General features: G+C 40.6%; 1 pseudogene; it reads right to left on the bottom strand.

Moving 5' to 3' along the window:
* Positions 1 to 33,374: 33,374 nt before the first annotated feature.
* On the bottom strand, positions 33,375 to 33,527 carry LOC119927766 (annotated as a pseudogene).
* Between the last annotated feature and the right edge of the window lie 38,562 nt (positions 33,528 to 72,089).

The following is a 72,089-nucleotide window of genomic DNA, read 5'->3' as shown; positions in this document are numbered from 1 at the left end:
TACCACCCTATGGAGATACCACAAAATGTTTCAAGTCTTAAATATCTACATTTGTCTTCCTTTTGAACACTCCTTGTGGAAGGGAACTTGTCCCTTAGTTACTGTCCACTCTCCAAGTCCCTACTACAGTGTACGGCATCAAAGGGATTTGGGGAAAATAAGAATTTATTTTCGACATACTTAGTCTGGGGAAAACATATATAAGGAAGTAGGGGAGTCTGAGGTAACTCGAGCAAAACTCCAACCATACGAGGATGGTTTCAGGCCTTTTATTCAGATTCTGCAATGTTGTTCTGGGGAAAAAGAAGACCATCAATAAAACCCCCGTCAACTATTTGGGCAGGGCTGGCGGCGGAGGGGGACCTGAGTACCAATCAATCAATCAGTCGTATTTATTGAGCGCTTACTGTGTGCAGAGCACTGTACTAAGTGCTTGGGAAGTACAAGTTGGCAACATATATAGAGACAGTCCCTACCCAACAGTGGGCTCACAGTCTAAAAGGGGGAGAGCCAGGCACTCAATAAATGGTAACTCAATAAATGCTACTGCTACCACTACTAATCAATTAATCACTGATATTTATTGAGCTCTTACTGTGTGCAGAGCACTGTGTTAGGAACTTGTACTACTACTGCTACTACAACTACTATTATTCAAGGATTGATACCAGGTTGCCTTAGCTTCTACAATCACCAGGTACCTAATACAACACTGGATTGAGATGGCCTCAATAAATATACTGTTCACAATGATGATGTCATCTTCCGCATCTTCATTTCCAGACTAAGTTTAAATTTGCTCTACAACGTCATATTTCTTTATGCCTTTGAGACATGCCCATCTGGATGATTCACTAGCACTTTAAATTACAATGTCAAAATCTTTACTCCTCATCTTTCACCTTAAACCCTTCCCTCTTCTGAACTTCCCCAACATTGTTGATCCATCCTTATTCTCCTTAGCCCACAGGCTTCTAACTTTGATGTCTTCCTTTAACTTCTCAATCAACCAATGGCTCTTTTCCAGCATTTGCAGTATATTCGGTACTGTAATATGTGCTTGGAATATTCATTAATTGACTCAATTGCATTTTTTGAGCACTTACTGTGTGCAGAGCACTGTACTGAGTGATTGGGAAGTACAAGTCCGCAACATATAGAGACGGTCCCTACCCTGTTACGGGCTCACAGTCTAGAAGGGGGAGACAGTAATAATAAGAATAATAATAATGGCATTTATTAAGTGCTTACTATGTGCAATGCACTGTTCTAAGTGCTGGGGAAGTTACAAGGTGATCAGGTTGTCCCACGGGGGTCTCACAGTCTTAATCCCCATTTTACAGATGAGGTAACTGAGACCCAGAGAAGTTGAGTGACTTGCCCAAAGTCACACAGCTGACAAGTGGCAGAGCCAGAATTTGAACCCATGACCTCTGACTCCAAAGTACATGCTCTTTCCACCTCCTCACCCTCGGCTTCAAGGCTGTCCATCACCTCGCCCCCTCCTACCTCACCTCCCTTCTCTCCTTCTACAGCCCAGCCCGCACCCTCCGCTCCTCTGCCGCTGTGTATATATATATATATATATATATATATATATATATATATATATATATACACACACACACATATATACCTGTATATATGCATATATGTTTGTACATATATATATATATTACTCTATTTATTTATTTATTTATTTATTTATCTTGTACATATCTATTTATTTTATTTTGTTAATATGTTTGGTTTTGTTCTCTGTATCCCCCTTCTAGACTGTGAGCCCACCATTGGGTAGGGACTGCCTCTATATGTTGCCAACTTGTACTTCCCCAGCGCTTAGTACAGTGCTCTGCACACAATAAGCGCTCAATAAATGCGATTGTTTGATTGATTGATTGCTGCTAACTGTGCCTCGTTCTCATCTGTTCCGCCGTCGACCCCCGGCCCACGTCATCCCCCGGGCCTGGAATGCCCTCCCTCTGCCCATCCGCCAAGCTAGCTCTCTTCCTCCCTTCAGGGCCCTAGTGAGAGCTCACCTCCTCCAGGAGGCCTTCCCAGACTGAGCCCCCTCCTTCCTGTCCCCTTCTTCCCCCTCCCCATCCCCCCCACCGTACCTCCTTCCCACAGCACCCGTATATATGTATATATGTTTGTACGTATTTATTACTCTATTTATTTTACTAGTACATATTTATTCTATTTATTTTATTTGTTAATATGTTTTGTTGTCTGTCCCCCCCTTCTAGACTGTGAGCCCGCTGTCTCTATATGTTGCCAACTTGTACTTCCCAAGCACTTAGTACAGTGCTCTGCACACAGTAAGCGCTCAATAAATACGACTGAATGAATGAATGAATGAATGAATGAATGGAGCAAATTGTGAGGGCTTTTTTCAATGGTATTTGTTAAGCAGTTACTACGTGCCAGGCACTCTACTAAGCATTAGTGTTAGCTACAAGCAAATCAGGATGGACAAAGTTCCTGTCCCACATGGGCTCACAGTCTTAATCCTCATTTTACAGATGGGGTAACTGAGGTACTGAGAAGTTAATCACTTGCCCAAGGTCACACAGCAGATAGGTGACAGAGCTGGGATTAGAACCCTGGTCCTTTTGATTCCCAGGCCCATGCTCTATCCACTAGGCTTTGTTGCTTCTTGTTAACTATGCTGCTTCCAGTAGGAGATCAGTAAGGTAAGGTAGAGGGGGAGAGTTGATTAAGTGCATCAGAGTCAATGTATGGAGTTTCTGTTTTATACCGTACACACAGGGAAAAAAGAACATCACAGTTTCTTTGATCACTTTTGTAGTTCTACCTGAATATATTGTATTCTCCCAAATGCTTAGCACTGTGTGCTCTGCACACAGTAAGCACTCAGTAAATGAAGAATTGAAAGAATATAACTTTTAGATGACATTGTTAAATCCAATACAGCTCACTTAATCACTCCCACTGTAGGGTACATACTTTAATTAGATTATTGAAACCCAGTTAACAACCCAAAGCTTTAGCAATCCATTTCCTACATACCTCAGAGACTACCTCAACCCAGTGTATCCACTCCAGTGCTTAGTTTATTGCTTGGCACACGGTATTCACTTAAATACCATAATCATTAATAAGTTGACATTTGATAAATTAAAGCTGAAATAGCAAAGCTTAAGAACTTTACAAACTTCTACCCTGCTGGATTGTCAGGTGCAACCCATTCTAAAGCAAAGTGCAGCTTCCTTTAAAAGATAACCACTACTGTGAAACATACTAAGAATTTCTGCCATCATAACACATAGTGACTTTTCAGCACTTCAAGACTCACAGAAATTCACTCGTCTCCATTCTCTCAGAGGCTAGTTCTCTTTCTCATAAATGCTGTATGCTTAGGGAGACCCATTAAATAGTAGAAACGACCAGGGCCCCAATTAATGTAGGAAGAGAATTGGGTTAGAAATTTTCCCAAGGCATTCAGGGTAGAATCTACAGATTTCTAAACAAATGCCAGAAAGAATCTGTATTTTCATTTGAACTCTTCTTCATCAGCATCCTCAAAGTGATCAAACCCAAACACTATTTTTTTTGCTTAGTGAGAAGAGCCCCAGTTGATTGTCAGGGGATCCAGGTATGAGTTCCAGCGTTGCCATTTGCCTGTTGTAAATTTGGACAAGTCATTTAACTTTTCTATTCCTCAGTTTCCTTATCTAGAAAATGGTCAGAAGATCATGGGTTCTAATCCCAGTTCTCCCATTTGTTTGCTGTGTGACCTTGGGCAAGTTGCTTAACTTCTCTGTGCCTCAGTTACCTCATATTTAAAATGGGGATTGTGTGCCTCTCATGGGACAGGGATTGTGTCTAACCCCATTTGCTTTTATTCTCCCCAGCTCTTAGTACAGTGTCTGGAACATAGGAAGTGCATAACAAATACCATAATTATTATTATTATAGCTGCTCCCCCTCTCTCTCAGATCATGAGCCCTCTGTAGGACAGGAACTGTGTCTATCCAATTATCCCAAATCTACCCAAGCAATTGGCACAGTGCTTAATGAATGTTGTTATTAGCAGCAGTGATTTCATTATTATTATTGTTACTACTACTTCTACTACTAATTTGTGTTTAGTTTGGAGCTAGGTTCTAGGAAAATGCAATGAATAAACAAATCAACAATATTTTTTGAGGACTTAGTGAAAAGACTTGTCCTAGTCCCTGGGAAGAGGAAATCAGAAGTGAGACTCACCTACCATAACCTCACATAATTTACAGTCTAATAGAATATAGAGACAGAGAAAAATTATTTGCAAATAACAGAATCTGGGGGAAGTTCAAGGCTACAACAGGAAGTAATACAAACATCGTGGGATGAAATAGCTGAATAAATAATCGAATATATATTTTATATATATGAATATACCTAATATCATATATACTATGTACATGTACCATTGGAACATAACTGGACACAAGAATAAAATAACATATTAGTAAAAATAAAGATCATCCATGCTGGTGGGCATACTTGGCACTTCCTGGGGAGGTAAGGAGCTTCTTCCCCCACTTCTCCTAGAAAAGGGGGGTGGTCCTGGACACACCAGAGGCGGTCAAGTATTCCGAGACCTCCAAGGCCACATTGCCCCCATCTAACGCCTCTCAGTAACACCGTGCAGAACCTGGGTATTTTATGTTATGAAACTCAGCTATCTAAAACCACCTTATGGTAACATATTTACAGTAAAATGTTTTATGGTATGATGATATTTCCTCATTTCTCCTCCCTCCATAATACCTTCAACTTTTCCACAGTCTTACGGCCACCATTGTGGTTTACTTGGAAAAACCTCTTTTCTAGTCTCCCATAAAAAATGAATTCCCATTGCAATCCTCAGCTGAGAGTTTGGTCTTCTGCTCCCACAGTGTCATACAGCCTAATAATAATAATAAAAATTAGGGTATTTTTATAGCACTTATTAAGTGCCAGTCACTGTTCTAAGCGTTGGGGTAGACACAAGATAATGGAGCTGAGCTCAGTCCCTGTCCCTTTATTTATTAATTTATTTTACTTGTACATATCTATTCTATTTATTTTGTTAGTATGTTTGGTTTTGTTCTCTGTCTCCCCCTTTTAGACTGTGAGCCCACTGTTGGGTAGGGACTGTCTCTATATGTACTTCCCAACTTATACTTCCCAAGTGCTTAATACAGTGCTCTGCACACAGTAAGCACTCAATAAATACGATTGATTGATACATTCATCCTCATTTTTTAGATGAGGTAACAGACACAGAGAAGTGAAATGATTTGCCCCAGGTCCCACGGCAGACAAGTGGCGGAACTGGGATTAGAACCCAGGTCCCTCTATCCACTAAGTCATGGTGCTTCTCAGATTGTGTGTTGACAACCCCCCACCCCCTGCAGTTTGGGAGCATTTAGCTCCTACACTCAGGCTCAGTCTCCTCAAATATCCTTGGGAAGAAGGGGACCTTACTATGGAGGGAGGGTCGAGGATGGGAGAGTCAGAGTCTCGTGGGCCTGCCCAACCTCAGTGCAGCCCTGCAGTCAGTCAGGGATTTAACTTCTCTTTTTGGTCTCTCTCAAAGAGCCCGTTTGCATCGCTCTGCTCTGAGACTTCAGCTGCTTGTGGCTGCTAACTTGTTTCTAGGAAGAGTTTGTTGTGGACAGGAATGTGTCTGTTATTATATCGTACTCTCCCAAGAGCTTTGTACAGTGCTTTCCACACAGTAAGCACTCAATGAGTTGAACTGAAAACAGTTTGGCACCTGCTTTGAAAAGGTTTCTTTTTTTACCTACAGAAAAGCAGGGTGGCTTAGTGACAAGAGTATGGGCTTGGGAGTCAGGGGTCATGGGTTCTAATCCTGCCTCTGCCAGTTGTCTGCTGTGTGACCCTGGGCAAGTCACAACTTCTCAGTGCCTCACTTACCTTGTCTGGAAAATAAGTGTAAAAGTGAGCCCCACGTGGGATAACCTGATTACCCTGTATCTACCCCAATGCTTAGAACAGTGCTTGGTACATAATAAGCACTTAACAAATACCATAATAATAATTATTGCTATTGTTACTAGGCCACACCCACTTTTCCAAACCTATAAACTTGAATATACGAATCTTGATGATAGGGAAGAGAGAAAAGAGGAGGAAGTAAAAAAAAAATAGCTGGAGACTGTGATTTCCCCCAAATATAATTTTCTTACTCATGCTAGAGTCAGTTCTGTGGTGGGAGTACATGATCACTAAAAGATAGCCAAATGGCTTGCCTACAAGGGGCAATTCACTTCAAATAAGTGAGCATTTTTCTCAAGGATAGCACGCTTTGATCATTTTACACAAACATAGGATTCGGCTCCACCGTTTCTACATTTTCCTGGAGGTTTTTTTGTAACTTTAGGAAAGGGTGTGTACTGAATGTTTACTTAAAATGACTTTGATTTAATCTCTGAAATGGGGACTGATAGGCCGATAGAAAAAAAAATGTCGAACCAGAGTAACATCGTGATGACCTTTTACAGAGTCTGTGTGAATTGATCTAGCTCTACATTTCCCTAATTTACCCTTTCCTCTAGAAATGTTCAGTTACTAAAATAGAATCCCCAAAGCCTTTTTAACTGGGGAGGGTAGCCATAGGTGGTCCAAAAGTTCGATTTCACAAAAATAGCAAGTCCCTCAGCAGCAGACTGATTGGACTCCTATCAGGAACAGCAGACAAATCTTTATCTTCTTGCTTGGCCTCTCTCTTCTATCTGGGTTAGTCTGACTCTCTGCTCTTTCTCTTTAAAAGGGATATATCACTTTTCCTTTTTTCTATCTCTCCTTGCCTCTCATCCTTACCTGCCACTCTACTGTTGAGTGCATACTTCTGTTGCCTTCCCTGCACCAGTCTCAGGGTGTGATCTCTATAGCTCTGAGTGGTCCTAGGACTCTATGCCTATACATTTATCGCTGTTTTTGTCCCACTCCAAGAAAACCTGCCCCTATTTACTGCTAATCTCAAAACAAAATGGTAACACCGAAGCCCTTTAATTTTTGTGAATAAGGAATAAGGCATTGTAGCAATATTTTCTGTACATGGAAAAAATATGAATTAAAATGCTAGGTCAGTAATTGGCCTGTTTGAGTATGGACTGAAATTTAACTTAACACAAACACCAAATTCAAATTCTAGAGAAGCTCCAACCCAACTCCTGCTCGTCACACAACATCACCCGGCATGATGAGATCGCCAAGACTGAGCTCCAGGATCACATTCAGTTTACCAGCACCACATCTCTGCTGCAGAAGACACATAGGGTTAGAAAAGTTAACAGATGATCCAAGCACCTGCTCTAAGTTCAACCAAAATGAGGAAACAGTCATTGGTGAGAAGGGCAAGAAGCCTTCCCTGGCTAAGTTCTCCTCTCCTCTTCTCCCACTCCCTTCTGTGTTGCCCTGATTTGCTCCCTTCATTCATCTTCTCTCCCATCCCAACAGCACATACGCATTTATCTGTATTTTATTTATTTATTTTTGTACATTAATGTCTGTCTCCTCCTCTAGACTGTGAGCTCGTGTGGGCAGGGAATCAATCAATCATTCAATCAATTGTATTTATTGAGTGCTTACTGTGTGCAGAGCACTGTACTAAGTGCTTGGGAAGTACAAGTTGGCAACACATACAGACAGTCCCTACCCAACAGTGGGCTCACAGTCTAGAAGGGGGAGACAGAGAACAAAACCAAACATATTAACAAAATAAAATAAATAGAATAGATATGTACAAGTAAAATAAATAAATAAATAAATAAATAGAGTAATAAATACGTACAAACATATATACATATATACAGGTGCTGTGGGGAAGGGAAGGAGGTATGGCAGGGGGATGGAGAGGGAGAGGAGGGGGAGAGGAAGGAGGGGGCTCAGTCTGGGAAGGCCTCCTGGAGGAGGTGAGCTCTCAGTAGGACCTTGAAGGGAGGAAGGGAGCTAGCTTGGCGGATGTGGGGAGGGAGGGCATTTCAGACCCGGGGGATGACATGGGCCGGGGGTCGACAGCGGGACAGGTGAGAACGAGGCACAGTGAGGAGATTAGCAGCAGAGGAGCAGAGGGTGTGGGTTGGGCTGTAGAAGGAAAGAAGGGAGGTGAGGTAGGAGGGGGTGAGGTGATGGAGAGCCTTGAAGCCGAGGGTGAGGAGCTTTTGCCTGATGCGCAGATTGATTGGTAGCCACTGGAGATTTTTGAGGAGGGGAGTAACATGCCCAGAGTGTTTCTGGACAAAGACAATCTGGGCAGTGGCATGAAGTATGGATTGAAGTGGGGAGAAACAAGAGGATGGGAGATCGGAGAGGAGGCTGATACAGTAGTCCAGACGGGATAGGATGAGAGCTTGAACGAGCAGGGTAGCGGTTTAGATGGAGAGGAAAGGGAGGATCTTGGCAATGTTGTGGAGCTGCGATCGGCAGGTTTTGGTGACAGCTTGGATGTGAGGGGTGAACGAGAGAGCGGAGTCGAGGAAGACACCAAGGTTGTGGGCTTGTGAGACGGGAAGGATGGTAATGCCGTCAACAGTGATGGGAAAGTCAAGGAGAGGGCAGGGTTTGGGAGAGAAGACAAGGAGTTCAGTCTTGGACATGTTGCATTTTAGGTGGCGGGCAAACATCCAGATGGAGATGTCCTGAAGGCAGGAGGAGATGCGAGCCTGGAGGGAGGGGGAGAGAGCAGAGGCAGAGATGTAGATTTGGGTGTCATCAGTGTAGAGATTATGACAATAATTGTTGTTATATTGTACTCTCCCAAGTGCTTAGTACAGTGCTGTACACACAGTAAACACTCAGTAAATACGATTGGATGAATGACTGGACAAATACTTTTTTGAAATAGAAGCAAAATCTCAAATACTGTGGTATAAACTAGAAAAGAGTAATTAGAAATTAGATTATTTTGTAGGAGAGGTTCCAAGAAGATGCCGAAACCAAGAAGGAGACTTGAAAAGGTATTCCAATGACATGATCAGAGACAATCTTTGCAGGCACACACAGTAGAGAAGTGGCATGGCCTAGTGACCTGGGAATCAGAAAGTCATGGGTTCTCATCCTGGCTCTGTCACTTGTCTGCTGTGTGACCTTGGGTGAGTCACTTAACTTCTCTGGGCCTCAGTTACCTCATCTGTAAAATGTAGGACAGGAACTACGTCTAACCTGATTTGCTTGTATCTACCCCAGCACTTAGTATGGTGCCTGGAACATAAAAGTTCTTAACAATACCACAATTATTATTATTATTATTTGCTTTTCACATATTCACTTGATTTAGTCTACTCCCACTCACCTAACATCACACTGTCAATGCCTTTTAAATATGAAAATTCACCTGCCCTCACACCCCTTCCCCACATACTGTTTGAGGAGCAACTCAGGCTGATTTGGGGAGGGATGATGATTATTCATTCATTCATTCACTTGTATTTATTGAGCGCTTACTGTTTGCAGAGCACTGTAATAAGCACTTGGGAGAGTGCAATGCAGCAATAAACAGACACATTTCCTGCCCACAACAAGCTTGCAGACAGACATTAATATAAATAAATTACAGATATATGTGGTTTGAGAATAATAATGATGGCATTTATTAAGTGCTTACTATGTGCAAAGCACTGGTCTAAGGGCTGGGGAGGTTACAAGGTGATCAGGTTGCCCCATAGGAGGCTCACAGTCTTAATCCCCGTTTTACAGATGAGGTAACAGAGGCATAGAGAAGTTAAGTGACTTTCCCAAAGTCACACAGCTGACAAGTTGCGGAGCTGGGATTTGAACCCATGACCTCTGACTCCAAAGCCCGAACTCTTTCCACTGAGCCATGCTGCTTCTCTAATAATAATAATGACGGCTTTTGTTAAGTGCTTACTATGTGCAAAGCACTGTTCTAACTGCTGGGGAGGTTACAAGGTGATCAGGTTGTCCCAGGGGGGCTCACAGTTTGGGGAGGGATGATGATTATATCCGGGCTTATTAACAGTTGGCAACTAGCAGTCAAAAGTCATTGGAACTATTCACCAATCCCTCCAAAATGATTTCATATCTCTTCTAATAGAATTAATGAGAAACTGGAAACCTCAATTGCCACAAAGTGTATTGAAAGGAGAATATACAGACTATAACAACTGCCACCTATGGTTTCCATTGGATATTAGTCCCAAATAGATTTTTTTCTGCCAAATATGTACTGATTCAGGTTTGGCCAATAACCTACCCACAAGCTCTCCTTGCTTTATTGCTTAAGTGTTTGCAATAATTCGCAGTTCACTGATTATTTTGCAAATAGGTAAAAGAAGAAGAACTATTATATTACTAAACAAAATTAAAATCTGTACTTATCAAAATGTGATTACCTTAGTAAATATTTACATATAAATAATTACTATCAAGAATTCTGAGAATCATTGTGGCATGATAAATTATAGAAGGTAATCTTGGAATTTTGTTTATTCATTGGTTAATTAAATGCTCAATAAGTGTTTCCATCACAGCTGTCTCTGGGGCACAAGGCAGGAAGTATGTGTTGGAGAGCCACTCTGCAGTAGGGACCACAGTTATAATCAGCATAACCTAGAGGAAAGAGCAGGGATTCTGATTCTGGCTCTGCCATTTCCTTGCTGAGTGACCTTGGGCAAGTCACTTACCTTCTATGTGCCTCAGTTTCCTCACCTATAATTTGGAATTAAGTCCCTGTTGTCCAGCCACCTTAGACTGAAAAATCCCATCTGGGACAGGGACTGTGACCTACCTGATTATCTTGGAATCCACCCCAGTGCTGAATACACTATTTTCATTCATTCAATTGTATTTATTGTGCACTTACTGTGTGCAAAGCACTGTACTAAGTGGTTGGGAGAGTACAGCTTAACCATAGACACATTCACTGCCCACAATAAACTCAGAGTCCAGAGTTGTAGATAGACATTAATAGAAATAAATCACACACACACACACACACACATATATATATATATATATATATATATATATATATATGAATCAGGCATAAGTACTTAAATACTATTATTATATGCATTATTATGATGATTCTTCTTATATTGAAAAAAATGAATATACTTGTTACACCTCACCATTGGCTTTAAAGCACTCAATCACCTTGCCCCCTCCTAGAAGCAGCATGGCTCAGTGGAAAGAGCATGGGCTTGAGAGTCAGAGGTCATGGGTTCTAATCCCAGCTCCATCACTTGGCTGCATGACTTTGGGCAAGTCACTTAACTTCTCTGTGCTTCAGTTACCTCATCTGTAAAATGAGCGTGTAACAAATAATAATAATGATGGCATTTGTTAACCGCTTACTATGTGCCAAGCACTGTTCTAAGCGCTAGGAGGGGGGAATACAAGGTAATCGGGTTGTCCCACATGGGGCTCACAGTCTTAATCCCCCTTTTACAAAGTCACACAGGTGACAAGTGGCAGAGGTGGGATTAGAACCCACGACCTCTGACTTCCAAGCCCGTGCCCAATCATTATTATTATTACCTCACCTCACTACTCTCCTAGTACAACTTAGTTCACACACTTTGATCCCCAAATACTAACCTTCTCACTGTGGCTCAATCTCATCTATCTTGCCACCGTCCCTTCGCCCACATCCTGCCTCTGGCCTGGAATGCCCTCCCTCCTCAAATTCTACAGACAATTACTTTCCCCCACTTCAAAACCTTAAGGATGGCACATCTCCAAGAAGCCTTCCCTGACTAAGCCACACTTTCCTCTTCTCCCACTCTTTTCTTCATCGTCCTGACTTGCTCCATGTATTCATCCTCCCTCCCAGCCCCACAGCACTTATGTACATATCTATAATTTATTTATATTAATGTCTGCCTCCCCTCTAGACTGGACAGGGAATGTGTCTGTTTATTGTTATATTGTACTCTCCCATGTACTTAGTACGGTGCTCTGCACACAATGCATACTCGATAAATACATTTGAATGAATGAATGAATGAATAAAAGGGAGAAGTTGCTGGGACCAACTCAGGGATCTTTAATTTCAGAAAATGGGAAAAAAATAAACTAATAGAAGTCCAGGAGTTGTTTTGAAAATACCATATTTGAGATTAAGGGTAAAATATGTGTCTCCATGTGTAAAATCATGTTAGAGGTTATAATACGTTACAGGAGAAGAAGGGTGGCAAAACTGAAATGTTTTATGACTAAATGCAGGGTATATGAAATGAGGAAAGATGCCATCCATGAAAATATGGAAAGCTCACCTGAGTGAGGATATCAGAAATGCCCGAAGGATAAGTGGGTTAAACCCACACTTGAAATTTGGTAGCTCAACAGAAAGTTTTCTGAGTATCATGCAAGGATTCCAAAAGGGAAAAAAAATGTTTCAAATGTATCAAAAAAAGGAAGTCAACAAGGAAATCCACTGGTCCCTCACGGATGAAGAAAAGATAATTACATGGCTCAGTGAATTATTTAGTCAATACTTACTGAGGAAGACAGCAGAAAGATTCTGTAAGCTCGCTGTAATCAGGGAATGTGTCTGTTTATTGTTATATTGTACTCTCCCAAGTGCTTCTTACAGTATTTTGCACACAGAAAGCACTCAATATGATTGAATGAATGAAAGAATCCCCACACAGCTCACAGACACTATTTTTTGTAGCAGACACATCAGAGAAACTGATTCAAACTTTGGTGGCATTGCTGGATATTTTCCATTTGTTTTAAATGCAAAGAAATCACTGGAACGCAGTGAGATTTACCTGGGAGTCTGAAAGAATTCTGAAAGGAAGTTATATAACTAGCAAACGTATGTAACTATTTTTTACAAATAACCACTGTACTGCAGAACTGGCAGATTGCCAATATAACAGCTATCTATCGGAAGTATTCCGGAGGTGATCCTGAGAACTAGAGATCTGTGAATCTCACTTCCACATCTGACAAATTGAGAAAGACTATAATTATGTTTAGGATCAATGAACCTGGAAGATGGCACTGCTGATGGTGAGATTTTTCTTTTTTTCAGTATGCATAGGGATAGTGATAAGACTAGCCCTTAATGGACAATCTCTTGCACATTGTATACGCATAAATATTGCCACACTTTGTCAGTCTCCCCAGGACCATAATGGTCTTTTTCATCTCATTTTTTTCTTCCTGGTTCATCCTTGTTTCATTGGACAATCTGCTGGCTATCCAACATAATTTGGGGGCACTTTCTGATCTGAGTTGCCTTAGTTGTATAATGGGATTTCTCAGGGCAGAATGATACATAACCTGAGTCTAAATCTCAGTGCCGAGTGCTTTTTCTGCTTCTTATAAGTTTTTCATAATAATCTGGATATCTTCTTGGGTATGTGCTTTCGGACATAGTCATCAGCCTATTGGAGTTCCTACATGAATAATTCAATAATTTTCAAAGCGGATCTCTGCCTGTTGAATTGCAACAATTTCCCAAAGTATTGGAATTGTATTCTTATTCCATTTTACAGATTCCTAATTGCATCCTTGAGGATGACCTCATCAACTAGGTTGAACAAGACTGGAAATAATTCATCACTAGTTTATTATTTCACTGGTGATCAGGAAAAGATCTTACAATGTCAGAAGGTTAGGGATTCTAATCCTGGCTTTGCCATATGTCTGTTGTGTGACCTTGCACAAGTCACTTCTCTGTGCCTCAGTTATCTCATCTGTACAATGGGGATGGAGACTGGGAGCTCCTCGTGGGACAGGGACTGTGTCCAACTCAATTTGCTTGTATCCACCTCAGTGCCTAGTTTGGGGCCTGGCACATAGTAAGTGCTTGAAAAATACCACAGTTATTATTATTATTACAACCTTCTTCAATTCTGACATGAGCAGCCACATAGCCATTGCATGATCTTTGGAGCTTGATAAATATCTCAGGGCAGCCAAACATGTCTACCAACTTTACCATATTGTACTCTCCCAAGTGCTTAGTGCGGTGCTGTGATCACGGTAAGCACTCAACAAATGTCAGTGTTTGACTTCAGTAATTGTCAAAAATCAATCTGTTTATCTTTTGAAGCAACTGCATAAGATTTAGATCCCTTATTTCCCCAACAAAAAGGGCCTAGACTATAGGCACAAAGAAGAGGTTATTTATTAAGATTTATTCCAGGAGAGAATAATTCCAAGTTTTGAAAGAATGTGTAAAATAAATGTTATTTGACCAAGACACTAAACAAAGAAAGAATTTGCCCAAGAGCCTACTGACTTAGAAGAGAGTATGGTCTGTACTATCAGTCAATCAATAGCATCAGTGAAGGAACAGTCCTTGGGAAGGACTTAGAAGCAGCCTAGTGGAAAAAGCATGCACCTAGGAGTCAAAGGACCTGGGTTCTATGTGTCTACAGTGTGACTTTGGGCCATTCTCTTAATTTCTCTGTGCCTCAGTTACCTGACCTGTAAAATAAAATGGCGACTAAATCCTACTCCCTCCTATTTAGACTGTGAGCCCCATGTGGGACAGAGACTATGTCGGACGTGATTCACCTGTATCTACCCCCAGCACTTAGAACAGTACTTGGCATATAGTAAGCACTTAATGAGTACAATAATAATAATAATAATAACAGTTATTATTATTAATTAAAATGCACTAAGAACTCAATGAATATCATTGATCAAGTGGTTAGAGATTTGCCAGTAAAATTTGTGGAGGAAGCTTGCAATGTAGCTGTTTTTGGCAAATTACCAAATTAGGCTTTTAAATTCCTTCTATTCAAAAGTCAGTCAAAACCTGTAAACTAATCCAGCATTAATGTTTCTTTCAGCACTTTCAAAGCTAATTACAGTTTGCCTTTGTGACAATGTCATATCCTGCCTCCCTATCTCTTCCCAAAGGTTCCATTTCCAGGCATTGCACTCCTTCGACAATGACTGTGTGCCAGGCCTGGAGCAAGAAACCTAGTGTGATGGTTAATGACTTCATAATTCAACCATAGTGTCATAAAGAAAAAAATGCTTTATATTTGACCAAAATAACTGGGAAGCTAATTATGTGATAATTAGGACAAAAGTGAATAGTGGAATTAGTGATTTCCTAAAGTGAGGTTGTGGAGCTGGGTGATGAGGGGGAAGAATCAGTCACCAGTTATATATTTCCACATAATGGTTCAGTCCTGTTGCATGAATCGGCTGAACCTGCTTGTGTCCTAGACTCCTTAACCTAGACAGCATTATGCCACAGAACAAGCAGCATGGACTAGTGGAAACAGCATGGGTTTGGAAGTCAGAGGAACTGAGTTCTAATCCATTCTGTCAATCACTTGCCGTGTGACCTTGGACAATTGACTGAACCTCAAACTCTAAATTGTAGGGCATAGGTATGCTGTGTCTCTGTCCATCAGGGGACTTGGCATTGGCAGTTGAAACTAAAAACCAAAAGGAGTGCAGCTTTCTATTGGGTCCAAGACCTTGAAATTCACTGTTATCTGCCTGCCGTGTTTGAATAAGGGATACAGGTGATTCCAATTTCCATCCCTACCAAACATTTCTTCAAGCAGAAAGGAAAGAATCTCGAAGAGTAGAATAAAATGTTGTTTTGCTCCTTTCTCTCCACCACTCCTCAAACTCGTTGCCATTTCTCTACTGACTGTTGGCTTTAAGGCAGCCAATCAGTTCTCCTCTTCTTAATTACAACTCAGTTCGCGTGCCTCACTCTCTCATACTAACTTACTCTGTGTCTCATTCATATCCCTCTCGCCATCAACCTCTTGTTAATGCCCACTGTCCTGCAAGAAACTCCTTCTCCCTTCACAAATAGCAAATCATTGCTCGCCCCATCATCAAAGCTTTTCTGAAATCAATCTCCTTCAAGAGGCCTTCCCTGATTCATTCAATTGTATTTATTGAGCACTTACTGTGAGCAGAGTACTAAGCCCCACCCTATTTAATAATAATAATAATGATGGCATTTATTAAGCACTTACTATGTGCAAAGCACTGTTCTAAGCGCTGGGGAGGTTACAAGGTGATGAGGTTGTCCCACGAGGGGCTCACAGTCTTAATCCCCATTTTACAGATGAGGGCACTGAGGCCCAGAGAAGTTAAGTGACTTGCCCAAAGTCACACAGCTGACAATTGGCGGAGCCGGGATTTGAACCCTTGACCTCTGACTCCCAAGCCCGCGCTCTTTCCAGTGAGCCACGCTGCTTCTCTATTTCTTCCCCTATTATCACTCCAGCATTTCCTTATCAACTAAGCATTTTAATAATTACCTTCCACTCCCACCAAAGCACTTACGTGCATGTGATTAAACTCTCTTGCTTCTCCCTACCTGAAATTTATATTGCTATCATATCCCTCCACTAGATCATAAGTTCCTAGATGACAGGGATCTTGTCTTTTAATTTTATTGTACACTGAAGATGGAATATTAAAAAAAAAGAAACCTCACTTTGTATGTACATTTAACTGGTCGCCATAGGAAGTTGTGAAAATCAAAAATATCAGGTTCAAGCAAGGACAGGGTATGAATAGTTACTAATGGGAAAGTTTGGAATATTATGTGGCAGATCCCTAATCATTAGGATGGTTGTGATGGACAGCAATCAACACACTCTTCCTCCAAGCATCATATGTTTTGTCAGGAGGCAAAATACCGGGCTGGACAAGACATTGTTAGGATTTGGGGATCCTTCCAATTCAACCAAGAGTGTCATTGGAAGTCCTTGCAGCATGTGCATGCAATTTTGAAATATCTTGCATTTCCCATATATATTTAACCCAAATTCACGAGAAAAGTACGGTGGAAAGCTGAACAATTCTTTAGTCAATTAGACATTCATGGTATTTATTAAGCACTTCCTATGTGCCAAGCACTACACTAAACAGTGGAAGGTATACAAGATAATCAGCTTAGTAAATATTAAAATTTGATGTTTCAGATTACAAAAAATTGTAATTTTCATCATTATCATCAATGACATTTATTGAGTGCTTACTGTTTACAGAGCTCTTTACTACATGTTTGGGAGAGTCCAGTACACAGAGTTGGAAGATAAGTTCCCTGACCACAGCAAGCTTATCTTTCCACATGAGAAAGAGAAAATAAAGTAGATAGGGAGTTATATGACCTGATAGTAGTAACAGCATTTATTCAATGCCCACTTGGTGTGGTGCACTGGACCAGGTGCTTGGGAAGAACAGAATAAAAAAGTGACTTTATCTGATTGGAAGGAGCTTATACTTTCCAGGATACTAGGGAGCTAAGAAGTGAATGAAAGAACAAGTACAAAGAAAGAGGTGATTCTAGGGCCAAATCACTTTCTTAATATCCTTTCCAAATCCTTTACCGATCCTCCATAACTGATTCTCTTTTTCACTGAAAGATTGCTAACAATGAAACAATTAAAATGATTGGCCTTTTTGAGACATTCACAATCTGGGATATGAAGTACAGTCACGATGTCCAGTAAACCCATCACATAAAATTAATTTAATTACAAAAAGATGTCATTTACTAAGAAAGTGCTGTATACTCTACAAAACATAATTGCATATTCTAGCAACATTAACATTAAATGCACTGGTAAATCAGCTATGTTTCTTTAACAAGAAAGATAATGTACTTCTACTTTAATCCTTTTTTATATGCGGCTGTGGAATTGTTGACATTGCAGAAACCTTGCTTACCTTTTGCAACATTTAATGAAGTTTTCATTTGGGTAATGGCTCAGTCTTGCCATCTGCATAATTATATGAAATTTACTCTGAGCATGACCCAGTTTTTAGATCTTTTTTTAAAAAGAAAATATTTGAAATTGATCTGTATTAGATTAGAGTAACAAGGAGGAAAGTGCTTATAGCATCCTCTTAACTGGCAGCAATTATGCAGTTGCCATAGAGACAAAGGTAAAAAAAGAAAGAAATATAGCTGTAGATTTACATTTTCTAAAATGGAAGTCAGGAGTGTTAAATGCAGGACACCAACCAAGGAATCTTTTTCCATTCAATACAATAGAATCATTCCCCCCACCATTTCCATATCATACATGACCAAGAAGGTGGTGGGTTTTTTAAAAAATGGACCCCCAAATTTCAGTTTTGTCTTTCCTACTTTCTTTTCTTTCAGAAAAAATCAGTTTCCAATTCAAATATTTCCATATCCCTATGCATGCAAAATATTTAACAACAAGGGGAGATGACAGAATCAGAAATGCAACCTGTATCATTCTACTTAATGATAAACTGGAAAATTCTGGGGCTCAGTGGAATAGTGATGGCATTTATTTAGGGCTTACTATGTGTCCTATTTGCAAAGCACTGTTCTAAGCACTGGGGGGATACAACGTGATCAGGTTCTCCCATGTGGGGCTCACAGTCTTAATCCCCATTTTACAGATGAGGTAACTGAGGCATAGAGAAGTGACTTCCCCAAAGTCACACAGCTGACAAGTGGTGGCTCTGACCTCTGGCTCCCAAGCTCATGCTCTTATCCATGAGAAATAAAAAGATGGAAAGCTTTAGACTTGAGAGCGATCAAAACCAATGATAATTGTTAGGATTATTTTCTTCCACTCTTTCAAATTAGCTGACATGAATGAACTCTGTATATCATTATAATACCAGAAGGTCCTTTTCAGTTCATTAAGCAATTTCATGCATTTCTGCATGTGCCATTAGGTGTATCACCCAACCTAAGAACAAAAGAATATCTAAAAAGAATGACCATTTCAGTGAAATGAATCAAAATGGGTTTTCTTGGTACTATGAAAAGTAGTGATAATTGTATTAGCTGTATTAAGTACCTATTGAATGTGATGTACCAAAGTCAGTGCTTAGATAAGTTCAACAGTAACCTGGGTTCTGTTCCCTGCCCACAGTTAGCTTCCTCTCTATGGTAATAACAATAATGGTATTTTTTAAGTGCTTACTATGTGCCAAGCACTATATTATGTGCTGGGGTGGATACAAGCAAATTGAGTTGGACACAGTCCCTGTCCCATGTGGGGCTCACAGTCTCAACCCCCATTTTACAGATGAAATAACTGAGGCACAGAGAAGTGGAGTTGGCCAAGGTCACATAGCAGACAAGCAGCAGAGTCAGGATTAGAACCCATGACCTTCTGATTCCCAGGCCCATGCTCTATCCACTACACCATGCAGCTTCTATGTAAATCACTTGAATGTAGAAAAGAATGCAACCAATATTGAGAATTACAGATTACATACAGCCAATCAAAATATTCCTGAGTTCTGAAAGTGCTTATTTCACCTTTAATAGTATGGGACCTAATAGTAAGCCTTGTAGGACCCGCAAAGTTAGGGGGTCAGAAGCAGAGAAGGCACCAGAAAAGGAGACTCAGGGGAACTAGGAGAATATACTGTTACTGAAGCCAAAATTAGATGATGTTTCCAGTAGAAGGGTTGGCCCACAGTGTCGAAGGCAGCAAAGAGGACAAGGAGAATTAGGGTGGAGAAGAATTTGAGAGCAGGGACTGTGTACAGACAAGGGGAGCCTCAGGGCACCTGGTTCAGGGATCCGCTGGGTAACTCCTCCTCCCTCCCCTGCCTTCCCCACTGGGAAGAAGAGTCTGTCATCCACCAAGGTAAGGAACTTCCCAGTCAACAAGCCGCCAAGGTAAGGGACAACCTGGAAAAGACCGAAGTAGAAGCACTTCCCTTGGTACTTGTGTATGGGTCGGGGTAGCTGTTTTGTACCTGTTGGCACTGGCAAATGCACACTGATTTTTATTTTATATTGGTGCTATTGATACCTGCTTACTTGTTTTAATGTCTGTCTCCCCTCTTCTAGACTATGAGCCCACTGTTGGGTAGGAATTGTCTCTATTTGTTGCTGAATTGTACTTTCCAAGTGCTTAGTACAGGGCTCTGCACACAGTAAGTGCTCAATAAATACAAATGAATGAACTTAGTAAACAGGAGGTCACTAGTGATTTTAGAGAGAACAGCTTCAGCAGAGAGGATGGGGTGAAAGCCAGATTGCATGGGTGGAGGAGAAAATTGAAGGAGAGGAAGAGGAGGCATGGGATGTAAACAACTCTCTCAAGAGGCTTGGGATAGAAGGAAAGCCGGGAGATGGAATGATTACTGGAGGGTATTGTAGGGTCAAAGAAGGATATTTTAGGAAAGGGGCTGTGCGGGCATGTTTGAAGGCAATGGAGAAGAAGCCAGTGGAGAATGAGTGGTTGAACAAGGTGGTCAGGGAGGGAAGAAGTAAGGGGCAAGTGGTTTAATAAGATGTAAAGTGATGTTTGGAGGTGCAGTTGGAGGGGTAGATTTTGAGAGATGGTGGGAGATCTCATCCTGAGATGCTGCTGGGAAGGATTGCTAGAGTTGAAGAGAGGGAAGGAGGAAGGCAGTACTGGAGAGGTGCAGGAGAAATTTTAGGGAGATCACACCTGATGATTTCAATTTCATTAATGAAGTGACCAAATCAGAGGCAAGAGATGGGAGTGGCAGCTGATGGGGGTTTATGGAAGGAGTTTCAAGATAGAAACAGCTGGCATGGGAGTCAATAAGGAAGAAGTGATATTGTGTGGAAGAGAGGGCAGAGTTACAGCAGGTGAGAGGGACAAAGTCTGTTTGAGGTCTGGCTTTCTGCCAACGTAATTGTGCAGCTCAAGCACACAAATGAAGGAAGCATATTGTGGAGGTGATCCAAGGCTGCTGTTTGATGTATGAGATTGAAGGAGGGTCAGGAGTTTAAAGGAGTTGAGTTCAGTGGAGAAGGTGGAATTAAGGCTGTAGATAAATTATAAGTGTAGCACTGACCAAGAAAGAATCAAACAGAGCTCCCCTAACTTTGACTCATCCAATCTTATCATGAAGTATTTTTAGGATCTTGATTAACATCTTTGGATAGGAAGATTGGTTTAGCAGTTTCCCAAACTTTGCTATAGACTACTATCAGATGCTTCTGTAATACTCCACCACGCAGGGCCCTGAGCATGCTGGGCAAGGGGATTTAAGACAGACCCTCAGCATACTCCCAACCCACCCAATGAACAGCTACATTGCCTCTCTGGGAATCAACACTGGGTCTTTTCTGGACTATGGAGGAGTCTACACCCCACCTTTTACACCCTGCAGGAAAGAAAAAATGATTCATAATAATGACAATAATGGCATTTGTTAAGTGCTGGGAGGATACAAGGTAATCAGGTTGTCCCACATGGGGCTCACAGTCTTATTCCCCATTTTACAGATGAGGTAACTGAGGCTCACTGAGGCTGTGTGACTTGCCCAAGGTCACATAGCAGACATGTGGTGGAGCTGGGATTAGAACCCATGACCTCTGACTCCCAAGCCCATGCTCTTGCCTCTGAGCCACACTGCTTCTCAACATGAGACCTCCTCAAATCCTCCAGAAGGCAGGCAACTGCTGTAGGTAGTCACTGTGGCTATTGATGTGTTGTGAAATCTGAGCCAAGGGTAGCCTACAATTCTTCTCCTCTAGCCATAGCACCCTACTGACCAGCCACTCTGACCTCCCTAAATCCCCTCCCTTTAATCACTACATAATGGCCTTCTTTCACAGAGCTACCCTAAATCAACCCCCATTATCTCACTTACAACCAACCTCTACCACACCCTACGCTTTTTCCTCCTTCCCCCAACTCCCTCCCTAAAACCTCAGCCTAGTGCAGCCTGTGGAACTCCCCCTCCATCATAGGAAAGCTTCCCTTCATCCTTGATCTGTTTCAGATCCAATCACTGCTCATCTGCACCATCCTTGAAACCTGGCTCTCCCCAGATGATGTGTTCTCCCCTGCCTCTCTTTCCAGAGGGGCTTCATCTTCTCCCACTCCTCAAGATTTACTAGGAAAGGGGAAGGAATTGGATTCCTATTAGTCCCCTAAAACCATTTTCACACACACCCATACCTCCCATCTCACTCTTTCCATTCCTTTGAAGCTCACACCATGCACTTCTACCACACCCTGCAGTTATTAGTTATGGTCATCCACCTTTCATAGCCATTTTGACCCCTTTCTCACATTCCTTATTTCTTTCTGCATTTCCACACTGATCCATGAGAAGCAGCTTGGCTTAGAGAAGTAATGTGGCTGAGTGGAAAGAGCATGAGCTTAGGAGTCAGAGGTCGTGGGTCCTAATCCCGGCTCCGCCACTTGTCAACTGTGTGGCTTTGGGCAAGTCAATTAACTTCTCTGTGCCTCAGTTACCTCATCTGTAAAATGGGGATTAAGACTGTAAACCCCACGTGGTACAATCTGATTATCTTGTACCTACCCCAGCGCTTAGAACAGTGCTTGGCACATAATAAGTGCTTAACAAAAAACATCATTATTATCCTTGGGGATGTTCTCAATGGCCCTATGGTGTCCCACCTCCTCTTATTCCTCAAATCCACCAGCCTTCTGTTCCATGTCATCTTGACCACCCACCATCTTGGGCATATGCTCAAATTCATCAGTTCTGAAATTCCACTCTCCATCCAAAACCTCCTAGCCTGTTTCTTTCAAATAATCTCTTTCCTGCTCCCGTTCTCCCCTTGTGCTAATCTGTCTTGTCTTCCATAGATGTATTCAATCTCTCCATCCCCTTTAATTTTCTGAAGTCATCACTTAGCCTCCATACCAACTCTTCTTTCTCTTGATGCACAAATCATATCCTCAGCATTAACTTATATACTGAATTCAATTCCCTTTCTCCCCTGTCCCTCTCGATCTCTGACCTCCAACCTGCAGTACTGGATCACCTCCGCAGTACCCTTCCTCTGCTCTTGTGCATAAGATGTGGAGTGCTGCTGGCAGAAATCCCAACATCAAGGCAATCTCATCCATTTCAAATTCTTCCTCACCAGTCCTCTCTTCTGCATAAGAACATTACTTCTCTCTTATTGACTTCCATGTCCACAGACCACACAAGCTGCTTCAGACTTTAACGCCCCCCTACCTTAAAACTCCTGTCCTCTGCATCCCCAACTCTTGCCCCTAACGGTCTTACCACCTACTTCATTGATAAAATTGCAACCATCATGCGTGATCTCCCTAAAATCTACCATGCATTTCTCCAGTTCACTCTCCTCTTGCCCCCTCCTCAACTTTTCCAGCCTTCCCAGTCGTAGCTCAAGAAGAGATCCACAGCCACCTCTCAAAATCTAAATTTTCCACTTATGTTTCTGACCCCATCCCCTCACATCTTATTAAAACACTTTCTCCCTCCCTTCTTCAATCAGTCAACCAGTGGTATTTACTGAGAACTGTGTGCAGAGCACTGTACTAAGCACTTGGGAGAGTACAATATAACAGAGTTGGTAAACATGTTCCCTGGCACAACGAGTTTACAATCTAGAGAGGCTTTCTAATGATTCCTTCCCCATTGCTTTCACTACTTTTCCCCTACTTTAAAATACAAAAAAACCCCTCCCTTGACTCATGGATCTCTCCTGTTACCACCTTATCTTCTTCCTACCATTCTTTTTCTAAACTAGTCAAGCAAATTGTTTATGCACATTACCGCTGCTTGCTTTTTTTTCTTTTTTTAAAACAATATTTGTGAAATATTTACAATGTTCCAGGCACTGTACTGTTTGGGTAGATACAAGTTAATAAATTTGGACACAGTCCATGTCCCACATTAGGCTCACAATCTTAATCTCCACTTTATGGAAGAGGTAACAGGCACAGAGAAGTTATGTGACTTGCCCAAGGTCACACAGCAGACAGGTGGCAGAGCCCAGATTAGAACAGAGGTCCTTCTGACTACAAGATCCATGCTCTAATCACTAGGCAGCACTGCTTCTCCAGCTTCTCTCCTCTAATTTTCTCCCTGATCCCCTGCAATCTGCTCCTTCTGCTCCTTTCAATCCATGGAAATTGCCCTCTCTAAGGTCACCAATAACCTCCTTCTTGCCAAATCCAATGGCCTCTACTCTAATTCTCCTCAACCTCTCAGCTGACTTCAACACCATGGACCACCCTCTTCTTCTGGAAATAATGTTTAATCTTGTTGTCACTGACACTGTCCCCTTCTGATTCTCCTCAGTCTGGCTCCTCTTCTGCCTCCCACCCCCTAACTGTGGGAGTCCCTCAGTTTTCAGTTCTATGTCCCCTTCTATTCTCTGTCTACACCCACTCCCCTGAAGAACTCATTTACTTCCATGGCTTCTATAAAGGTCATTCCCAAATCTACCTCTCCAACCTCAGACCTCTCTCCACAGCTACAGTCTCAGATTTCCTTTTGTATTCAGAACATCTCTACTTGGATGTCCCACTGACCCCCTCACATTTAACATGTCTGTAACAGAACTCTTCATCTTCCCACCCAAATCTTGTCCTCCCACGAACTATCCCAACATAGGAAACACTTGATCAATAAATACAATGACTACTTCTAAATCTACAAACACCATGAAGAGATACTGATGGCAGTAAAAGGGAGTTTGCTGATGGAGAGCTTTCAATTCAATGGCTAGGAGTCATCCTAGGAACTTTCTGAAAATGGGAAGTATCTAGATCATTATTATGAATAAGATTTTCTTTGGCTCTTCTCAGGTGCCTGGATCGTTTTCCAGACATTTTACCTTGGAGAAGCAGCATGGCTTAGTTGAAAGAGCCTGGGCTTGGGAGTCAGAGGTCATGGGTTCTAATGCCACTTCTTCCACTTCTCAGATGTGTGACTTTGGGCAAGTCACAACTTCTCTGTGTCTCAGTTCCCTCATTTGTAAAATGGGGTTGAAGTCTGTGTGCCCTACCTGGGATACACTGATTACCTTGTAACTCCCCCAGTGCTTAGAACAGTGCTTTGCCCAAAGTAAGCAATTAACAAATGCCATAATCATTATTATTATTATTAGTGTTATTATTATTATTAACCTCCTGAGAAATGAGGAAACCCAAGTTTTTTGGCACAGCCTACAGCTTCGTCCATGAAAACAATGTATTTTCTATTTCAGATTCCAATCATGATTCTCAAAATGCACAAGCTGCATTCCTGTTCAGGTTGAGAATCCTCCAAAGCTACATTAACTCTTTCAGCTCATTAAGGCAATATAGAGAAGCAGCATGGCCTAGTGGATAGAGTACAGGCTTGGGAGTCAGAAGGACTTGGATTCTAACCCCAGCTCTGTCACTTATCTGCTGTGTGACATTGGGCAAGTTACTTCACTTCTCTGGGCTTCAGTTACCTCATCTGCAAAATGTGTCCAACCTGATTATCATGTATCTGCCTCAGTGCTTACTACAGTGTCTGTCTAGCACAAAGAAAGCTCTTGACAAATACCATAAAAAAACTGAAGCAATAATATCCACAATGGATCACAAATGGCTTGATACAATTAATGCAGCTTTCATTAGCTTCTGATTTCCAATCAATCAATCAATCAATTTTATTTATTGAGCACTTACTGTGTGCAGATCACTGTACTAAGCACTTGGGAAGTACAAGTTGGCAACATATAGAGACAGTCCCTACCCAACAGTGGGCTCACAGTCTAAACTGGTTTCCAACCAGGGAACCATGTAAGTAATGTGAAATTCCAGCTTCTTATCTATAAAACAACTTTTTTTTCATAATTGTCATTTTAAGGGGGAAAAATGCAAGTCCATTGTGTAAATGGGTATAGGCAGTGGTGTTTTAAGGGGTAAGAGTACAGATTACCAACGTTCTATAAATCATAATTGTAACATACCTTCAACATAATTTCATGCTGACCATAAAACTGACATTTGGCTTCGACAAATATATTTTGTGTATTTTTTTAACAGGACAGAGGAAGGAAAATGAAGAACATAAGTGTATATAGAGCAACTTCTTGTTTTTAAAGAAAACACACTTTATTAGTAAAATGCCAGGGTGTTGTACTTCTATAATATGTTAGTATTTGTTCAGCATTTACTATGTGCCAAGCACTGTTCTAAGTGCTGGAGAGGTTACAAGGTAATCAGGTTGTCCCACGTGGGGCTCATAGTCTTCATCCCCATTTTACAGATGAGGTAACTGAAGCACAGAGAAGTTAAGTGACTTGCCCAAGGTCACATTGCTGACAAGTGGCAGAGCCGGGATTAGAACCCATGGTCTCAGACTCCCAAGCCCGTGCTCTTTCCAATAAACCATGCTGCTTCTACCCAATAATCTATCATAAATATAGTCAGCTGGCTCAGCAATACAGCAATTTTAACTTTTTTATTTAATTTTAATGGACTCAGCTATTAGAGGTGCAACATAATCATTTTAGGGCAAACTCCTATATCCCTTATGTAGGCAAAGCACCCATTAAAATCTCCAAAAGTAATTTTTTAAACTTACTAAATGAATTTTAAAACATATTCTATCTATCTTGCTCAGTAATGTAGACAACATATTTTCCAGTTAATAGAATTTCATGATAAGAGAAAACCACTAGAAATTTAATCAGGTGAAATATTAAGTGATTTCTCATCATTTAATCAATTCCCTTCCAGTTCTCTGACTATTTCTCTCAAAATTTTTAGCATGTGATGTTATCTTGGTGAATAAGAGCACAAATTCTCTTTTGTGTTCACTTTAATGTGGTGATCAATTTCTTTAACTCCAACATAACAAGAATACAAGCATTTCCCAGGTTACTTTAAGCATATTCTGTTTATATGGTCCAAGTGAGAGTGCTTTTCAGCAAAGAATTGTGGGGTTTGAGGCCCACTTCAGCATGGGTGGAGGGAAAAAGGGTTGATGGCTTTCGATTCTTCTTTGCTGGCCATTACAAATTTTTCAAATATCCCCTTCCCTAGCCACCTGTAACCCAGCTTCCTTCTGGGAAAGGAGATAACCACATAATTATCTTGGATAATTAATTCCACCTTGACAAGTGGGAATGACCCCAGTAGTTACTGTCAGAAACCAGGGCCACACCCAACAGTGTATGGAGCTCTAGGCTGAGTGATAACAATGCCTAGTGGATAGAGCACAAGCCTGGGAGTCAGAAGGAACTGGGTTCTAATCCCAGTTCTGTCACTGCTGTGTGACCTTGGGAAAGCCACTTCACTTCTCTGGGCCTCAGTTACCTCAACTGTCAAATGGGGATTGAGACTGTGAGCCCCTCGCGGGACAGGGACAGTGTTCAAACCTGTTAGTTTGCATCCACCCCAGTGCCAGGTACAGTTCTTGTTACATAGTAAGCACTTAAATACCAAAATTGTTATTACTAGCTTGCCATCTCATTAGACTTTATTTTAGGAGCTGGGAGGATCAGGGGAGTAGGAATAATTCTCAGCACTTAAAAGAGTTCTTGACACATAGTAAGTGCTTAACGAATACCATAAAAAACTCATCACAACACATCATCACTATTGGAGAACCATCAATATTACCTTGTATCTCCCTTCAGTGCTTAGAACAGTGCTTAGCACATAGTAAGCACTTAACAAATACCATTATTATTATTATTATTATTAGCATAGTAAGTGCTCAATAAATGATTGATTGACTGATTAGAAAATGCATGCCACACAGACTAAGTGGACCTTTCTCATTCTTCAAAGAAATTAGTCCTTTACCAGTTTCTCATTCTTCACCTTGCAATATAAATTATTTATTTATATTAATGTCTATCTCCCACTCTAGATTGTAAGCTCAATGTGGACAGGGAATGTATCTAGCAACTCTGTTTTGTTATAGGCTCCCAAGTGATTAGTACAGTGCTCTGCACACAGTAAACAATCAATATTATTGATGATGATGATGTGACTGTATATGTTGCCAAACTGAACTTTCCAAGCACTTAGTACAGTGCTCTGCACAGTAAGTGCTCAGTAAATTGATTGAGTGAATGATGGCGATGACATTGATGATAACGTGAGGTCAATCACATTGTCCCCTCCTACCTCACCTCACTAGTCTTATACTACAACCCAGTCCCCACACACTTTGCTCCTCTAATGCCAACCTACTAACTGTACCTCAGTCTAATCTGTCTCATAGACAAATGCTTGCCCACATCCCGCCTCTGGCCTGGAAGATCCTCCCTCCTCATATAAGACAGACAATCACTCTCCCTACCTTCAAAGCCTTACTGAAGGTTGAAGGTGTATCTCCTTCATAAGGCCTTCCATGACTAAGCCCTCATTTCCTTTTCTCCCACTCCCTTCTGCATTTCCCTGATTCAATCCCTTTCTTCACCCCCCAACCTGCCCTCAGCCCCACAGCATTTATGTACATATATGTAATTTATTTATATGAATATCTCTCTTCTACTCTAGGCTGTAAGCTTGTTGTGGGAAGGGAATGTGTCTACCAGCTCTATCATCATCATCAATCGTATTTATTGAGCACTTACTGTGTGCAGAGCACTGTACTAAGCGCTTGGGAAATACAAATTGGCAACATATAGAGACAGTCCCTACCCAACAGTGGGCTCACAGTTTGTCCTCTCCCAAGCACTTAGTACAGTGCTTTTCACACAGTCAGCATTCAATAAACACGATTGATTGATCTTCTAATGCAGCTGCTTTGTCTGGTTAAAAGAATGCAGTAAACTCTTTCCCTCCTACTTATCCATTCCTTTCCCCCCACTAAACTGCAATTTACAGGCTTTATTCCCCTTAAGTAAACCTACCCTTGTTCTGGTCTCTCCCATTGCTGAAGTCTTGCTCGCACCTTTCCTTATGTCTGGAACTCCTGTGCTCTTGACATTCAGCAGGCCATCTTTCTCCCATCTTCAATGTCCTTTTGAAATCACACTTCCTCCAGGAGGTCTAATTTCTAATCTTCCCGGTTTATAGTCCCCACATCTTCCACTTCAGTATTTCTGCACCACCTAAACACATAGGTACTGACCCAACCCATCTGGAGATCTTTTGTACCTATATTTATACTCCATTACTTCCTCTTATCTGTACTTATTTTAGCATGTCTTCCCTGTTAAGCGGTAAACTCAGTGACTGCAGGAACAATAACAACAACAATTATAATAATAATACTATTTGCTAATTGTTTCCTATGTGCCAAGCACTGTACTGAATACTGGTGTAAAAACAAGCTAATGAGGTTGAACTCAGTCCCTGTCCCACATAAGACTTACAATCTAAGGAGAAGGAGAACAGGTATTAAATCCCCATTTTTCAGGTGAGGAAACTGAGGCACACATTTTCTATTCATCTCTTTGACCTCTATTGTACTCCTCCAAGTGCTTGTCATGGTGCTTGGCACACCATAGAACCTCAATACATACTATTGATTGGGTTTTGCAAGGCTTATGGAAACCTTGCTCAGGAAATATTTATTATCTGGCTGAGGTTCATGTAAATGTGGATGGTTTGACATATTGTCACCTGTAGATGAATACGTGACTGCATTAAGTCTGCATGCCTAGTGAACAGGCTCAGCTTCCACTGTGGTTCACTCAGCAGGAAGAGGTTAGCAGACACCTGGAATGAAAGGTGTGCATGGGTTGAATGGCCACATTGATAGCAATGTGCTTGGAGAATGATATCATGTCTATTAAACTCAATCAGCCCACCAGGCGTTCTTTGTGATATGTAAAATTAACTACTGCCATTGTTACATTTTCTTTTACAACATTCTGAGATATTGATCGTCTAGCTTATCATGGAACATGTAACTCCAGAAAATTGCCCAAACCAAATAGCTAAAAATCTGTCCCTAAACAACAGGAAAAGAAGAGACTCTTTCCTTTCATTTTCATGGCCTGAAGAGCAACATGGACTAAGGGAAAGAGTGCAAGGCTGGGAGTCAGAGGACCTGGGTTCTAATTTTGACTCTGCCCCTACACTAACATGCTGTGAGACATTGGGTGAATCATTTTACTTCTCTGGCCCTCAGTTTCCTAATTTGTAAAATGGGGATTCAATACCTGTTCCTTCCTAAGTAGACTATGAAACTCAAGTGCAGCATGAAGCAGCGTGGCTCAGTGGACAGAGCATGGGATTGGGAGTCAGAGGTCATGGGTTCTAATCCCAGCTCTGCCAATTGTCAGCTGTATGACTTTGGGAAGGTCACTTAACTTCTCTGTGCCTCAGTTACGTCATCTGTAAAATGGGGATTAAGTGTGAGCCCCACGTGGGACAACCTGATCACCTTGTATCCTCCGTAGCACTTAGAACAGTGCTTTGCACATAGTAAGCACTTTACAAATGCCATTATTATTATTATTATTATTATTATTATTATTATTAAGTGGGACAGGGACTGGGTCCAGTCTGATTAACTTGGATCTGCCCTATTGCTTAGAGAAGTGCTTGTCACATAGAAAACAGGTAACAAATATAAAAAAAATAGTAATAATAATTATGGTATTTTTTAAGCCCTTACTAAGTGCCAGGCATTACACTAAATGCTGAAGTGGACACAAGTAAATCGGGTTGGACACAGTCCCTCTCCCACATGGGGCTCACAATTACCATTTTACAGATGAGGTAACTGAGGCCCAGAGAAATGAAGTAACTCATCCAAGGTCACAAGGTTACTTAATGGAACAGGGCTTACATATTTGTTTAAGTACTACTCCTCGAATAGTAATACTCAACAGCAATAAGATAAGGAAAACATTTTAAATCTAATATTTATGGCCTTATTATACTTTCCCAAATACTTTGAAATGTGCAAGGATTCTAATTAGTAAAATTACAAATTCTTCACCAAGGATAATTAGCTATATCCAGCATGTCCTCTTGCCTCTGGCCCTGTGTTTTCACCTTTTCTCCATCTTTCTCACAATATTCTCATCTGTTTCTCTTCATTCTGCACTGTACTCTTCTCTTTCTGACACTTTCCACCATTCCTCTACTCCTGTGACTCCTTCTGCTCCCATCTTGTCTGTCTGTCTCACTCTTCATTTTCATTTGCCTATGACAGAAAAATCCTCAACACAAAACTGGTCAAGGAAAATTGTCAAAATTCAGGCTAAAAAGTTAAAGGCCTGATAAATGAGATAAGCCAGGCAATTCATGGACCTAAGAATACAGTAGCACCTTGACTGAGACTGAGGAAGAAAATAAAAACCACTTTTGGGTTGGGGGTGGGGGGAATATGACCAGCTCCCATCTCTGAGAATGGAAAAGAAGCTGCAATTATCTTCCAGGCAGTACCCAAAATAATAAGAAATAATCGCCTAAATTTCAAAGCATAAAATTAAGGACATAGATGTCTTACTGTTGGACTAAATTCCCAACAGAGGGAGATTAAGAGAGAAGTAGGGTGGGGAGAGGAATGGAAAGGAGACCAAAATGTTTAGGGAGAAAATAGTCTTATTCCTTTCACTTGAATTAGACCTAGGAGGTGTAGCCAGTCTTCCACCATTTTCCTTTTGAACTGATATCTTAACTCAGTCAATCAATAGTATTTAATGAGTACTTACTGTGTGTAGAGAACACTACTCAGTGCTTGGACAAGGACAATAGAAGAAGAAGAAGAAGGCAACAACACAATCTCTGCTCACAAGAAGCCAATGTGGAATGGGTAGTGTGTCCTAACCAGATTATGTTGTATCTGCCTGGCACTTAGCACAGTACTTGTCAGATAGTAAGATCTTAATTCTACAACGTTATTACTATTAAGAAGCATAAAATCTAGAGTTCTAGAGAAGTAGTGTGGCTCAGTGGAAAGAGCACGGGCTTGGGAGTCAGAGGTCATGGTTCTAATCCCGCCTCCACCACTTGTCAGCTGTGTGACCTTGGGCAAGTCACTTAACTTCTCTGTGCCTCAGTTCCCTCATCTGAAAAATGGGGATTAAGACTGTAAGCCCCACATGGGACAACCTGATCACCTTGTATCCCTCCAGTGCTTAGAACAGTGTTTCGCACATAGTAAGAGCTTAACAAATACCATCAAAAAAAAATCTAGAAGGAGAGACAGACATACAATTACAATAGAAGGAAGAGTAGATCAAATAATAGAGCATGTAAAAATGATACATATGCTCCATATGGGCAGGGATCATATCAATGAACTCCGTTATATTGCACTCTCCTAAGCACTTAGAACAGTGCTTGCATGCAGAAAGCACTCAATAATGCTTTGCACATAGTATGCGCCTAACAAATACCATCATCATCATCACTGATAGATTTTGTTTCTTGGTGGTATTCGTTTAGCACTTACTATTTGCCAGACACTGTAATAAGCCCTGGGATAGATACAAGCCAATCAGGTTGGACACAGTTCATGTCCCGCATGGGGCTCACAATCTAAATCCTCATTTTACACATGAGGTAACTGAGAAACAGAAATTATGCGATTTGTCCAAGGTCACATAGCAGACTAGTGCCTGAGTGCGAATTAGAACACAGGTAGTTCGGACTTCCAGGCTCATGCTCTATCCACTAGGCCATGCTGCTTCCCTTTCCTGCTCTGAGATCTTGGGCAACTAATTTAACTTATTTGGGCCTCCATCTCCTTATTCATGAAATAGGGATTAAATATCTGTTCTCCCTCTGAACTGTAGGATAGGGGCTGTATCTGATCTGATGATCAATCAATCACTTAATTATTAGTATTTATTGAAAGCTTTCTGCATAGAGAGCACTCTACTAAGCCCTTGGGAGAGTCCAACAGACTTTTTTTTGTTTTTTATTAGTATTTGTTAAGTGCTTACTTGCTAGGTACTGTACTAAGTGCTGATAATACCACCTGTGTGTCTACATGGTACTTTTATTACCAAAGCACCTTATACTCGCTAGTTATTTACTCCTCACAACACCCCTGCGAGGTAGGGTTCATTCATTCATTCAATCACATTTATTGAGTGCTTACTGTGTGCAGAGCACTGTACTAAGCACTTGAGAAGTACAAGTTGGTTCAGGTATTATTATCCCCAATTTATAGCTGGGGAAACTGAGGCATGGGGTGGTTAATTGACTTGCCCAAGGCCACACAGGGAATGGGTGTCAGAGGCAGGACTTGAACCCAGGACCTCCGGCTTTCAGGCTCTTCCATCGCACCATGCTGACTCCCTACATGCCCTGCCCACAAGGAGCTTACAGTCTGATGAACTTGTATTTGTTCCAGTGCTTAGTATAGTAGTTGGCACAGAATATAACAACACAATTATCATTACTATTATTTATTTATTTATTATCATTATTTGGTATACATGTATAAAGCATGAAGTTAAACAGATATGGCTCTTACTCTATGGCTTTGTGCTTATTAATGAAGGAAGAGTTTAGATCAATTTCCATCTTTATTCCACAGACATTTGAGTCATTTAATAATAAAAATAATAAATATAATTATTGTGGTATTTGTTAAGTGCTTCCTATGTGCCAAGCACTGTAGTGTTATCCACTAGAGTAGATGCAAGGTAATTTGGTCCCACATGGGGTCTCAATCAAAGTAGGAGGTTGAACAGGTATTAAATCTCCATTTTGCAGATGAGGGAACTCAAGCTTAGAGAAGTGAAGTGAATTGCCCAAGGTTACATAGCAGACAAGTGGTAGAGCTGGGATTAGAACCCAGGTCCTCTGGTTTCCAGGGCCATGCTCTTTCCACTAAGCCACATGCTTCTCAAGAGGATGTATCAGCTATTAAACTGATAGGAGCAGATACTACACAGGATCTTAGCCAGGAGGCCAAGAAGCAATTTAATTTAAAACAATTTTAAGGAGAGAGAGGGTTAGCCTGGGTGGAAGTGGCCCCAGGAGAAGTACTAAATTGACATGTCTGAAAGAGATCATTGGCTACAGCCAAAAGTATCAAGAACTATTCTCTGTGACTCAGCACTCAGGTCTGTACACATCCTGGCTGCTCTGACACATCTCTCTTGCCATTTGAGTTCTTGCAGAATCCATGTTACTGAAGAACTGCCTGGAGTCTTATCTTTCAGACTCTGCAAAAACTCTCTGTTAGGTTGATGACATGGACCATTGTTACTGTCAGGTTTGCATTATTAACAAGAAATACACAATTAAGGGTGTCTGAAATTCTGAAAATGACAGCAAAGGACCAGATGCTTCAGCTTCAGCTTTCTCCTTTTCAAAGACATTATATTTAGCCAGCTGTGCCAAATAAATGCAAGGCTTTTTTTATATCATTGCCTTTCATCTGATTAGCACTCTGTCTTAAAATCTGATATTGCATGAATACCTCTTACTGTGTGAGATATTGTATATGGATTTAAATTATGTTTAAAAATCTATCATCATTTCCTTCTGCCCTCCAGTGTTTCTTCTCTTTTCAGATGAAGTCTTCACTGCCTGCTATTTTGATCATGCTAGCAACTTCCTTAGAATCCAAGAGTAAAATTCTTACCCTGAAATACCAAAGTTCAGCTCTTCACCCTCTCTTCAAAACCTGTATTTATTGGTCTTTCTGACCTTCATCATTCCTCCTCATCCCTGGCCAGCCCTCATGAAAGTTGCTCACCTTCCCTTTATACAAATTGTCCCACTCTCTTTCTCCTGTATAACTTTCACTCCCTCTGCCTGGAATACATTTTCTTCCCATCTCATTTCCTGCAATGATCAGGGCCACATTAAGGGAAGTGAGGCCCCTGGACAGGAACATCCAGTGGGAGTGCTCTCTTGTGACCCTCAACGATGTCATTACAGCACCATCAGCCAGAAAATGTGTCTGTTTATTACATTGTACTCTCCCAAGCACTTAGTACAGTGCTCTGCACACATTAAGTACTTAATACAGATTGACTGACTGGCAGCAGAGATGTAGGGGAGCTGTGAGTGGCCTCGGAAACTGGGTCCATGAAGTCTTTTGTCTTCGCAGGGAAGGGGATGAAGAGAAGAAGGAAAGGACTGAGAAGGAGTCAGTACGACCCCCTGCTATGACCAAGAGGAGTTTCCTAGCTAGACTCTCTACTCCCCTTTCTCCCCATGCTTAGCTCTGTGCATTGTTATTCCTAAAGTGGAAGTGGGGGTTTGGAGAGGAAAAGTAGTGGTCAGGAGTCCCCCTTCTTCACCCAAGTCATAATGACACCCTGCCACAGAGCCATTTGGAAGGGAGAGAGGGAGAAAGGGAAAAAAGGAGAGAAGGAGGGAGGGAATGAAGGAGGGAGAAAGGGAATGGAGGGGAAGCATATAAGGGAGGGGAGGAAGGAAAAGGGAGGGAAGGGAGAGACAATCAGCTCTATAGCCCTCCAATATCAAACATACTTTTCCCCTTTCTATTCACTGTCACCTGTGTTGCACAGCAGCAGTATGGGAAGGAGTCAAAGGCAGATGATCAAGTGATCAAAACACTGGGCAGAGACTCAAGTTCTACTGTGTGGAAGAAGGCAATGGTAAACCACTTCTGTATTTATACCAAGAAAACTCTATGGATACACATACCAGAACGACCTTATGGCAGAAGATGGGGTTATGGGTGGAAGATGTCTGCACACAGTAAGCACTCAGCAAATACAATTGAATGAATGAATGAATATGCTGTATGACAGCTTCACTGTCCCACTGAGAACCAGTACCAGATCTCCTTTGTGCCATTAAGGATACTCCATCCTGTCCTACATCCTACCAACCCTGTGTTAAAGAAAAAAGCACCTGTAGCATGAGGCCTCCACAAAATCTTGGGAAGCCTGGTGGCTCTGTAAAGCTTACTGTATCTTGGACTTTGTACCACAAGAAGCCTGAAGTTCTTCTGCTGGAGCCATAGTAGGCTACTGACTTTTTTTAAAGGGTGGGGGGGGGGGGGTGGCTGTATATTTTTAGTTTTATTGTTTCATCAATCCTAATGTTCTTATCTCCAGCCCCCTCTCCCCAACCCATATTCTTAGATTGTGAGCCCCTAAGGGATAAGGAGAGTGCCTAAACTCTTACATGGGAATACTTTCCCAGCATTTGGTCCAGTGCTCTGCAGGCAGAGTAAATTCTATTTCCACTACTACTGCTAACCATGCCTTCCCCAAATCTCCATGTGATTTCAGACCACAGCAGTAATTAGCAGAGTACAGAAGGAAAAAGGCAGAGGATTTCAAGACTTCTCCATGGTCTCAGTGAATTTTAAAAGCATTTGACACTATCAGGAGGCCTGGGTCCTAGCAAGAAATGAAACAGTATGGTTCCCTCAAAAGCTTACTCAGATCCTAAGATTGCTTCATGATGGAATGATAGAGCAAGATCTGGAGAATTCTTGACAGATCCTCTTCCTATGCCAGGAAAGGAAAGTAGGGTAGTGTTCTCGGTTCTCTGTACTGCATTCATCCAAGCTCTTACAGTTGCCATGGTGCCGGGACATGGGGATTTAAACTGCTGTAGTGACTTCACCCCAAGCCTCCCCATCCAGTGGATGGATGAGTGAAACCTCTTAGAAGACAGTCTTTGAGAAATCCACAAAGATGGAGACATGGAAATGATGCCAGATACTGTCCGTAACAAATGCAAAGGGAACAATCTTTACATGCACAGAAATGGGCCAGAAAATGTAGGTCTTTTCAGCCACACTCAGCACACAGATAGAATCTTGCTGTCGCTTGTATTATCTTTGAACTTAGAAGTCACTTTTCTCTTCCTTCTATCCTCTCTATTTTTTGAAAAACTAATAGCATATTCCTTTGACTCACCCCAGTGAGTCATCTTTTTACTGGTGTAAATCTAATTTTCAAATTCTCTCTGCAAGAATGTGCAAATAAGGTCAACTATAAAAAGTGCTATTGCATTCTTACTGGGAATCATAAAATTATAGAATCATAGAACTGAAGGGGACCTATATAGCCTCCTTCCTTCAGGCAGATAGATAATAAACTACTTAGGATGGATGGGTGCCTTTTTTTTCTTTAAAAAGCCTGTTGGTAGCCATCTCAGTGTTTTACACCCCTGGTAGACAAGTCCTTGTTTCTTATGTCCAGCTAGAATCTCTGCTGCTTTAATTAAATCAACTTCACCTGTTCTCTCCTCATAGGATCAAACAATAAGTAGTTTTTTCTAAACTATGCAATTGGGAGAGTATAATAGAAGAGGACATAGCAACACCCTTGAGGAGCTTACAAAATAATCAGAGAGAGAAGCAGACAAATTGTTTTTAACTAGAGAGGGCAAGAGGAAAAGCATAGTTATGACTGGACAATGCTATCGGTAATTAATATCGGTACATTAATAAAGGAGTTATGAGAAGCAACATGTCCTAGTAGAAACAACCTGGGCCTGGGAATAAGAGGCCCTGGGTACTAATCCCATCTCTGCCATGTAGCTGCTATGTGACCTTAAGCAAGTCACTGAACTTCTCTGTGTCTCAGTTACCTCATCTTCAAAATGAAAATTGAATGGTTGTTCTCCCTCCTACTTAGGCTGTGACTTCCATGTGGGACAATATTATCTTGCATCTACCTCAGTGATAAGTATAGTGCTTGGCATATAGTAAACACAATACCATAGTGATTACACAAATCAATAGATACATAAATGCTAAGGATACCTGTTGAAATAACACAACTGGAGCACATGGGTTTTGGGAGGGTTTTGAAGATGGTGAACTCTGTGAACTGGAGGATTTGAAGAGAAAGTCCAGGAAGGAGAAAGCATCTGAGTAAAGAGTTTGGACTCGGAAAATTTGAGAACGAAGGGACATTTGGAATTCTGGGTTAGGAGGAGTGAAAAGCTTTTTCTCAGAGAACCTATTTTCCAACACATGTAAAATTTGCCAATTAATTAATAGAACTTATTGAGCACCTACTGAATGCCAAGTACTGCACTAAGAGCTAGGAAAAGTATAGGAGAAGCAGTGTGGCTCAGTGGAAAGAGCCCGGGCTTGGGAGTCAGAGGTCATGGGTTCTAATACCGGCTCCGGCAACTGTCAGCTGTGTGACTTTGGGCAAGTCACTTCACTTCTCTGGGCCTCAGTTACCTCATCTGTAAAATGGGAATTAAGACTGTGAGCCCCATGTGGGACAACCTGATCACCTTATACCCCCGAACACTTAGAACAGTGATTGCCACATAGTAAGTGCTTAACAAATGCCATTATTATTATTATTATATAAAGTAAGGCTTATCACTACAAAGACCTGGTTCCCTCAGTCTGTGGAAAGCACATGAAAATGAAAACGCTTTTCAGAACACTTAGGAGGTAATGTTCTGAACAGACACGTCAGTCAGGCAGGGGAGATGGAAACACTATTCATTACCCAATCTAAATCTGACTTGCATGCTAATTGCATTTTAATTGGATTCCATTCTAATTGAATTGTTAATGCAAATCAAAAATGTCTACTTAAATGGGCATATTTCAGAGATCAGCTGGTCAAGTAATGCTTACTACTTATGAGTATTAATTAGTGACACACTGCCCCAATTCTCCATTGACTAAAATTGCATTCAGAGCTGTCTGTAACTAAGTAAAATGTAGAAGTCCTGTTTTCTTGCACTAGTGGTTGCTAGAATGACTGGGTTTCTAGAAGCATTGTTCGCTCGCTAAGGAATAAATCTTGAGACAAATGACAATTGCCCAACTCGACTGTTGTCTACTTTAGCCTGAAGCCATTCATTGGCTCTGCTTGCTGAGAGATATATTCCTCATCCCAAGCAGCTTGAGCAGATTTTAGTGAGTCCCAGTAAACATCTGAAAGGTTGTTTTAGGGAAACGCAGCAGGCATTGAGAAGAGTGAGGAAAACAAACAAAAAGAAATACTTCAAACAGCGTGTGGGAAGCATATGGAATTTGTTACCACAGAAAATTGTACAGGAAAAAAATATTAGAGGAGTTTGGATAAAATCACTTGCAAGCTGTCCATCATGGGTTACTAGAGGGAAAGTTAAAGATAAAGAAGGAAAGTTTAAGGATGCTACATTCCAAAACAATTGAAAATGGTGGCAAAGGCGGCAGTACTAACAAGCTCCTCCAAACACCTTGTCACCCTATTGGAGTGTGCGAATCCTAGTTTGTATGAAACATTGACCTAGCCCATTTTGGATTCATTCGATTCCCATTGTTTCCCCACTATCATTTCAGCAAAATTCCCCTTGGTTGAAGTGGCTATTCCCATTTTTCAACCTTTCTCTGACCAGGAGCCATTTTTCTTGTATATTGGATTACACAAAGGCAAAAAGGCCAAAGGTAAAATGGCAGCCAAGGAAAAAATGTAATGCCTACGTTAAAAAGAGGAGCATTTTTTAGAATTTAGAGGCCTGTCCTGCAGAATGAAGCCCGATAATAAACTAGGCCCTCCCACATGATACTGCACTCAAGGACTCCTAGGTACAATCATGCTAGGAAATTGTAACTACTACCATAGGTACAAATGTAGCATTTTGAGTTTAATGACAAAAGAGGGTGGGCATTATGGGAGAAGAGGAGGAGGAACAGGGCCAGGAAGGGAGGAAATAGTAAAGAATTGTCTACAGAGATTTTTGAAATATGACAGAGAGTCTTAGAATAGGGAAATGAGAGGGAAGACAGAGACCCTGATTGGAGAAAGGAAAGAAAAATGAAAGTGGTGTGGGAGGGAGAGGGAGAAACAAAGTGAGGCGGAGAAGATAGTCTGCTATATGGTATTAAAGGTTTTAGAGTCTTCCAATTCTGATTTTACAAATGCATTATACCTCATTTACTTGGAGGAAGATTTTGTACTGGGATAAGCTATTAAAATATTTAGAAGTTGCTGACAAGATTTGTGGCAAGACTTTTTCCACTCTTAATTCCACAATAGTTTCTCAGAAAAAAAGTGTTCTTTTCTCTCCTGCAAAAATAATAATAATAATAATGGCATTTATTAAGCGCTTACTATGTGCAAAGCACTGTTCTAAGCGCTGGGGGGAGATACAAGGTGATCAAGTTGTCCCACGTGGAGCTCACAGTCTTAATCCCCATTTTACAGATGAGGTAACTGAGGCTCAGAGAAGTGAAGTGACTTGCCCAAGGTCACATAGCGGACATGTGGTGGAGCCGGAATTCGAACCCATGATCTCTGACTCCAAAGCCCGGGCTGTTTCCACTGAGCCACGCTGCTTCACTGTAAAAGCTTTTTGATTAAAAATGCTTTTAATCAAACATGCTACAAAATTGGGTTGTCCTTCTTGGAAAATGAAATATAACAAAGTTTTCCCTAAATAAACAAGATTATAGTGAAATAAAGTTTTTCCATTTCAGGGATTGAGGATTCATATACTCAGGTAAAGTTGTTATTTTTAAGAATCTGATATTTTGAGAATATTCTCTGCATTACTGAAGGTAAACTATAATCTTAAATGTGATAACCATTGGCCAGTCTTGCAGTTTTGTCATATTCTTAAAAGAGTATTCAAGATGGGTTTATATGAAGATGTTTCATAAAAGCTTCCAATTTTAGATGGTTTAGCTCAAATGACTTTTTATAAAGGATATTTTTTGATATTGATGCTCACTATTAAAATCTAGCATGGCTTAGTGGAAAGAGCATGGGCTTGGGAGTCAGAGGATCTGGGTTGTAATCCTGGCTCCTCCACTTGTCTACTGTGTGACCTTGGGCAAGTCACTTAACTTCTCTGTGCCTCAGTTACCTCATCTGTAAAGTGGGGATTAATACTGTGTGCCCCAGGTGGGACAATATGATCACCTTGTACCTACCCCAGTGCTTAGAACAGTGCTTGGCACACAGTAAGCACTTAAATGCCATAATTATTATTATTAAATACTTCTCAAGCAGAGAGTTGAAATTTCATAACAATGACACAGTGAAATTAATTGGGCATCAAGATCATAACTCTAGACTGTAAACTTGCAGTGGCCAGGGAATATGTTTACCAACTCTGTTGCATTATACTCTCCCAAGTGCTTAGTGCAGTGTTCTGCAAATAGTAAGTGCTCAATAAATATCATCAGTGATAATGATGATGATGACTATATTGAAGAGTTGCCAACTTGTACTTCCCAAGTGCTTAGTGCAGTGCTCTGCACACAGTAAGCACTCAATAAATACGATTGAATGAATGAATGAAAGAGTTAGACTTCTTTGGCAAAAAATATTTTGTATGACAACATCATTCTAATGAGCAAATTAAAAAATCACTTCAGAATTTCTGACACCACTGGTGAAACCAGCTGGCAAATGACAAAACTCAGCCACATTTTTCTTGGAGGACAGCAATATTGGCAATGCTTCCAATATGATATAATCACACCAGAGGCAGTCTGGAATGCTGGATAGAGCTTGGGCCTGAGAGTCAGAAGGTCATGGGTTCTAATCCAGGCTCTGCTACTTGTCCGCTATATGACCTTGGGCTAGTCACTTAACTTCTCTATACCTCAGTACACTCATCTCTAAACTGGGGATCTGTGAGCTCAATGTGGACCAGGGACTGTGTACACCTGACTTGCTTGTGTCCACCCCAGTGCTTACTACCAGTGGCTGACACATAGTAAGCACTTAACAAATTATTATTATTATTATTATTATTATTATTATTATTCAGATTCTATTGGCTGGGTGTCAGCAGCTCCCAGGATACATCCAGAGGGTAGCAGTCTGAGCCTGTCTTCCTAGAGACAACCCAATTTCTGGTCCTCTTTATGGCCACTGATATCCACATCAGGGTCATGGCAGAACTTGGAGTTCCAGGGCAATTACCTGGCTAATTTGATCAATGTAGGTATTGAAATGAGTCTGACAAAAACAAAATTGGTTTTGGGACATAAATGGCTGCGACTTTCTGTCACTACTGGTGAAACCAACTGTCAAATGACAAAACAGCCTCATTTTTCTTGGAAGAGAGCAATATTCACAATGTTTCTGAGATGATATAATTACACCAGAATGTTCAGGTGTTGTACTTATGCATTATCATTTTTAAGCAGCACGATCTGGTGGAAAGCTCTTGCAGGGAACCTGGGTTCTAATCCTGCATCTGCTGCTGTCTGATCCTGGGGAAACAACTTCTCTCTGCCTCATTGCCCTCATATACAGAATTGGGATTCAATATCTGTTCAATGCCTTAGTCTGTGAGTCCCATATGAGGCCTGAGGATTTTTTTTTAATCTACCCCAGAGCTTAGTACAATGCTTGGGCACATAATAGTCACTTAAATACCAAGATCGTTATCCCTTGAGTCTGGAAACTCGTTGTGGGCAGGGAACATATCTACCAACTATGTTATATTTACCTATCCCAAGCACTTACTACAGTGCTTTTTACACAGTAAGCTCTCAATAAATATAACTGATTGATTATTGTTGTATTTGTTAAGTGCTTATTAGGTGTCAAGCACCGGAGGAGTTACAAGCTAATCAGGTCGGACAGAGTCCTCATTCCACAAGGGATGCACAGTCTAATTAGGAAGGAGAACAAGGATTGATTCCCCAATATACATTTAAGGAAAATGAGGCACAAAAGAAGTTGTTATTTGCCCAAGGTCACACAAGAATCATCATGGCCTAGTGGATAGAGCATGGGTCTGTGAGTCAGATGACCTTGGGTCTAACCCTGACCCCACCATGTCTCCTGTGTGACTTTAGTCAAGTCACAACTTTTCTGGGCCTCAGTTTTCTCATCTGCAAAATTTGGTTCAATACCAGTTGCTTTTCCTACTTAGACTGTGAGCCCCATGTGGATAGGGACTGTGTCTAACCTGATTATCCTGTTTCTATATCCTAGTGTTTAGAACAGTGCTTGGCACACCATAAGGGTATAATGAATAACACCATTATTATTATTGTTATCACACATCAGGCAACTGGCAGAATGGAGTTTAAAACCCAAGCCTTCTGACTCGCAGGTTCATTCTCTTTCTACCAGGCCATTCTACTCTTCTGCAGGTATTACTGAACTTTCATACAATTAGTATATGGTTGTATTATTTCTCTGAAAAAATGTACACAAAGATGCTTAGCTTTCAAAGAAGCCAGATGTGTTTTGTATCTTGAAAGACACAGGGTAACTGACAGTTCATTCCACATTTTATGCACATAGTGCTTGTTCTTTTCTCCACCGATGCATTGCCTGATCACAACCTTCTATTGCTGCCAGTGCTCTGCAAACAGTAAGTGCTCAATAAATATAATTGAATGAATTAACTGTTTTAGAGAATAACTCTTGGTACTGGATCTTCCTAAAGTTTCCTCTAAAGAAATCATTTGTATTATGAAAATCTAGTCTGTCTAATGAGGTGACCTCTCTAGTTTGAAACTGCAGTTCACTCAGGAAAAAAAAAATGTTTACATTTGCTCTAAGCTCTCTAGTAAACCCCCTTTTAATTCACTTTTCTGCATCTGCTTGAGCTTCCTGAGCTCCTCTATTTTCCCCTACATGACTGCCCAAGTGTGATGCTGTAAACATTTCTTCAATTCTAATAAGCTCACTTCATTCCAAAAATAGCCCTCCATGTTGGTCATTTTCCCCTGTTGTTTAATGTAGTAAATAGCTGGTAGGCAAGGCTGGTCAAACTGCTCAAAAGCTGAATGTGCATTCTGTAGAAGGTTCAGGGATAACTATCACAGGTTTATGGACCTTCAATTTGATGTGAAGTCTGATGTTCCACTATTGTCAAACTCTGTCAATGCCATGCTGATCTTTTAGCATTTTCTTTTTTTTTCTCTTCCTGCATTGCATTGCCTGTGCAGAAGCATTTGGTGTCATTATTACATTCACTGTCATTCATAACAGTTTTGGTTATTCATAGGATTTCTCAAAAATGTCTAAAGGGAATCCTAAATTAGCATACTGGTAAGAAAATAGAGGAAAAAGGTAGATGCAGGATAACAGTTTTCTGTTCCCAGCAGGAACAGCTGCATATTAAAGTCAAAGAGAGGGAATATCACAAGGAAAATTCTTTGAACTATGTTAAAGGCATCAGTCAGTGATAAGTCTACCTGCTAAAGGTTCAGATCTATTTTTTGCATCTCAAATTACTTATACTTGAAAAGTTTTTTGTTGTTGGTTGTGATGGTACTTTTATTAATTCTGAACTTGTAAAACTCTTATGTTGGATTGACTGTTGCTGGGCTTTATCTTTCCATTAGATTGTAAGCTCCAAAATGCAGCGTGCCCATGTAATTAAACTATGTAAATCCCAAATCAATCAATAGTATTTATTGACCACTTACTGTAGGCAGAGTTCTGTACTAAGCACTTGGGAGAGTACAATATAACAGAGTTGGTAGGCATGTTTCCTGCTCACAATGAGCTAACAGTCTAGAGGGATAATAACTGGTGTATAAGGAGGGCTGCATTGTGCAAATAACATAAGCCGCTAATTGACAGACTGGGCAAAGAAAAATGGCATAATTCTAGCTAATGAGCAAAGCAGGAGACACAAAGGAAAAGCAATGGACTGAAGAAAAAACAGCAGCTCATTTCCCTCAGGACACAGAACCTATCACTGAGATTTCAAGGATATAGGGTGGCTTTTACTCTGGTTTTCAGCTGATCTGTCCTGTGTCAAGATTGATACAGCAACAAAATCCTTTTTATTTGATATTTTAATTTTAAATGCCCACAACTTCTGACTTGGCTCTTGCCATGGGGACCCACACCTTGGAAGTAGTGCTACTGTTTTTAAAAATATTATTATTATTAATTATTATATTTGCTAAAAGTCTTGCTCTGTGTCAACACTGTTTTAAGCACCTCGATAGATGTGTCAGACACAGCCCCTGTTCCACATGGAGCTCACAGACTAAGTAGGAGGGAGAAAAAGCATTTAATCCTCATTTTACAGTTGAGAAAAATGAGGCAAAGAGGAGGTGAAGTGACTTACCCAAGGTCACACAGCAAGCAATTGGCAAAGCCAGAATTGAAACCCAGGTCATCTGACTCCCAGGCCCGTGGTCTTTCCACTAAGCCAAGTTGTTTCTCATAATAATAATAATAATAATAATAATAATAATAATAATAATAATGGCATTTGTTAAGCACTTACTATGTGCAAAGCACTGTTCTAAGCACTGGGGGGGATACAAGGTGATCAGGTTGGCCCACGTGGGGCTCACAGTCATCATCCCCATTTTACAGATGAGGGAACTGAGGCTCAGAGAACTTAAGTGACTTGCCCAAGGTCACACAGCAGACATCTTGCGGAGCCGGGATTCAAACCCATGACCTCGGACTCCAAAGCCCGTGCTCTTTCCACTGAGCCACGCTGCTTCTACAACTTCTCATAGCATTCTACAATGCTTCTCATTGTGTTTATGGGAAATTGGGAAGACAACACATGACTCTAGGGAGAAGGAGGGAACCTATTTATGTGTGAATTTACTGTGTCAGTTTATCACAAGTCAAAACCTAAATAACCAAACTGCCTCTAAATGTTGCCAACTTGTACTTCCCAAGTACTTAGTACAGTGCTCTGCACACAGTAAGCGCTCAATAAGTACAACTGAATGAATGAATGAATGAGATTCTCTTCAGGATAGGAAGAACTGGAGAAAACATGTAAAAAGCAAACCATCCTTGTATGACTAAGGCCACACACTCGGCCACACACTGGGGACATAAGTGATAATTGAGAAGCAGTGTGGCCTAGTAGGAAGTGCATGGGACTGGCAGTCAGAGAACCTGGGTTCTAATCCTGGTTCTACCAATTCCTTGCTTGCTGTGTGACCTTGGAAAAGTCACTTAATTTCTCCATGCCTCAGTTTTCTTAACAGTAAAATGGGGAATACCAGTTCTTTCTATTTAGACCATGAGCCCCATAGAGATGGGGGCTATGTCCAGCCCCATAAACTTCTATCTCTCTGAGTGCTTAGAATACTGTGTGACTTGCATAATACCATTAACAAATGTAACGTGGCTTAATGGAAAGAGCTTGGGCTTGGGAGTCAGAGGTTGTGGGTTCTAATCCTGGCTCCACCACTTGTCAGCTGTGTGACTTTGAGCAAGTCACTTCACTGCTCTGTGTCTTAGTTACCTCATCTGTAAGATGGGGACTGTGAGACCCACGTGGGACAACTTGATTACCTTGTACCTACCCCAGCACTTAGAACAGTGTTTAGCACATACCATTATTATTATTATTGTTACTGGGTTTTAGTTAATGGTTTTTATTGAGTGCTTACTATGTGTAGAGTACTTGGGAGAGTATGATACAACAGAATTAGCATAATAATAATAATGTCTCAAGAGGCACAAGAAATATCAAAAATGACTAATCATGTTTCAGGGCAAAAGGATATCTTCTATATATCTTAGTATCTTCGGGGTAGAATCCCCAAACAACTTGAAAGAGGATGAGAATGTACTTGTCATGTTTTAGCTACAATACTTGTACTTCATATTGTACATGCGTTCCTTCATTGCCTTCAAAAGAGTTCTATCATGTGATTTCCTCTCACTATAGCATTTATAATAGTTTTTTAGTTCTTCATTTTTATTCTTACCCATAATTTTACCAAATTCCTTTTATGCAGTTTTATTCTGATTAATGTACACACAGTGGACTCACCACAGTCACAAGGGTAGTGCTATATGCATGCCTTCCTAGGCCTAAAGCTTCCTCCTTTCCTCCCCCAGCCTCACAGCCCAATCACTGTTTAGAAACTGTTAGTGAGACGATCACAGATCACAGCAATAGTTTAGAAGGCAATGCTGAGCCTGAATGTACCATAGATAGAGATGGGAGGGACATTACCCTTTGGTAAACCCAAGGTTTAAACATCAGGGGATCCCTAGAATTCATTAAATACTAAATAGCCTTACCGTTGGTTTCAACAAAGTATATACTGTGTTGTTGCTCATTCATCTTTAGTTGCCATTTTATTGCCTGAAAAATGTCATTACTTAATTTATGCAATGAGAATAATCTGATGCAATCAACACTGAATAATATCTTCAGGATTTATGAGAGTATTTATACCCATAAACAAATATATCATCATCATCATCAATCGTATTTATTGAGTGCTTACTATGTGCAGAGCACTGTACTAAGCACTTGGGAAGTACAAATTAGCAACATTGTGTACACACACACACACATATATATATATACACATAAATAATGTGTGTGTCTACATGTCTGTACTTATAATATACACATATATAATTAGATTGTACATGAAATTATATCAAGCTCACTGTTTGCAAATTCATTAAACTGTATTTATTGAGCACTTACAGTGTGCAGAGCACTGTACTAAGTTCTTGGAAAGTACAGTTCAACAATAAGTTCCTTGTGGGAGCATGTCACATTGTAGTTTTATACTTTTCTAAAGCTTAATACAGTGTGCTGTACCACGTGGGCACTCAAAATGGGAAGCATCATGGCCTAGTGGAAAAGACAGTCCAGGGAGCCAGAGGACCTGGTTCTAACCTCAATTTCACCACTTGCCTGCTGTGTGATGATGGGCAAGTCATTTTCTGTGCCTCAGTTTCCTCCTACTTGAACAGTGACTCCCATGTGGGACAGGGAATGTGCCTGACCCTATTATCTTGTATACCCCCACCTCACTCAGTACTGACATGGCAGAGCAATCAGTCAATTAATGGTTTTCACTGAGCACTTATTGTGTGAAGATCACTGTATTAAGCCCTTGGGAGAGTACAATGCCACAGAGTTGGTAAGACACATTCCTTGCCCACAAGGAGTTTGTAATTTAGAGGAAAATTTACAAACCAGAAGCATTAAAATGAGAAATCTTTTTTCTAGTGGTATTTGTTAAATGCTTCCCGTGTGTCAGGAACTGTACTAAAAACTGAGGTAGATACAAGATAACTGAGCTGAACACAGTCCCTGTCATTCATTCATGCATTCAATCATATTTACTGAGTGCTTACTGTGTGCACAGCACTGTACTAAGCACTTGGAAAGTACAATTTGGCAACAGATAGAGACAATCCCTACCCAACAACAGTCTCACAGTCTAGAAGGGGGAGGCAGTCAACAAAACAAACCAAGTAGGCAGGCATCAATAGCATCAAAATAGATAAATAGAATTACAGATATATACACATCTCACATAGGGCTCACAATTAAATTCCCATATTACAGATGAGGAAACCAAGGCATAGAGAAGTTAATTGACTTGTCCAAGGATACACGGCACTTTAACAAATACCACAGATGTTATTATCACTATTGTCATTATCTTTATCATCATTATTGATAATAATAATAATATGGCTACTATTACTACGTCTAAGAATTCCAAATGGTGTCTGCATCAATAAGAATTTACAGAAAATATGAATTTAAAGTTAAGAACAAACACTCAAATAATGGGCAATATCAATGTCATGTGCAGTTGAATAATGTGTGACTCAAGTTTTCTGGAGATACATCTTAAAATCCTGAAAAAAATAAGTATTGATGAAATGACAAAGCCAACACTAAAGAGATATATTTACAACCCCTTCATTGCAATTCACATAAGTCAGCAACTGAATGTGGGGGAAGAAACTAGGGATTTTTTATGTATCTGGAAAGCTTACTTAAATATTAAATACTGATTAAGGAAAAATCTGCCACTAAATGAAAATATTCATATTTATCCTTAATATCAGATGTCCTAAGTGTGGAATTTTACATCTCTCCACTTCATAAACATCAGCTTAAATGTGGTCTATTCTGGTCCTCCGCTTTGCTGTAGTGTAACCTAGTAGAAAACTCACAGTCCTGGGAGTCAGAAGGACCTAGGTTCCATTCCTGGCTCCTTCACTTGTCTGCTGTGTGACCTTGGGCAAGTCACTTAACCTCTCTGTGCCTCAGTTCCCTCATCTGTAAAATGGACATTAAGACCATGAGCCCCATGTAGGACATGGACTGTGTCTAACCTGATTAGCTTGTTTTTATCCCAGCACTTAGTTCTTTGCCTAGCACATTGTAAATATTTAACAAGTACCATTTTTAAAAAGAGCATTTTAACCCAAACACAGGGTAATATCTGATAATGGTAGAAAGAGCCAAGTATTTTCTAAGGCAATACCACATTTCTCAAAAACTAGTGCTTATTTGGGGAAGAGAAGTATTGCCTTAGAAAAATACTTGACTCTTTCTACCATTATCAGATATTACCCTGTGTTTGGGTTAAAATACTCTTCTCTTCCCCAAATAATAATGATAATAATGATGGCTTTTGTTAAGCATTTATTAAGTGCCAAGAACTCTTCTAAAGCGCTGGTGGGGTTACAAGGTAATCAAGTTGTCCCACATGGGGCTCACAGTCTTAATCCCCATTTTCCAGATGAGGAAACAGAGGCCCAGAGAAGTTAAGTGATTTGCCCAAAGTCACACAGCTGACAAGTGGTGGAGCTGGGATTTGAATCCATGACCTCTGACTCCCAAGCCCGGGCTCTTTCCACTGAGCCCGAAATGTGGTGCACACCTCCCTCCCCTAATACCAAGAGGATAATCAGTATTGATGACCCTTTAAGCACTTTTTATAATCCTTTAAACACCCTTTCCCCAGGCCCACAGTCCTTCTGTACATACCCATCTACAATTTCTTTGAATGTCTGTCTCCCCTACTAGAGTGTAAACCCCATGAGGACATGGCTTACCCCTATCAACTCTCTTGCATTCTATTCTCTCAAGCACTTAGTACAGGGCTCTGCACACAGTAGACAAATAATAAATACCATTGTTGGATTGATTGTTTTTATCACATACTCCAGGAAGGTCATTCTCATACCTGCACAGAGATCACATTAAAGAATCAGAATAACCTAAACTAGGGCTTTCTAACCCTTGGTGTTAGAAGCCACACAGAGAATTAGGCTTAGGGCCCCTGTTATAAACCTGTAGGATTTATTGGGGAATGTGTTCACAGACCATTTCTTAAGACTTCAAGGTAAACAGATTGAGAACCACTACTCCTGATCAAGTGGGGATTCAATACCTGCTCTCCCTCCTACTTAGACTGTGAGCCCCATGTGAGACAGGGACTGTGCCTAATTTGTGTAGCTTGTACCTGCGCCAGTGCTTAGAACAGTTCTCGACATATAGTAACTGCTTAACAAATACCATAATAACAAATACAATAATTATAATAACATTAATAATCATAATAATAATGATAGCATTTGTTAAGCGCTTACTATGTGCAAAGCACTGTTCTAAGCACTGGGGGGATACAAGGTGATCAGGTTGTCCCACGTGGGGCTCACAGTCTTAATCCCAATTTTACAGATGAGGTAACTGAGGCCCAGAGAAGTTAAGTGACTTGCTCAAAGTCACACAGCTGACAAATGGTGGAGTCGGGATTTGAACCCATGACCTCTGACTCCTAAGCTCCTGCTCTTTCCATTGAGCCATGCTGCTTCTCATGATATTGTTCAAAAATCATACATTTAGAATTCCAGGCTAAGTTGTCTCTGACTGACCAGAAGTCTACCAAAAAGCAGTTCTGGAGAGCAAGCTTAGGCAGTGAATCCTCAGTGTTATTTTTTAAGCACTTAGTCTGTGCAGAACACTGTATGGAGTACTTGGGAGCATACAGGAGTGACCATTTGTCACAACCATATTTCATTCTCGAAAAGTCTTGCTTTTTACTTTCTTTCAGATTATGTAGATGACAAGGGAAGTGAGGTAATAGAAGCTATTGTCTTTAGCATGCACTTTAGAGCATATAACCTTTAAAGTAACATACATTGAACTGGACTTCTGAAGAAGATATAACTGGAAGCCATATTAACCCATTTAAATTTACCTGATTATTATTTATTATCAAAAAGCAGTAATTCCATCAATAGAAACCATGTGGCCTGAAAGATATAATTTAGCTTTTAACAATGACCAACTCACTGTCAGAATATAGCATGCCACTGGTAAACTTATAGAGTCAAAGGAATTTCATGTTTTGGCCCTCAGAGGCCATATTTTACAGGATGGACCTTAAATTGGCAGGGTGGTTACATACCAATTCCTTTATTGGTAAATACAAAATGAATCTGCAAATAATTGCTCCCACAATTAGCTTAATTCTTGTTACAATTACCTACTTGTAGCCCCCAAATTAAGGTGAAGTACCAAATTACATTCACAAGTATCCAACCGCACAAGTCAAATGAGGCATAAATATCTGTGTGTGTGACAAAGGGAACACCATGTTTATAAATTTATCTGAAAATGAAGCTGTCATTGTTATTCACAAATAAGTGATTTGAAATGAAAACAATACAACTTTAATTAGCTAAACACTCTTAAGTAATAACTTGTACTTAACTCTGGTATTTGTCCCCTAGGAATATTTAAAGATATATAAGCAGACACCAGATATAAAGGGGATTTCCCTAATCAGTCAATAGTAATTACTGAGTGGTAATTGTATGCAGAATACTATGCTAAGTTCTTGGGAGAGTACAATGCAATAGAGTCAGTAGAGGAGGACTTCTAGGAGTTTACAAAGTGGTATGTCCAGTTCCAATTGAAATATCTTAGCCATTTAAAACACCATCAGATGTTGAATACTTTTTTTTGTTTCCACAATTAATTGTATTTAATTTAATTTTGGCAAGTCATTGTATTCTCTCTCTAGCCCTTAAGTTGATTGTGAGTAGAGTTCACAACTCTGTTGCTTAGTGGTAAGAGCACGGGCTTGGTAGTCAGAGGTCATGGGTTCTAATCATTCATTCATTCATTCAATCATATTTATTGAGTGCTTAGTGTGTGCAGAGCACTGTACTAAGCGCTTGGGAAGTACAAGTCGGCAACATATAGAGACGATCCCTTCCCAACGACGGGCTTACAGTCTATAAGGGGGAGACAGACAACAAAATAAAACATTTAGACAGGTGTCAAAACCATCAGAATAAATAGAATTATACCTATATGAACATCATTAACAAAATAGAGTAGCAAATATGTACAAGTAAAATAAATAGAGTAATAAAGCTGTACAAATATATACAAGTGCTGTGGAGAGGGGAAGGTGGTAGGGCAGAGCAGGGGGATAGGGAGGAGGAGAGGAAAAAGGGGGCTCAGTCTGGGAAGGCCTCCTGGAGGAGGTGGACTCTCAGTAGGGTTTTGAAGGGAGGAAGAGAACTAGTTTGGCGGATGTGTGGAGGGAGGGCATTCCAGGCCAGGGGAAGGATGTGGGCCAGGGGTAGACAGGTGAGAATTACATTGAGGATAGCCTCATTCGCACCTACTCAGCCCTTCTGTCGAGCCACGTCCTCCCCTGGGCCTGGAATGCCCTCCCTCTGCCCATCTGCCAAATTAGCTCTCTTCCTCCCTTCAAGGCCCTACTGAGAGCTCACCTCCTCCAGGAGGCCTTCCCAGACTGAGCCCCTTCCTTCCTCTCCCCCTCGTCCCCCTTTCCATCCCCCCATTTTACCTCCTTCCCTTCCCCACAGCACCTGCATATATGTATATATGCTTGTACATATTCATTACTCTATTTATTTATTTATTTTACTTGTACCTATCTATTCTATTTATTTTATTTTGTTAGTATGTTTGGTTTTGTTCTCTGTCTCCCCATTTTAGACTGTGAGCCCACTGTTGGGTAGGGACTGTCTCTATATATTGCCAACTTGTACTTCCCAAGCACTTAGTACAGTGCTCTGCACACAGTAAGCGCTCAATAAATACGATTGATGATGATTGATGATGATGTACATATTTATTACTCTATTTATTTATTTTACTTGTACCTATCTATTCTATTTATTTTATTTTGTTAGTATGTTTGGTTTTGTTCTCTGTCTCCCCCTTCTAGACTGTGAGCTCACTGTTGGGTAGGGACTGTCTCTATATGTTGCCAGCTTGTACATCCCAAGCACTTAGTACAGTGCTCTGCACACAGTAAGCGCTCAATAAATATGATTGATTGATTGATTGAGAATGAGGGACAATGAGGAGGTTAGTAGCAGAGAAGTGGAGGGTGCGGGCTGGTCTGTAGAAGGAGAGAAAGGAGGTGAGGTAGGAGGGGGCGAGGTGATGGAGAGCCTTGAAGCTGAGAGTGAGGAGTTTTTGCTTGATTCATAGGTTGATAGGCAACCACTGGAGATTTTTGAGGAGGGGAGTGACATGCCTAGAGTGTTTCTGTAAAAAGATAATCCGGGCAGCAGAGTGAAGTATAGACTGAAGCAGGGAGAGACAGGAGGATGGGAGATCAGAGAGGAGGCTGATGCAGTAATCCAGTTGGGATAGGATGAAAGTCTGAACCAGCCAGCTCTGCCACTTATCAGCTATGTGACTTTGGGCAAGTCACTCAACTTCTCTCTGCTTCAGTTCCCTCATCTGTAAAATGCAGATTAAGACTGTGAGCTCCACGTGGGACAACTTGATTACCTTATATCTACCCCAGTGCTTAGAACAGTGCTTGGTACATTGTAAGTGCTTAACAAATACTATCATTATTATTATTACTCTCCTAAGTGCTTAATAAAGTGCTCTGCATGTAGTAGTCACAAAAAATGATTTCTTGATTCCCTCTTGCCTCCAATCATCTCCACATGGATATCTCAAAAAGTGAATTTATCTCTCTTCCCAAGTTCTCTCCTCCACCTAACTTTCCCATCCCATTTGACACCTTCACCATCCACTGTGTCTCTGAAGCTGGCCACCTAGGTATTATACTAGACTCTTTTCTTTCAACTTTCATTCTGTCACTAAATCTTGTTAGTTTTTCCTCTTCAATATTTCCTGGACCCTGGATCCTCTAGACTGTAAGCTCATTGTGGGGAGGGAATCTATCCATTCTATTGTTATAGTGTATATTCCCAAATACTTATTAAAGTGCTTTGCACACAGTAAGTGTTCAATAAATGCGACTGACTGACTGGACCCACCCCTTTTCTACATCCCAATGGCTACTTGCCCGATTCAGACACTAGTCATATCTCTGGCTCTAGTTTTGCCCCTAAGTCCCTACTTCACTTTCACCTATCTTGTTGTTCTTAGTCTGCCCAGGTTAACCTTACTCCACAGACATATTCAGTGGTTGCAAGCAAAAATTCCTGATCAGTGGCTTTAACACACTCGGATCACTGTTCTCTTCTCTCCTCTCTTCTCTCACTACACACCAGCTTGCACTCCCCATTCCACTCAAGCTAACTAATTCACTGTGCTTCATTCTCCTCAAACTCACACCTGAATCCCTGGCTCACATGCTTCCTCCCATCTGGAATTTCTTGCCCCCTTCAAACCCATCTGATCACAGCTCTCTCATTTATAAAGTCATCTAGAAATCATATCTCCTCTAAGAGGAATTTCCCAATTAACTTTTCATCTCCTCAAGCCATATCCCCCAACTATCTTATCACTTCAATGCCAACTATGCATTATTCACTCACATCCATTTATGTACATATATACCCCATTTAAGCATTTATTCATTCATTCAATTGTATTTATTGAGCATTTACTGTGTGCAGAGCACTGTACTAAGTGCTTGGGAAGTACAAGTTGGCAACATATAGAGACGGTCCCTACCCAACATTGGGCTCACAGTCTAGAAGGGGGAGACAGAGAACAAAACAAAACATATTAACAGAATAAAATAAATAGAATAAATATGTACAAATAAAATAGAGTAATAAATACATCCATATCCATTTTTCTTTTATGAGAAGCAGCATGGTGTAGTGGCTAGAGCCAGACTTGGGAGTCAGAGGTCATGGGTTCTAATCCCGGCTCAGCCACTTGTCTCCTATGTTGCCTTGAGCAAGTCACTTCACTTCTCTGGGCCTCAGTGACCCCATCTGTAAAATGAGGATTGAGACTGTGGGCCCCACGTGAGACAGGGACTGTGTCCAACCCGATTTGCTTGGATCCACCTCAGTGTTTATTATAGTGCCTGGCACATAGTTAAGTGCTTAACAAATACCATCATTATTACTTGGGGAAGCAGTGTGGCTTAGTGGAAAGAGCCCAAACTTGGGAGTCAGAGGTTGTGGGTTCTAATCCCTGCTCCGCCACTTGTCAGCTGTTTGAGCAAGTCACTTAACTTCTCTGTGTCTCACTTCCCTCATCTGTAAAATGGGGATTCAGAATGTGAGTCCCACGTGGGGCAACCTGATAACCTTGTATCTCTCCCAGTGCTTAGAACAGTGCTTGGCACATAGTAAGCACTTAAATACCATAATTATTATTATTATTTTATTTCACCTGTAAATTAGTCTGTGCCTGTCTCCTCCACCAGACTGTAAACTCCTTGTGGAGGGATCATGTCTTCTACATATATTGCACTCTGAATACTCTGTACTCAGTAGTTGTTCTGTAACACCAGAGGATGCAAGTTGGCTTCCTTCAGATGTTCAATAGTTTTGCAATCTCTCCTGACAAACCTTTCTACTGAAAACAGAACCAGGGCAAAGAAAGGAAAAAAAACTGAGCGATACTGAATATTGAAGACACCAGTAATTCTACTCTGTTGGCAACTTTCATAGGATATTCAATTTCTAGTCATGTCAGAATCATGTGGAGTCATCAACTGACATCTTTTTCAGACAATAATTCAGTGGGCTCAATTTCCCTATGCTTTGAAAGACATGAGAATTAATATCTTGCTTAATGAGGATCTCTGTACTTTTCTTCCCCGCCCCACCCAATCACTGCATGGTTTTAAGATAAATCTCAAAATTATGAATTATTTTTGTGGCTGTTCAAAAACTGTTAAATTGCCGAGGGGAGAAAGGGTGTTTGAAATCAATTCACTACCAAATAAAACTAAATTATTTACCTTTTAACAGAACAATATCAAAAGCCCCCTAAGTAAGCAGTGATATACCTAAATATACACCTTCTGCTTTCAAATGTGTTTTCTTTCTTTGGTGGGGGGGAGGTTAACGGTATTTGTAAAGAGCTTACTCTGTGCCAAGCTCTGTACTGAACACTGGGATAGATACACACTAATCAGGTTGGACACAATACATGTCCCCCAGGGGCTCACAGTCTTAATCCCCATTTTACAGATGAGGTAACTGAGGCACAGAAAAGTGAAGTGATTTGCCCAAAGTCACATAGCAGACAAGTGGCAGAAAGAGTATTAAAACCCAGGTCCTTCTGACTCCCATCCCTATGTTGACCTGACATACTTTAAATAAATTTCAGCTAAAGAGACTTACTTTGTCTCATGAGCAGTTTTATGTCATAGTTATGTTCAGGTGGTACATTCAAGCTGTAGGTTTCATAAGATTATGACCATTCCCTTAGCAATATTGCCAGTAAGAGTGGGTGTTTCACTTTTGATGCAGTCACTCAAGAACTAATACAGAGCTCTGCACACAGTAAATGTTCAATTAATACCATTGATTGGTGGATACAGTGTTTGCAAACAGTAGATGCTTAGTAAACACTATTAGTCTCTTGATTATGTGGAAAAATATAAAATATTCATATACATAAAAAATGCTCATTTTAGCCACAGTTGTAGTTTCCTTTAAGGAGTGTGTTTAAAAATCATTAGTAACACTTGAATAATTAAATTTATTATCTCCTCTTTCTTTGGCAATAGTGTTTCTGATCCTTAAAACTGCCAAAATATAGTTAGAAGAAAGGAGAAGAGGAATCCAAGTCCCCAGTTAATCCACACAATGAATTTTCAAATTCCAGTTTGCCCAATTTGCTTCAAGTAGCACACTCCCATACAACGATTGTTCTTGGTGAAGGGAAATCGGACAAGAAGTGATTCTCTTTGAACAGACCTTTAGCAAAGATTGGAATACTGAGAAACAGCTTTGAGAGCAGAGAAGCCCTACAAGAAATAAGCATATCGGCACAGCCAGAACCTATCTGTTCAAGCTCAAAGTGTTGAATGGATTGCTAGGGACATATGGGTCTCTCTGGTCACACCCCTATTCCTGAATAGGATTTCACTATGAAAATGAAGGCCAACTCTCTTTATGTAGAAATACACCATAGGATACAATACTAGCATTGTCTTTGAAATGAAAGAAAATGCTATTAAATAAAATGTGACACCAAAATTAGTCCTATTATTTCTCATCTAAGAAAATAGCCATGAAATCCAAAAATCCAATAGTCTAATCAGTTTTCTAGAATGATTAGGTTTGGAATCTATGATTACTAGTTTTGCTTTGGATAATCACCTCTGCTATTGATAATTATACTTTCAATCATATTCTGACAATTGATTTGAGGGCAAGCTATTTTGGCAGCTTGTTTTCATCTCAGTTTCTATTCAATTTTAAGAAATATCCTTAATTCTGAAAGTTAATTCCAAGACACCATAACATCTGTTTTGAATTAAAAATATACACTCTGTGAAATACCTAAAATATGTGGCCATTTCTATCTTTAGAGCCAAAAATGACAATACAGAAGACATTTCTATGCAACATACAATTCTTTGAAAACAATGTACAGATCTGAATCACTATATCATCTAAATACTTGTTCACCTGCATATTCTATGAAGGAATAAGCCTTTGTCAATTGATAATGTTTGTGATTTTACATATAACAAGCTACCAAGTTTCCCATTTGATTCAGGACAATCAGGTTATAAGATAATGTCAGTTGTATTGTTGCATCTTGAATATTTCTAAGGTATAAACCTGTGTTAGGTCCAGTCAAATCTTAGTGATTTCCTCCCCCAATTCCACCCTCCTCAAACTCAGCAGTCATATCTTTGGGGTTTACAGAAAGTTAATTAAGAAAGCTGCCTAGCCCTTAGGTTATCTCTGAAGTAAAATATTAGCTGTTCCTCCAGCTACAATCTAATCTCATACTCAAATCTCCCCCATGTTATTTAGCAAAGCAGAACATCAGTGGTAAATATGAAAGGAAACATCCAGTTACATAAATAGTGAAAGTTAATTTCTTCCTGGTGCAATTGACCTCCTTGAGATATTTTAGTATCCTAGGTTTGGAACCCCTAGAATGTAGAATCTGAGGGATGTTAACCCTCTATTTTTGTCATTACATCCTCACAAACAGAGAGGTTAGAAAGAGCACAGAAGAGAAAGAGAATGGGAGCAAGAGAATGAGCAAGAGAGAATGGTGCAGTGGTTAGAGCAAGGGCCTGGGTGTCAGAAGGTCATGAATGACCTTGGGCAAGGCATTTTACTTCTCTGTGCCTCAGTGGCTTCATCTGTAAAATGGGGATTGAGATTTGAGCCCCACGTGGGACAGGGACTTGGTCCAAGCAAATTTTCTTGTACCCACCCCAGCGATTAGTACAGTGCTTGGCTCAGAGTAAGCGCTTAACAAATACCACAATTATTATTATTATTATTACTATTACATTAGAGAAGAGAGATAGCAAGAGCCAGTGAGAGCAAGCAAGAGCAGGAAAGGAAAAGACACTGTTATAGTGCTTTATAAAGAATGTATATTATTGGATTATAACAATGTTTTCTCCTAGCAGGAAACTTCAAGCAAAAGCTGAAAAACCCAGAGGGAGGGGACTGCATTGTTGTACAGGTCACCTGCAAACAGCTTCAAGAAAGTGTCCCAAAGAACAAAAATGTACAGAGGCATTTCATTTTTAGACAATATAACAAAGTCAGTAAACTCTCAATTTCCCAGCTCTGGCAATCCAGAGAACTGGAATGTCTAGAAAAATGGAAAAGTACCCATTACAGTGAAGCCTTTCAATGGTTTTTCAACTTGGGCCATGCCACAGCCAGTAACATTTAACCTCCGCCACCAAACAAAGGCTGGAAGCCTATGGGCTCAAACAGCAGTCAAAGCAGTTGATCCAATGTTGAGTTTGAAAAAAACTCCACTTTGATTCTAGTAGCTATGGCATTGGGCAGGGCTGGACATTCCCAGCACTCCTCATTGCACAAGTCCAAAATACTTTGGTGACTCTCAAGGCAATAGTTAGATCCTCTTGCCCCTGCCCCACAACACCCATGGAAGTTCCAGATAATTTGCATGGATGATCCAGTTCACTGCATTACAAGTTGCTGTAGTGTTTACCGTTCCATTTTTCCTATTCCTGGTAAATAAACCCCAAACAATTTAGCTAAAAAAAATTCCAACCATTTTGACTTTTAGGATTTGCTTTACTATCCTCTTTTCTCCAAAAATTGGAGACAGCTGGCTCTTTTAATATTGATTCTGTCCCCTGTGTCAAATTTCTATAATACAATGCTATTTCTACAATGGCCAAGAAATAAAAACTGGCCCCCAAAGCTGTTGAATTTAATCATGCATAACTCCAAATGGGTCCCCAAGAAGATACTCTATAGCTTGTCAAATTGTTAAAGGAAAAATAGGTACACAGAGATGAAATCGTGTTATCAAGATAGAAAGATCATAAAAATTTTAAAGAATTCATTTAAACAAGGGATCATTATAGTTAAACCTAATCAGACATTTATGTTAAGTACAATTTTCTGGATGGTGTCTTTGTTTTCTCTAACTAGGTAACTTTGTCATATCCAAGTTTTATCTTTCTCTGGTTGTGGTCAGATAGAGGAATATAAGAGTTGGTGAAGTTAGTGATTCTATAGTGACCAGAAGTGATGAGATCAAGCATCATGTTGTGTCTCATTTTTCATATCCCACTATGATCCCTAATTCCCTTTTTGTTCCTGTGCTCAAGATGAAAAGTCAACACCTCTACTGGCTCTTTTTCATGGTCACACACACTCCCTCTATTCTAGTCATGGCTTAACCTGTCTTCTACTCATCATCATTAAGGTTTAAAAATGACTTTTAAATTTTAATTCAGTAGTAAGTGCAGAAATAGATGCAAGATGATCAGGCAGAACACAGTCCCTGTCCCACACAGGGCTCACAGTCTATGTAGGAGGAAGAAGGTTGCAGCAAAAATGACTCTACAAGCTAAATCTGTTTTTTTTCTCATGAGTAGATGAAAGTTAGTGATCCAGCTTTTATTATTTTCCTGGTGACTTTTATAAACTTGTACCATAACGCCACTAAGAACTGCCTATCCTCATCATCAACAAATAGATAACACGCACCTTTGAATAAATAGCTCTTTTCTAGGCCCTGTTGATGGATTTCAGTAATTGATTTGCACACTGAATACATTTCTGCATTTAGACGAAGGATTCAATGATTCATTGTCCTGATATTATGCAATGACATGATTAGAGATGTGCTTTCAAGGCCACAGACAAGATGAATTGGATTCTTTTATTGATCTCATTCTGAAAATCCTGGTGGTGACACCTTTAACTACACTAAGGGTAATCAGATAGTGAAAGGCTTCCTCAGTTGAGTACTTTAATCTGAAATCTGAGCCATATTTTCCTCAATGTCTGTCACTTCCTGATAGTAAATCAGACATAGCCACCTAGCACATCATTTATAATATTAATGTTTTAGGAGTGAAGATTACTAAAATACAAATGAGCACATATTTGAGCTCTTTCATATCCAAAGCCATGCCATTCTCCAAGACTGACATCATTTTTACTGCAATTATATGGGTCAGAAGAAAGTTGTGATGTTTCTTAAAATATAAAAATAACACAGATATTATTCAGAAAAATAAGTTGTAATCTTATAGGTAACAAGCCTCCTTTTAAACCAATCAATAATGGCATTCAATGATCAATCAATTGTATTTACTAAGCACTTACTGTGGTCACAGCATTGTACTAAGCACCTGGGCGAATACAGTGGAACAGAGTTGGTTGACAAGCTCCCGCTCACTATACCCCAATCTCATCTATCTCACTGCTGACCCATTTCCCATGTCCTCCCTCCCCCTTTATATATGCCAGTCCACCACACTCCCCACCTTCAAAACCTTATTAAGATCCCATCTCCTTCAAGAGGCCTTCCCTGATTAATCCCTCTTTTCCCCAACTCCCTAGTCTCCCCAACACCCTCTCCTTCTGTGTCTTCCTGAATGCATTAGTATCTGTGCCCTTTGGGCATTTGGTATTTGCCACAGTCCCAGCTGCACAGCATTTATGTACATATTCATAGAATATTTATTTATATTAATGTCTGTCTCCCCCCTCTAAACTCTAAGCTCTCTGTGGGCAGGGAACGTGCCTACCAAGTCTCTTGTACTCTCCAAAGTGCTTAGTACAGTGCTCTGCACACAAGTAGCACTCAAAAAATACCATTGATTTCGAGGTGGGGGTTTCAAGAGAAGAGACAATTTGAGCAAAAGGTCAATGGTGAAAAAGACGCAGCAATACACAGGTCCTTTTAAACCCCTTGAATAATAATCTCTCCCCCTCGTCCCCCTCTCCATCCCCCCCATCTTACCTCCTTCCCGTCCCCACAGCGCCTGTATATATGTATATATGTTTGTACATATTTATTACTCTATTTATTTATTTATTTATTTTACTTGTACATATCTATTCTATTTATTTTATTTTGTTACTATGTTTGGTTTTGTTCTCTGTCTCCCCCTTTTAGACTGTGAGCCCACTGTTGGGTAGGGACTGTCTCTATATGTTGCCAACTTGTACTTCCCAAGCGCTTAGTACAGTGCTCTGCACACAGTAAGCGCTCAATAAATACGGTCGATGATGATGATGATGATAATATATCCATATAGAATTTTCCTACCGAAAACATTTCTCGTGACAATATTTACAAATCTGAAGGGGGCCTTTAAATTCTTAAGGATAAAAATGAGGGAACTGATTGTGGAAATAGAAATTAATGGGATTTGTTCCACATTTACTCTGTGTGGAGCACTGTACTACACACTTGGAAATCATCAGGGTAGCTCACTATTCTCCAATGGCGATACGGTTCGAACCAGAATTCTTCTGGACAGTCTTCTAAAGACTTACATTAACCATACACATCCTCAATCATAATCCGATTCTTAAGCCAAAATGTAACAGCAGATATTTTGGAAACCCAACCTCTGCTACATTCACAGATTTTACAATAAAATCTAATCAATAAATCAATCGTATTTATTTAGTGCTTACTGTGTGCAATGCAGTGTACTAAGGTCTTGGGAGAGTACAGTAAAACAGAATCAGAAGACAAGTTCCTTGCCCATAATGAGCTTATAATATAGAGGAATTTTATACCATCAACAAATCTGGGCTCTGCCAAGTACCTCCAGAAACTCATCAAGATTCTAAGGACAATTCATCATGGCCAAATGCTAATAATTAATACTTGTGTTATTTGTCATGTGCTAACTATATGCCACGCACTGTATTAAGAACATGGGGACTTAAAATTAATTAGGTCGGACACAGTCCCTGTCTCACATGGGGCTCACATTCTAAAGAGTGATAACTGGTACTGAATCCCCATTTTACAGATAAAAAAACTGAAGCCCAGAAATGTAAAATGACTAGCCTGAAATCAAACAGCAATCACATTGTGGAGTCAACATTAGAACCCACAACCAAGTGAGAAGCTAAGGTGCCCGATCTGATCTGACTCCATCACCTATAAAATAAAGCATGGCTTCAAAATAGTAGGTCAAGTCCTGCCATGCTTGAAGATTTTCAAAATTATCATCTTCAGAAATGATTGTGCACATACTACCATAAGAGCATTCCCAGACTGAGCCCCCTTTTTCCTCTCCTCCTCCCCATTCCCCCGCCCTACCTCCTACCCCTCCCCACAGCATATATATGTATAACTTGTATATATGTCTGCACAGATATTACTCTATGTATCGTACTTGTACATATTTACTATTCTATTTATTTTGTTGATGATGTGCATATAGCTTTAATTCTATTTGTTCTGATGATTTTGACACCTGTCTACATGTTTTGTTTTGTTGTGTCTCCCCCTTCTCAACAGTGAGCCCATTGTTGGGTAGGGACTGTCTCTATATGTTGCCAACTTGTACTTCACAAGCACTTAGTACAGTGCTCTGCACGCAGTAAGCGCTCAATAAATATGATTGAATGAATCGTTTCTAAATGTTTCTAAAAATTCTAAAAATTCATTCAATCGTATTTATTGAGCACTTACTGCGTGCAGAGCACTGTGCTAAGTGCTTGGGAATGTGGGAAACAATAAAATAAAAAGTCACATTTTCTGCCTTACAACCTAATAGAGAAGAGTGTTACTTGAGACCTGGAAATACTGGTCAGAATATCCTTCCTATCCTCGTGGAAACAATGCCAACCCAACAAAACTGAAGGCAACTGAAAATCTTGTGGTAGAAAAGGAACTTTTTCCAAGATCCTTTTAACCCCACAGTACCTACATACATATCTTTAAACTCAATATTATAAACTCCTTATTTATTCATATTTATGTCTGTCTCCCTCTCCAGTCTGTAAGCTCATTATAGGAAAGGATTGTGTCTTCTAATTCAGTTGCATTATACTCTCCCAAGGGAAAAGTACAGTGCTTTGCTCACAGTAGGTGTTCAATAAATAGAGAAGCAGCGTGGCTCAGTGGAAAGAGCACGGGCTTTGGAGTCAAAGGTCGTGAGTTCAAATCCCCGCTCTGCCACTTGTCAGCTGTGTGACTTTGGGCAAGTCACTTAACTTCTCTGGGCCTCAGTTCCCTCATCTGTAAAATGAGGATTAAGACTGTGAGCCCCATGTGGGACAACCTGATCACCTTGTATCCCCCCCAGCACTTAGAACAGTGCTTTGCACATAGTAAGTTCTTAACAAATACCATCATTATTATTATTAATAATAATAAATACTGCTTGATTGATTCCAAAATTTAATCCTTGCCCTAAATTTATCCATGACCCCATTCTTATCCTTCACCCTATCCTCAATTTTAAAATTTCAACAACCAGCCTTCAGTGCTACTTGTATTACAATTTCCAATGGTTGGATTACTCCATGAGCAACTCTTGGATCGTTGACTCTGGAATGTCATGGGTTTTTTTAGTCAACACACTAAGCATCTAAAATCATTTCTTTCCATTTAACAGTTGTACATTCAACTGCCATATTTTCTTCTTAACCAGAGCTGAAGTGTATGGCTATTACAGGTGTATATCTGCAGGCAGCAACAATGAAGAGAAGCTGAAGAGAGCGATGCTTTTGATAGATGAGGCAGCTGTGGATGTAGAGCACTCAAGTGAAGAGTAACAGGCTCCTGAAAGCAGTAGCTGATAAATTAGAGGAGACTTTAAACACAGCATTCCTGTGGTCAGGTGCAATATTCCAACTTGAAACAAAAAGCAGGTAGTTGTAAAATTGTTTACCTTTGAGCAGAGATGCAGGTCTTTTCATAAAGGGCCAGAATATTAAATGCTAACAAGCAGGTTCTTAACTTTACTTGAAAATCCTGCCAGCATTATAGCTACTTCTCTTTGGTACTTGCAATGGTAAATTAATCCTTTATCAGTACCTTTTTATCAGAATCATCTGTCCTGATAAATGATGATATGACACATTGGGAATCATGCATGCAGAAATATGAAGAAGCAACCTGCATTACTCTCCCGTTTTTCAAAGCCTTATTCAAGGAACATCTCCTCCAAAAGGCCTTCCCTAAGCTCCCTTTTCCTCTTCTCCCACTCCCTTCTGCATCACACCTGACTTGCTCCCTTTGTTCTTCCCCCATCCCAGCCCCACAGCATTTATGTACAAATCTGTAATTTATTTATTTATATTAATGTCTGTCTCCCAGCCATCTAGACTGTAAGCTCATTATGGGCAGGGAATGTATCTGTTTATTGTTGAATTGTACTCTCCCAAGTGCTTAGTAATGTGCACTGCAGAAAGTGCTCAGTAAATACAATTGAATGAAGTGTTTACTAATAAAGCAATCAATTATATATATGCTAAGCACTCACTGTGCACTGTTTGGGAGAGTACAATATAACGGAGTTGGTAAACACATTCCCAGTCCACTAGAAACCTACAATCTAAAGGGGGAGGCAGACATTAATATAAATGGATTAAAGATATGTACATAAGTGCTGTGGGGATGAGGGAAGAGGTGGATAAAGGATAATCCAGGCACAGGTGCAATGCAGAACTGAGTGGGAGAAGAGGAAATGAGGCCTTAGTTAGGGAAAGCCTTTTGGTGGAGATGGGATTCTAATATGGCTTCGAAGATGGGGAGAGGGATTGTCTGTCAGATGTGAAGAGGAAAGGCATTCTAGGCCAGAGGTGGACACAGCCGAGGGGTCAGTGGCAAGAGAAATGAGGTTGAGGTACAGCCAAGTTGGCATTAGAGGAGTTAAATGTGTGGGCTGGTTTGTAGTAGTAAATAATATAAGATGGGAGGGGGGCAAGTGCTTTAAAATCTAATGATAAGAAGTTTCTGTTTGAAACAGAGGTAGATAAGCAACCACTGGAGGTTCTTGAGGAGTGGAGAGACACAAAGTAGTAAATGATGCAGACAACAGAGTGAATTATGGGCTTAAGTGGGGAGAGGCAGGGGCCAGGGGGTTGAGCAAGGAGATTGATGCTGTAGTCTAGGTGGGATAGAATAAGGGTTTGTATTAACATGGTAGTAGTTTGGATAGAAAAAATTGGGAGGATTCTAGCAATTCTGTGAAGGGTGAATCTATGTGATTTGGTGATAGATTGAACATGTGGTTTAAATGAGGGAGATGAGCTGAGAATAATGCCAAGGTTTAGGACTTCTGAGACAGGGAAGATGGTGGTGCTGCCTGCAGTGATGGAAAAGTCAGGGAGTGGGTAAGATTTGGGTAGGAAGATAAGGAGTCCTGTTTTGGACATGATAAAATTGAGGTGTCAGTAGAACAGCCAAGTAGATGATGTCTTCAAGGCAGGAGGAAATACAAGACAAGTGGAAGAGATGGGTTTAGAACCCATGACCTTCTGACTCCCTGGCCTGTGCTCTAGCCACTAGGCCATGCTGGCTCAACTCAGTTCTTGGTCAGTCACAATTCCTCGTTACTGTATGTTATGCTGATTTGTTTTCTATCTCCAGCTGCCCTGTTTTTTTTTTTTTTTATGCGACTGGATTACTGCATCAGCCTCCTCTCTGATCTCCCATCCTCCTGTCTCTCCCCACTTCAATCTATACTTCACAGTGCTGCCCGGATCATCTTTGTGCAGAAACGCTCTGGGCATGTTACTCCCCTCCTCAAAAATCTCCAGTGGCTACCAATCAATCAATCAATCAATCGTATTTATTGAGCGCTTACTATGTGCAGAGCACTGTACTAAGCGCTTGGGAAGTACAAATTGGCATCACATAGAGACAGTCCCTACCCTACAGTGGGCTCACAGTCTAAAAGGGGGAGACAGAGAACAGAACCAAACATACCAACAAAATAAAATAAGTAGGATAGAAATGTACAAGTAAAATAAATAAATAAATAAATAAATAGAGTAATAAATATGTACAACCATATATCCATATATACAGGTGCTGTGGGGAAGGGAAGGAGGTAAGACGGGGAGATGGAGAGGGGGACGAGGGGGAGAGAAAAGAAGGGGCTCAGTCTGGGAAGGCCTCCTGGAGGAGGTGAGCTCTCAGCAGGGCCTTGAAGGGAGGAAGAGAGCTAGCTTGGCAGATGGGCAGAGGGAGGGCATTCCAGGCCCGGGGGATGACATGGGCCGGGGGTCGATGGCGGGACAGGCGAGAGCGAGGTACAGTGAGGAGATTAGCAGTGGAGGAGCGGAGGGTGCGGGCTGGGCAGTAGAAGGAGAGAAGGGAGGTGAGGTAGGAGGGGGCGAGGTGATGGAGAGCCTTGAAGCCCAGGGTGAGGAGTTTCTGCCTGATGCGCAGATTGATCGGTAGCCATTGGAGGTTTTTGAGGAGGGGAGTAATATGTCCAGAGCGTTTCTGGACAAAGATAATCCGGGCAGCAGCATGAAGTATGGATCAACCTACACATCAGGCAAAAACTCCTCACTCTCAGCTTCAAAGCTCTCCATCAACTCGCTCCCTCCTACCTCACCTCCCTTCTTTCCTTCTACAGCCCAGTCCACACCCTCTGCTCCTCTGCTGCTAACCTCCTCACTGTGCCTCGTTCTCACCTGTCCTGCCATCGACCCCCAGCCCACATCCTCCCCCTGGCCTGGAATGCCCTCCCTCCGCACATCCGCCAAGCTAGCTCTCTTCCTCCCTTCACAGCCCTACTAAGAGCTCACCTCCTCCAGGAGGCCTTCCCAGACTGAGCCCCCTCCTCCCTCTCTCCCTCCCCATCCCCCCCGCCCTACCTCCTTTCCCTCCCCACAGCACCTGTATACATGTTTGTACAGACTTATTACTCCATTTTACTTGTACATATTTACTATTCATTTTATTTTGTTAATATGTTTTGTTGTCTGTCTCCCCCTTCTAGACTGTGAGCCCGCTGTTGAATAGGGACCGTCTCTATACGTTGCCAACTTCTACTTCCCAAGCACTTAGTACAGTGCTCTGCACACAGTAAGTGCTCAATAAATATGATTGAATGAATGAATCATTTGAGATTTTGCTCCATTGTCTCTCTAAAATGTTTCTTCTTTACATCTTGTTTATTAATACTGCATTTTTGCTCCTCACAAAACAGCTTATTAGATATCCTGAAGCTGTCCATTCTTAGATATTTCACCCACAGAAGTTATGATACATAAATTAACAATAATGGTAGCTTAGTGCTTACTAAGTACCTAGCTCTGTTCTAAGTGTTAGGGTAGATACTAGGTTATCAGGTTGGACATAATCCCTGTCCTGTATGAGACTCACAGTTTTGGTAAGAGGGAGTGGGACCTTATTAATCCCTATTTTCCAGATGAGGAAGCCGAGACACAGGAAAGTTAAGTGACTTGTCCAAGATCACATAGCAGACAGTGGCAAAGCCAGAATTAGAACCCAGGTCCTCTGACTCCAAGGCCCTGCTCTTTCTACTTGGCCAGGTGGATTCACATTGAGTATTGACTGACTTCCAGGACTTTAATGTCTTGTCCTAGGATGGTAAGTTTGACACAAACCCCCTGACAGAACGGCTGGTTGAGCTGTGAGGCAATTTTAGTAAGTACAGGTTTAGTACACATAAATAGGTTTGTTCACTACAGTTATTCTATATAATAATTATGGTATTTGTTAAGCACTTAATATGTGCCAGGCACTATAGTAAGGGCTGGGGTGGATACAAGCATTTCAAGTTGGACACAGTTCCTGTCCTGAATAGGGCTCACAGTTTTAATCCCCATTTTACAGATGAGGAAACTGAGGCACAGGGAAGTTAAGTGACTTGCCCAAGGCTATTCAGCAGAGAAGTTTCAAAGCCAGGATTAGAACCCATGACCTTCTGACTCCCAGGCCTATGCTCTATCCACTAAACCATGTTGCTTTTGGTGCTGTTGCATCTTAACTCTATATTGTTCCCATATTCCATCTGTAAGTCTTCTAAAGAAAACAAAATATTTAGCAGATTGTGTGCACTCAGTAAATGATTAATCAGATGATGGAGTTTACAGAAAGGAATTGAGAATGGTTTATATGTGGATAGAGCCCATAAGACTTTCTAAACACAGACTGAATATAAAAGGATTAAATGGAAATTTAATGCAGCTCCTGATTTCCTACAGATGATATGAGAGAATTTTACTAAGTGAGAAAGAAACGTAAGGTTTGGTTTCCGGACTTAGTTTTCAAAAATCAAGTTTAAAAAAGTTCTCCCCCTCTTTATGTTTTAGAAAAAGCGACATTAATTAGTAATTATGATACTTAAATGTTTACTATGTGCCAAGCACAGTACTAAGCACTGGGGTAGACATAAGGTAATCAGTTTGGATGCAGTCACTGCCCCATATGAAGCTCCCAGTACAAGTAGAAGGGGAATAGGATTTAGAGCTCATTTTACAAATGAGGAAACTAAGGCACAAAAAGCTTAAGTGACTTGCCCAAGATTACCCAACACAACTGGAGTAGATCCCAAATTAGAATTCAGACCTTCTGGATCCCAGGCACATGCTCTTTCTACTAGGCATACTGCTTCCCAATTGGATTGTAGTGGAAACTAATAAAGGTTTTGGATACTTTCAGATCTGATAAATTCTCATTCCTGTGAATTTATTGATTCTGTATAGTATACAAATATATTTTATGTATATATATATATGTAATATGCATATATATTGTAAATATATATACACACACACACACGCACACACACACATAGGCATTTACATTATACTTATAATCATTTCCGCAATTACACTTGCTTTCCGTCTTACATCTTGGTTAGCGTGATATTAGGGGATCGAGGTACATTCAGAAAAAGGTGAGAAGAATCCACTTATGCATATGTGCAATATTAGTATTGACGAGTGCTACAGTATTACTGCTTCTTAACAAAGGGATTTACCGGAAGAAAACCCCAACATGTTAGGAAATCTGTGTATACTCAAAGGTGGAAAATAAGGATGAGTGTTTTCATCTAGTTGACCGTAAATAACCTTGATTGGATGCTGGTAGTTTCCAGATGGTGATTAGCTAGGGGAGCCGGGTCTGTGTCTTGAGGTTTCCTATCCTTCTGGTCGTAGACTCGGGTGAGGAAAAAAATGAGGCTGCAATCCAGATGGCCCTGGAGGAACATTCTCTTTGTCTCCCTAAAGCTACTGGCTACCTCAATGTTGCTGTAAAACATGGACCGTCTTGGTGAAGAAGTGATAATGGATTGGCTTCTGTAGGCCTTCATAGCCACGATTAAAAGGAGCTACCAGGTATTGCTCGATCATGGCTGGATAGTCTACCAGTGTCATTTTCATTGCTAAGTTATTTTCATTAAATCATCTTTGATGGTGTCTCTGAGTCCTTGTAGGCAGGGAACATTGCTCAAGTCAATCAATTAACAGTATTTGAGTCCGCACTTCATGCAAAGCACTGTAGAAAGCATTTGGGAATGTATGATAGAGTTAATTCATTCATTCAATCAATCATTTATTGAGTGCTTACTGTGTGCAGAGCACTGTACTAAGTGCTTGGAAAGTACAAGTTGGCAACATATAAAGATGGTCCTTATCCAAAAACAGGCTCACAGAGAAGCAGCGGGTCTCAGTGGAAAGAGCCCAAGCTTTGGAGTCAGAGGTCATGCGTTCAAATTCCCACTCTGCCAATTGTCAGCTGTGTGACTTTGGGCAAGTCACTTAACTTCTCTGTGCCTCAGTTCCCTCATCTGTAAAATGGGGAGTAAGACTGTGAGCCCCATGTGGAACAACCTGATCACCTTGTAACCTCCCCAGAGCTTAGAACAGTGCTTTGCACATAGTAAGTGCTTAACAAATACCATCATCATTTTTATTATTATTAGAATGATCCCTGGCCTTGCGGAGTTAACATTACAGTTGGGGGAGACAGAGACACTAAAATAAATTATAGGTAGGGAGAAGCAACAAAGATATTCATGTAAGTGCTACGGGGGTTGAGGGTGAGTAGCAAAGTGCTTAGGTGGTGTGGAAGTGCTGAAATGGCAGTAGAGGGAGAAATAGGACTGAAAGATGAGAGATTTGTTTGGGAAGGTCTCTGGGATATACGATTTCAGAAGGGCTTTGAAAATGGGGAGAACAGTACACTGCAAGACATGGAAGGAGAAGCTGTTCTAGGCAGAAGAGAAAGTGTGAACAGGAGATTGGTGATGACACAAGAACAAGAAAGAAAGAGGATGTTGACTTGAGATGAGCAGAGCATGCAAGCTGAGGTGTATTCATTCATTTTTGTATTTATTTGTGTATGTATTTATCACAGGTATTTATTATTTACTGTGTGCAGAGCAGTGTACTAAGCACTTGTAGAGAATAATAGAGTTGGTATTGTCAAATATCACTACATGATACTTTCTCAATTTACTTGTAGTGGCCCTGAAAAATGTTTCAAAATAAAACATTCATCTGGCTTATTTTCAAAAAGTCTCATTAGAGGTTATAGACTTTGAAGCTATAATTTCGTTCTGTCCTTCACTGAGTACAATTTTTACCATGGGGGTGATACTCTAATGTCTTAAGTGAGATTTGTGTAACTGTTTTCAATGATTTCATAATTCACTTTGGGATCTTTACTTGATCTAAAGACAATAAAATTCCCTTCAAACAACTCAGTGAGAGTCAGTTCTTTTGTGGAATAGAAATTCAATTGACTGCCTTGCTATTATCAAGATGAACACTTTAGCTTTGAGCTTCTTTCCCCAATTTAGCCTTCCCCAGTATATTCAAGGCCAGCCATTCATTTTCCTGAGCATTTAACTCTAGAAAGTTAAAGGCTGTGCTATTGAGATTGAAGATGCATATTACCTGTAACCTGGAAATGTCACTTAACAATTGAAGTGAACAAAGACCACTTAGGTATTGGTGATCCATTTCTGTGCTGTATCAGTTAACTGATTCTTCTAAGGAACTGCAAAGAGTGTGATAGAGACTATGTATATGAAAGAAATGGCACAAAACCATAGGATTAGGAATGTTTAAAAAAACATTTAATTTGAATCATCTGTGCTTAAAGTGCTCTAAACTTCCTAAATATTCTAATTATAAGGAAAATGGACCTTTTGTTCAGAATTTTCTAGTCCCTTAGGAAATTCAAGCCAGTATTCTCAAAATCTTTGTGAAAGAGGGTTCTAGATGTTATTTGAATATATTCTGGAGCCCAATTTTATTTTTGTACTCATTTCTTCTCCTTAGCCTACCTAAGGAGAAGTTTTCCTTTCCCTGGAAAATTTCACATCACCTTTTTTCCTTTTTCTTCCCACTGTCACAAAATAACTGAGAGATCCTGATCCTTTCAGGAAGAAAACCTCATTCCAAGCTAGTTCTCACCTTTGTTTTCAATATCTTATCTGTAGCTCAGTTTCTGCATGCTAGCCTCAGCCCTCAAAAGTACCGGACCTGAAGTTGCTTGTAATACCGCAAGCACTACACAGGGGATGTAGTGTAACATAATCAATGATGTGACATATGTCACACAATCAGTCAATAAATGGACCGTACAGGATCCCACTCTGATCCTCCCTTCATAATTTAACTGTGTATTTTAGTGGTATTTGGTGGAACTGCCCTAGAGCTCAGCTCGAAGGGTAAAGGTCTCATAAGCCAAAAAGAATTTTAAATACTATAACTGCTTTATGTACCTTTAGTTGGTCTTAAATCTGTACCATGTGAGTATCACATTTTGCCATTTTCCCAAAGGATGCACTACCCTCCTTGATTTGGAGTTTTCTACCTCTTGGTATATCTTTGTGCTGTTGTTTAGTAGAGAAAATAATAATAACAATAACAATAATAATGTTAATTGTGCAATTTTTAAGCGCCTACAATGTGCCAAGGACTGTACTATGCACTGGGGTAGATATGAGATCATTACATCCTACATAGTGGTCACAGTCTAAGTAGGAGGTCAAACAGGTACTGAATCCCCATTTTACAGATGAGGGAACTGAGGCCCAGAGAAGTAACTTGCCCAAGGTCACCCAGCAGGCAAGTGGCAGAAGTGGGATTAGAAGCCAGGTCCCCTGACTCCAGACCCAATCTTTCCACTAGACCATGTCACTTCATTTCTGGCCAAGTTTGATTTCTAGCCAAGTTTAGTTGC

The sequence above is a fragment of the Tachyglossus aculeatus genome, chromosome 4 (assembly GCF_015852505.1).
Source record: "Tachyglossus aculeatus isolate mTacAcu1 chromosome 4, mTacAcu1.pri, whole genome shotgun sequence".
Lineage (NCBI taxonomy): Eukaryota > Metazoa > Chordata > Mammalia > Monotremata > Tachyglossidae > Tachyglossus > Tachyglossus aculeatus.
The sequence above is the reverse complement of the archived record's forward strand: the minus strand, read 5'-3'. Positions and strand labels throughout refer to the sequence as shown.